Consider the following 69,908-nt stretch of genomic DNA (forward strand, 5'->3'; position numbering starts at 1 on the left):
TGGACTTTGCTGTCCAACCTTGCTTCCATCTCTGTGGCAGTCTTCTACATTTTCAGATTTGTCTTTGTCTTCAATCTCATTGTCTTCATCAGTCTCTGGATTCTGTTTTGGACTATACCAGCTGGCTAACTCATCAAAGATTACATCCCTACTTGTCACAATCTTCTTTGTTACAGGGTTATAGCATCTATACCCTTTTTGTTCTTCTGAATAGCCAACAAAAATACATTTTTCTGCCTTTGGATCCAACTTACTTCTTACTTCTGCAGGCACATGTACATATGCAAGGCATCCAAACACTTTTAAGTGTTCTATACTAGGTTTCCTTCCATAGAAACACTCTTCAGGAGTTGCTTCATGTACTCCCGATGTTATACATCTATTTAGAATATAATTTGCTGTATTTACAGCTTCTGCCCAATAGTACAATGGCATATTCTTCTCTGTCATCAAAGCCCTTGCAATGTTCACCAATGTTCTGTTTTTCCTCTCAGCAACTCCATTTTGTTGTGGAGTATATCTACATGTGAACTGTCTTCTTATTCCCTGATTGCATAGAAAATCAGAAAATTCATTGGAGAAATACTCTCCTCCTCCATCAGATCTTAAACATTTTATTCTTGTACCTGCCTGCTTTTCTACCATGCATTTAAACTTACGAAAACATTCAAACACTTCACTTTTCTCTTTCATGAAGTACACCCATGTTTTCCTTGAGCAATCATCAATAAAAGTTACATAAAATCTGCAGCCACCGATAGATGCATTCTTAGTTGGTCCCCATACATCCGTATGTACCAAGTCCAACAAATTTTTACTTACATGTCTTTCATGAGGGAATGGCAACCTATTTTGCTTTCCATATTGACATGCTTCACATATCTTTCCCATTTCACAATTTTTCTGTTTTGGCAGTCCAGCCACTGCATCTTTTCTCAACATATTCTTTAGGGTTTGCATACTTATGTGGCCAATCCTTTTATGCCACATTTCCACATCTGAGACTACACTCATTCCATTTGCAAACATAGCTGAAATCTGTCTAGGCATGTCAACATCCAAAATAAACATTCTTCCTTGTTGTTTTCCTTTTGCAATGAGCTTCCCATTCTTTTCTATATAGCATCCACTTTGCTTAAACTTTACTTGCATACCTTGCTCTACTATCTGTCCAACAGAAATCAGATTCTTAGCAAGATTTGGAACATGCATTACATTCAACATATACTTAGTCTTTCCTTTTTCTTCCCACAATGGAATATCTCCAACATGTTCTATTTGGTGAGTACTATTATCACCCGTCTGTACATAGCCAGGAATCTCTGGTTCTCTCAACCTTTCAAACCAGTTTGCATGTCCAGTCATATGGTTAGATGCCCCCGAGTCTACATACCATGTAAACTCTTCATTACATTTCTGTGAGCTTTCAGCCACTGCTGCTATCTCATGTTGTACCACAAATGCACCATCTTTTTCACAATCTTCACTAGTTTGGGCATAGTTATTCTGCTGTCTCTTTCCTCTTTTCTCATCATTTTGCTTCTTGTAACATTCAGCCTGTGTGTGGCCTGGTTTTCCACAATACCAACAGCCATCATCATTTACATATGTTTGCTTACCTCTACCTTGGTTGCTCCCCCTGCCTCTGTTGTTGTTTCTTCCTCTAATGGTTTGTTGTCCTCTTCCTTGATAACCATTATTGTGGGTTCTTGCTGAGCCAAATCTTCCATGGCCTCTTCCTCGGCCTCTTCCGGCACTATTATATAGGGCTTGCCCCTCATTCTCAAGATTTCCTTTATTTACATCATCCATCTGATTCCTTTCTTCTACTACAAGCATTGAAACCAGATCTGAGAAACTTGGGATACTATCCCTTGTAAGCATAGAGGTTTTAAAGCTTTTGTATTGGGGTCCCAAGCCTCTCAAGCATATTTCTACCTTATCATCGTCTTCTATCTTTACATTGATAGAAGCAAGTGATTCACATATGCTCTTTATTTTCAAGGCATACTCATTTATTGACATCTTACCTTTTTCTAAGGTATTTAGCTCAGTCTTCAACTGTAGCTTTCTAGCTTTTGTGTTTACTGCAAACAGTTTTACCAAACTGTCCCAAGCTTCTTTTGGGAGCATAGCATCCTGTATGTGCCCAAGCATCGAATCTGAGATGCTAAGTGAGAGCCAATGCATTACCTTCCTTGCCCCTTGATTCCAATCTTTGAATGCTTTAATCTGTGCTGCTGTGGCATTTTCTTCTGGGATCTCCGGAGCCTCTTCTAGGTCTCCTTCAATGTAATCCCAGTATCCTTTCCCCATTAGGAAATTTGTCATTCTAAATTTCCACGCCGGGAAATTGTTTTTATCTAGTTTCTCTGTAACTATTTGGCCCGCATTCTCTGCAGCCATTATCTCTTCCAAACTAGGTTTTCTGTTACAATTACTTCAACAAGTAACTTTCTGATTCAGATCAGCAACCAGAGAAATACCTTTCTCAGATCTATGCACTTTTGTACTCTTCTTTATGAGCAACTCTGCTCTGATACCATGTTAAGAAAACGTGAAGAAGGCACTCGGGCTCTTCTTATGTGCGCGGCGGATCGTGGTGTGCTAGATCGTTTAGTGCTCAAACACAAAAGGGAAGGGGGAAGGAGACTTACCTCTGTAGCAGCCAAAAACTTCTTCTATTTCATTATGCGCAGAGCTCTACTTGCTCTCGTTTGTTTCTCTCTCTTGCTCTCACTCTCTGAGTTCTTTCTCTCTATACTTTTTTCTCTCTCTCTTAGAGTTCTACTTCCTGTATATCTTCTCCTTCCTATTTCTTACTCTCTTACTTTCTACCTAAGTAATAAGTTACTTACGTATGCAGCTAATTAGCTATCAGTCGCTAAATAGCTGTCAGTAGCTAATTAGCTGTCAGTCGCTAAATAGCTGTCAGTAGCTAATTAGTTGTTTCTCCTTTATGTTCACAAGTAGCTAAATAACTACTATAGCTTATTTCCCAATAAGCATCGCATACCATGTTGAGCTTGCTTCTCAACATGGTGCAGACCCGGTATGAACCGGATGAGGAGTACCCGGCTACGGAGAGCCGGATGGTGCAGACCCGGTATGAACCGGATGAGGAGTACCCAGCTACGGAGAGCCGGATGGTGCAGACCCAGTATGAACCGAATGAGGAGTACCCGGCTACGGAGAGCCGGATGATACAAACCCGTTGAAGACCGGATGAGGAGTACCCGGCTACGGAGAACCGGATGAAGAGACATATTCGTAAATATGTTTCTAAGAGTCCATCGAGGCTATATTTGTAAATAGCCGAAAAGCCATATCAGTATAAATATGACTTAGGGCAAACTTTTAGGTGTAGTTGTCATTTTTTGTTGGTGCAAGAAGTGGAGAGAGCACGTAACAGTGTACAGAGAGAGAGAGAGAGAAAGAGGTCGTTGCCTCTGTTGTAACCGCCGCCTGTGGCGAAGATCGTGAGCACGAGGTCGTTGCCTCCGTGAACTCACTGTTTGTACATTCCAACGTAGTGATAGTTTGCAGCCTGTGGGCTGCCGTGGTTTTTCCCTTAGTTTGGGTTTTCCACGTAAACATCCTGTACACTCGTTTCTTCTTCGTGTCGTGCTTTATTTCCTGTTTTTTTTCTGTGTATGATTCTAAGCTCGGTTGTGGCCGAGCGTTGCGCATAAGGAGCGTTGAGTTCTCGATAGGTATCAAGTGCAACGATGGCTTGGACAAGCAGAACTCAAGGAGAGGAATTAACGAAAGGCATGGTGTCTATCGTGGAATACATGTTGAAAGTGAGAGATCGAGGGGCTCTGATCGACAAAGTTGTTGATCAAACAGTTGAGATAACTAGACGATTTGGTGGCAAGAACATCATGGATTTCCTTGCTACCTATCGGAACGAGATGCAGTAGAGGGATGTCAAAGATCTCAAACAAATTTCTAGCCTCAAACGTGTGGTGGAACCAGAGATCCGCGAGCGCATCATGGAGATCCAAAACGAGCACACAACTTGGGCGGAGTTTGAAAAGGCGCTTCTCGCTGAATACATGCTTCAAGATGCGTCATGGATGACTTGGCATACGTTAATGATTTGGATCGAGAAGAAAGGGAAGAATCAGTGTGCGTTGGGAGTATATGAGGAATTCGACTAGAAGTACAACCAACTTCCGAGTGCTGATCAACGAGTTCTCGATGGAGATAAAGTCCTGTTATTCCTAAAGGTGGTGGATACGAAAGACCGGCGAGAATTGGGCAATTTTTTGGAGGACAAAACACAACCAAATGGCTTGGTAGCGGAATGGGCGGCGGTGAAGAAGGCTTGTAGCCGTCTTGATAAGCGTCGACAATGGCAAGAGGAAACTGATATGGAGAATCCACAATCGTGGAGGAGGAAGGCACCTATGACGGTCGAGCCTAACAAGACAATCAACAATTTCGACAAGAAAGAGATGGAGGACTCTATAATCGAAGAGCTCTCCAAGAAGTTTGAAGCGGTATCGCTGGCCAGCTTACGTCGACACGGGCCCAAGGGAAAAGAAGTGTATAGATGTGTGTGGTGCGAGAGCTTCGAGCACTCGCAAAGGGAGTGCACTGACTTGCAAGACGCGATTCGCAAGAATATCATCTATTTGGACAACAACATGATTCATTCAAGCGAGACCCGGAAGCCACTATGAGTGAACTTCGGAAGAGGCGGGCTGAAAAAGATCATGGAGGAGGAAGACGCAAGGCATGTGGAAGCTATGCACTATGCTGCATCAATCGGTATACGAGTTGGAAGAGAGAATCTAAAGATGATCAAGCCGGGAGTTGGGTTTTGGCCAACAGTCTTCGAGTGAGAAAAGAAAGGCAAAATTGATTTGGAGGATCTAAAACTTGCTAATTGAAATGTGCGACAAGTTACCGGATGGTCAGATCCAGTCGACGATAACACAAGCTTTGCGGAGGTTGTGTGTGACAACTACGAAGCTCTTGTCGAACAGAAGAGGAAAAGAACTTGTGAAGAATATGGCACATCAAAGCGTCACAATACGAGGAACGCGGGGAAAGAAGGGCAAGCCCAACCTACGCCATGAAAAGAGATAGGAGAAACAAGCATGAAGATCGGTGGATCGAGCCAACCTTCTCGGATGGAAGTCGATGAATCTGTGAAGAAAGGAAAAGAACGAGCGGCGCCGACTTACAAGCTAAGGTCGGACATAGAACAAACCACTGACTTGCGGAAGGTCCTTGAGAGAAGGTTTTAGACAGTCATGTCAACCTTTGAGAGAATTGTATGGGACCGCTAAGAAGGAGTTCCAATATACTATCGTGGACCTTATTAAGCGGAAGCGACAACAATCGGATGAAGAGAAGGTGAAAACAAGTGCCATAACCATGGAAAGATCGGAAGAGGAGGAGGAAGAAGAAGTGATGGCGGACAACCATTACTCTCGGCCTCATTGGGCAAGAGCGACAACGGAGATGCCAGTGAAGATTGGGGAGAAGAAAGAGACCGTGGTATCCTTGATTGACCATGGTTCGGAGATCAACCTCATGTCGACCAAGTTCTACAAGAAAGGAAGATGGCTGATTAATACAAACCATGGATGGAAGATTCGAGCGGCAACGAAGGTCATGGAGGACTTGTACGGAGCTTGCCCCAATGTTAAAGCCACAATCGGGGATGTGGAGATGGATCAACACTTTTTCGTGCAAGATTTGGCTTCGCATCCTATCATCCTAGGACAACCGTATATCACATCGTCCTGGATGGAGACCAAGGTGTTCGATAATGGTGCAATCTTTCGCGAGTCAAGAGCCTTGACAGTCAAAGATCAGTTCAATTCCTAACGGTGCGGGCTAATCACAAAAGGAACCGAGATAGCCTTGGAGACGAATCCTCGGATTTTTAGAGCGGACTATTGAAGCGTGGGGCACAAATAGTCTGAGCAATCATAAGTCCCCACAAGGAAGCAGAATGTGTGGATTGCAAGGAGAAGCATCATGTGGCGCATGTAAACTAACACTACTCAACAAGAAGGACAAGCATCGGATACAAGACTTCGAGAAGGTGCTGAAAGAAGAAAGCATAATCGAAGAAGAAGAATTTGTGTCTCATATTCTGGAGGAAGCCTCATTTAACGACACCATTGGCGAAATCGAGGAAGTCGTGGACTTGAGCTATCCTTGCGATCAACATGTGATTTCGGTTAACTCGGTCAACATGTATGCTATCATCGATGAATATCATCGAGGCATCTTGATGGAGGAAGTCGAAGTCAACACAAAATATAAAACGGTGGATAGGAAGATCAAACCAGTTGCAGTTCCGCTACCGGAAGATAGATGGCAAAAGATGAACGAAGTTGCAAAAGATCTAAGCTTAAGGAATCCAAAGACAATAGGTCACGTCTTCACTGAAGAGACGAAAGGAAAGCTACGAGTTGGAAGGGAGTATTTCCTCCTTCCTGAAGAGGAGCAAATGTTCCGCGGAATGCTTGAAAGTCATGGGAAGGCTTTCACATTTTTCCCACAAGAAATTGGATGTCTTGACCCAAGGGCGGTAGAACCGATGGTGATCTTCACGGTGCCGCATGTGCCTTGGAGTTTGAAACCGATACCGGTTCTGAGAGCACACCTACCGAAGCTGATCGAGCTCTTAAAGGAGAAGGTGAATATGGGAATTTTGGAACCGTCGAACGCTCCTTATTCTAATAAGTGGTTCACGGTGCCAAAGAAGAATGGATCGTTGCGATTCATCCAAGATCTTCAACCGGTCAACAAGGTGACAATTCGGAATGCTGGAATCAGTCCAAGTGTGGATGAATTTGTTGAGGCGTTTGGGGGCCAGTCCATCTACTCCATTGGCGATCTCTACTCTGGATACAATCAATTCCAGTTGGTGGTCGACAATCGTGACATTACAACCATGAGGACTCTGATCGGGCTTGTGCGGATGTGTACCTTACCTCAAGGTGCAACGAATTCGGTAGCTCATATGGTGAATGCCATGAACAAGGTCTTGAAGGATTGCATCCCAGGCATCACAATGCCATTCTTGCATGACATTCCGATAAAAGGATGTTCGGATGAGGAGAAGGATGGATGCAAAAAGTTCGTCATGGATCATATGAAAGATTGCGAGAAGGTGCTCCAAAGGCTCAAAGATGCGAATTTGACATTTTCGGGAGAAAAAACCGCATTCGGGCAACTGGAGATCTTAGTAGTAGGTCACTTGTGTGGAGCATACGGTCAGAAGCCTTCGCCATTCAAGGTGAATGAGATCCAAGACCTGAAAGAAGAATGTGTAACCCAAACGGAGGTATGAAGGTTCCTTGGAGCATGCACGTTTTATCATATTTGGATTCCACACTACACCCACATTGATGAGCCATTATACGGTCTACTAAAGAAGAAGCGGAGGTTCAAATGGACGATCGACCATACTTTCACCATCCGAAGGCTGAAGAAATTATTGATGGAAGCACCTGCATTACGGATGGCGGATTATTCAAACAGCAAGCCCATTTTCGTGACCGTGGATACTAGTTCGACCGGAATTGGATGGGTTATAAACCAAGAAGATGAAGATTGCAACCGATATGCAATTCAATTTGGTGCGAAAGTGTTAAGTGATAGGCAAAGAAGGTATGCCCAAGTGAAGAGGGAGCTATGGGGAATCGTATCGGCGATCAAGTCTGATCGTGACTACCTTATTGGAGCAGAAGTCATAATCGAGATTCGAGACAAATTGCCTACCAATCTTGGGTATGATATCTGGATGTAGTACACCAGATATTGCCATGTTACGTTGGATTGCATATATCAAATCAGTCAACCCAGAGATCCGTCATGTAGCGGGGAAGCGTAATGTCGTTGCAGACATGCTATCACGAGCAAGATACGACGAAGAAGAAGATGAACATTCTGATGAAGAGGATGTTGGCTTGGATTTCTTTACAAGTTCCTACGCTTGGGTGCTGACAACTTTCATAGAAGAGGACTACGAAGGCGAATTTGTAGAGATTAGGAAATACTTGAGTTCTCTCCAAAAAGATGAATCATGGTCGACAGAAGACTTCCACCGAATTCAGAAGAAGGCGTACAAGTATTTTCTTAAGGATGGATCTCTTTGGAGACATGCAAAAAAGAAGAATGGGACTACGATGAGAGTTGTCTGCAAGCTGGAAGACCGACAAAAACTAATGTCTGAATTTCATGATAGTGTTTTTGCAGGCCATCGAGGAATATGGGTTACGTTCGCAAAGTTTAAGGAGAAATATTGGTGGCCGGGCATCTATAAAGATGTAGCAGCTTATGTGGAAACATGTAAGGAATGTCAAATGTTTTCGAATGTTCGCCATCGAGATGAACTTCATCTGACTTACCCGTTGGTTATGCATTACAAGTGGATGGTGGATATCGTAATGATGCCAATGGGGTGATGGCAGATGAAGTATCTTGTGCTCGCGAGAGAGGATCTTGCCAATCAAGTTGAAGGGCGAGCATCGAGAACTAAGGAGACATCATCAGTATGCAGATTCCTTCTTGAAGATGTTATTTGTAGATATGGATGCATCGGTGTCGTGAAGAAAACCGTCCATAGGCGGAATCGGCGCACCAAGGCGTGGGAACCGGTTCTTCACGCGCGCACGCTCCAAGTAGTACATAGAAGCGAATTAGGAGGATAATCGGCAGGAACGGGCCCTAACTCAAGTGGAGACAAAGACCGCGCGAACAGTCTTTTCGGTCGCGCGCGCGAACTGTACGAGTCGGCGGCGTAACTACGCGGATGCGTGAAAAACGGAGCGGATCCCTGTCCAAAAGGGACAGGGAATAAAGCTGACAGGACGGCCTGCTCGTCGGCCTATATAAGGAGCGGGAAAGAGCTGTTGCAGATATATCTCGCGCAGAGAGGACGAAGTGCTGCCGGACCGTTTCTGGACGCTTCGCTCTCTGTTTCCTTCCGACTTGAGCTCCATAGCTTTCCGTGCAGGGTTCCGAGGAGGCTCGCGCTGTTTTCGAGGAACGCCCGAGTGCTTCCGGCAGCACCTCCGACCAGCTACAGCCCCTTTGAGCGTCGAAGTGAACAGGCATCGGCATCTGTTCGCCGGCCTGTTCGGTCGTAACCAACCTGTGCCCCGTCGAGGGTTGTAGTCGTGTTAGCCGTTTTTCTTAATATACACATTTAGCCATTCGCATCTGTCTGTGTCGGTGTCTGTTCGTGTTCTCCGTGCTGAAGGGCCGTGTCCCTGTGTACCCCCGGTCCTGCGTAGCCGGTTCTCTCTCTTTCCCCTCCCTCGCTTGCTCTTTGGTTCGAGACCCCCGCGGTCCCGCCTCGATTCCACACGCACTTGCATAATATCCCGACATCTTGGTGAACCCGACGTGAAAGAGGCGGCAGAAGAGCAGAAGATGAGGGGGTCGGATCTCGCAGAGGCCATGGCTTCGGCCGTGGATCGGATTGTAAACGCGCGCGAGAGCACCGGTGCCCTCGACAGAGCTATTGAGGCGGTCGTCGGTACGATCGGCCGGTTCGATGGGAAGGATGCCACGAAGTATTTGGCGTCCTACGGTGCAGAGATGCTGATGCGGGACATTCCGGAAGGAAGGCGTCTTGCCGGATTTCCCCGAGTGGCGATGCCGAGCATCCATGCGGAGGTGCTCGAGGTGCGGGCGGAGAGCCGTACCTGGGAGGAGTTCGAAGGTCGGCTCCTAGAGAAATACGGGCTGGACGACGCGCTCCGGCTTTCGAAGCGAAGGTTCATGGAATGGGTGGAGTCCCCGGGGAAGGGAAGAAACGCGTCGGCACTCCTCCGGGAGTTCGAGGAAAACTTTGCGCGCCTTTCGGCGCTCGACCGAACCATCCTGGACACGAGCCGGGTCTTGCTGTTTGTCAAGTCGGTCGACGAGCGGGATCGGGAGCAAGTGGGCCTCTTGCTGGAAACCGAAGACGGGCTCACTACCGACTGGGCGGCTGTCAAGAAGGTCTGTGGCCGTTTCGACAAACGGCGAGAATGGGCGGATAACGGGGTAACCGGGTCGGGCTCGGTCGCAGCAAGGAAGTTCGAACCAGCGCCACAGGTGCGAAAGGAAGAGACCCGAGAGTGGTTGGAAACCGGTTCGGCTTCGACCGGCGTAGTCAGAGGCTCAACCGGAGGAGCGGCGCTGGAGGAATTGACGAGGGCGGTAAAGGACCTCCAAATCGCGCAAGCCCGAAGGGAAGGTGGCGAACCGGCTCGTGACCGACGGCCGGCGGCAGGAAACAGGTGCATGTGGTGCGATGAAGTCGGCCACATTCGGAAGGACTGCGGCGACTTCGCGGAGGCGCTGAGGGACAGGGTGGTGTACCTGTGGGAAGGACGGGTGCATGCCAGCGACACCCGAAGGGCCCTGAGCCGAAACGACGGAAAAGGTGGTATGAAAAGGTTGATGGAAGAGGCGGCGGCCCGACACGCGGAAACCGTCCACTACTCGGCGTCGGCCGGCATTCGAGTCGGGGGCGGCGAGGCCCGAAGGGAAAGCAAAGCCGGATTCTGGCCGACGATGCTGGAAGGCCTTGCCGGTGCAAGGCTTAAAGGGGAGGAATCGGACCGTGCGGAGAAACGGGTACGGGAGATGACCGGGTGGAGCGACCCGGTCGAGGAACGGACGGGCTTCGTGGAAGCCGCTTGCCAGAACTACGAGGCTCTGGTAGAAGAGAAGCGGGTGGGGAAACCCGGGACGACCGGGCCCTCACAACGATACGAGACCCGGTCCGGGCCACGACGGGACGAATCCGGCGGGGCCGGCACGCAAGATAAACCCCAGAAGGGCGGGTACCGTCTGGGGACGGAGATAGAAAGGACCACGGACTTACGGAAGGTCCTGGAGGAACGGATCCTCGACAGCAAGGTGGAGCTGTCGTTACGAGAGGTGCTGGGAATCGCCAAGAAGGAGTTCCACGACTCCATCGTGGACTTGGTGAAACGGAAGAGGCTGTCGACGGAGACAGAACCGGAAAGACCGGTGGAAGTGCGGACGACGCACCTAGACGACATGGCGCTGGGAGACGAGTGGGCGGAAAGCCACTATTCGAGGCCACACTGGGCCCGAGCGACCACGGAAACCCCGGTGAAGATCGGCGATGTCCAGGAACCGGTGACAGCTTTGGTGGACCACGGATCGGAGATCAATTTGATGTCCATGGACTTCTATAAGAAGGGCAAATGGCCGATCAACACCAAGCACGGGTGGAAAATAAGGGCAGCAACGCGCGCCACCGAGGAACTGCACGGGGCCTGTCCGAATGTGCGAGTCAAGATTGGCGACGTCGAGATTGACCAGCACTTCTTCGTGCAGGAGACGTCTTCGCATCCGGTCATTCTGGGAGAGCCGTACATCACGGCGGCGCGAATGGAGACCAAAGTGCTGGACAATGGTTCGGCCTACGCGAGAGTCAAAAGCCAAGACGGGCGCCATTCGGTCCAGTTTCTGACGGTAAGGCCGAACCACGAACGTAACCGCGATTCCCTCGGTTCCGAAACCCGAGAGGATTTTTAGAGAGGACTGCCAAGGCGTGGGGCCACGACAGTTCGGATGCTCCGGGAAAACCCCACATCTGTACAATAAAACCGTGTACAATAGGTAGGAAATTTTGCTTCTCCGACAGCGGAGCATGTACGATGGTCGGCATCACCGGCCGAGAGAAAACAAAGACGGAGGGGAGACTTCGGGCGTGCGGAGTTCTCGGCTCTGACGAAGGAATCAACGGAGCCGTGGAGGCAGTCTCTTTCGACGACACCTTGGGAATGCTGGGGAAGGTAGTCGAAGAAGACCTTAACGAAGACCGGACGATACCGGTATGTTCCGAAGAAATGTACGAAGTCATCGCGGACTTCGGTCGAGGGCTCGAGTCGGAACGGACGGCCCGGGTGAGCACCAAGTACAAGACGGTGGACCGGAAGGTGAGGCCAGTTGCGGCGCCCTTACCGGAGGGCAGTGAATCCCGGATTAAAGGGGTTGCATCGGACCCCAGCTTACGAGATCGGGCCTGCATAGGACACACCTTCACCAACGAGACGCTCCGCGAGCTGAAGATCGGTGGGGGCGGGTTCCTACTGCCGGCGGAGGAAGACCGGTTCCGGAGAATGCTCGGAAGGCACGGGAAAGCCTTCGCATTCTCGCCGGAGGAAATCGGGTGCGTGGACCCGACGATCGTAGAGCCGATGGTGATATTCACGGTACCGCATGTACCGTGGAATCTCAAGCCAATTTCGGTTCCGAGAGCTCACATCCCGAAGTTGATGGAGCTGTTGAAGCAGAAAGTTGATATGGGCATTCTCGAGCCGTCGAGCGCCCCGTATTCAAACCGCTGGTTTACCGTACCAAAGAAAAACGGATCATTGCGCTTCATTCAGGACCTGCAGCCGGTCAATAGAGTGACCATTCGGAACGCGGGGATCGGACCGACCATAGACGAGTTCGCGGAGGCCTTCGCCGGAAGGTCGATTTACTCGGTCGGTGATCTATACTCAGGGTATGACCAGTTCCAGCTAGCCGTGGAGAGCAGAGACATTACGACGATGCGAACTCCCCTCGGCCTAGTGCGGATGTGTACGCTGCCGCAAGGAGGGACCAACTCGGTGGCCCACATGGTGAATGCGATGAACAAGGTGCTGAGGGACTGCATCCCGAACATCACCATGCCGTTTCTAGACGACATCCCGATCAAGGGATGCCCGGTAGAAGAGAAGGACGAGACGATCGGGCCGGACGGATGCCGGCGATTCGTGACGGCGCACATCGACGACTGCGAGAAGGTGCTGCAAAGGCTAGAGGAGGCGAGGCTCACCTTCTCGGGGGAGAAATCAGCCTTCGGGCAGTCGGAAATCATGGTGGTCGGACACTTATGTGGGCCATATGGCCGGAAACCGTCTCCGGCAAAGGTAGAAGCCATCTCCGCGATGAAGCCCGACTGCAGCTCGGTCACGGAAGTGCGAAGATTCCTGGGGGCATGCGCATTCTACCACATATGGATCCCGCATTACGCCCACGTTGCGGAGCCGCTATACGGATTACTGAGGAAAGGGCGAAGATTCGAATGGCTAGACAAGCACACGGAGTCGGTCCGGAAGCTGAAGGAGGCTCTTTCGGCAGCACCGGCGCTCCGAAAGGCCGTCTACAGGAAGGGCACCCCAGTGTACATAACGGTTGACACGAGTCCGACCGGAATCGGGTGGGTCGTCAACCAAGAAGACGAGGACGGCAATCGGTTCCCGATCCGATTCGGTGCGAAGGTCCTCAGCGAACGGCAGCGAGGATACGCCCAGGTTAAACGCGAACTCTGGGGTATCGTTTCGGCGGTGAAGGCCGACAAGGACTATCTGATCGGGACGGAGGTAATCATAGAGACGGATTGCATGCCGATTCTCGGCATGATTTCCGGATGCGCGACGCCGGACCTGGCAATGCTCAGGTGGATAGCGTATATCAAGTCCCTAGACCCGGTAATACGACACATTTCCGGGAAAGACAACGCCATGGCCGACATGCTTTCAAGGGCGAGATTCGATGACGAGGGCGGCATGGTTTCGGAGGACGAAGACGTCGGCGTGGACTTCTTCGAGACTGCGTATGTAACAACAGACGGAACAAGCACTCCGGCGCTTAACGACTTCGACGCGAGCAAGTACGACGGGGAGTGGCTGCAGATCGGTGGGTTTCTGAAGACAATGACGCCCGATGCGTCATGGACGAAGGACGAGGCCGACCGGATCCGGAAGAAAGCGTACCGGTTCTTTCTCCGGGATAGCTGTCTATGGAAGCACCCGAAGAAGAAGGACGGCGTTCCGCTCCGGGTGGTGGCGATGAAGGAAGAACAGGAGGAGCTGCTGACGGCCTACCACGACAGCCCTTGGGCTGGACACCGTGGAACATGGGCTACGTTTGAGAAACTGAAGGGGAAGTATTGGTGGCCGGGGCAGTACCAGGACGTGCATCGGTTCGTGACAACTTGCGAGAGCTGTCAGATGCACTCCACAGTCCGACATCGGGACGAGCTTCACCCCACGTACCCTCCGACCATCCACTTCAAATGGATGGTAGATCTGGTGACGATGCCAATGGGAGTAGGACAGATGCGGTACCTGGTCCTAGCGCGGGAGGATCTGACGAACCAGGTGGAAGGCCGGGCCCTTCCGAACAAAACAACCGCGGCCGTATGCCGGTTCCTAGTCGAGGACGTGATATGCCGGTATGGGTGCGTCGGAAAGATCGTGGCTGACCGAGGGGAGTTGGACGCCGAAGAAGCCGCGGAGCTGTTCGACCGGCTGGGAGTCAAGCTCTCGCTCACCACTGCGTACAATCCGGAGGCGAATGGAAAGGTGGAGCGCGGACACGGACCGATCGTCAAGGCGTTGGTTCGGGCATGCAGAGGCCGAGTCGGTAACTGGCCGCGGCTGCTACCTTATGCTTTGTGGGCGGACCGGACCACGCACAGTTCGGTAACCGGGTACATGCCGACGGAGCTCATGTTCGGCCAGAAGCCGATCATGCCGATGGAACGGACGATCTCCTCGTGGGCAACGGTCGACTGGAGGGACGAGATGAGCCGGGAGGAGTTGTTGGCCGCGCGCATACGACAGCTCGAGCGGAGACCGGAGGACGTGGAACTGGCTGCGGAGAAGCTCCGAGTGGCGAGGAGAAAGAACAAAGCCAGGTTCGACCGAACGCACCGGCTCCGACCGAAGAAAATCGAAGAAGGTGACTGGGTGCTCGTCTACGATAGCAGCCTCGACAACCAGCACCGAGCTACACGGAAGTTCGCACGAAGGTGGTTCGGGCCTTACGTGGTACGGAGCGCCAATGACAACGGGACATACCACCTGGCGGAACTCGACGGCACGAGAATGACGATACCGGTTGCAGGGAAACGGATCAAAGCGTTCAAGAAGCGACACGACGACGAGCCAGACCCGGCTCTCCTGGTCGGCAGTGACGAACGATCCGAAAACGAGGAAGAACCGACGGGCGAGGAATGAAGACGGGCCGGTTTTCTCCGTCCCAACCCTCTTGGCGCATACCGGAGGATGCGCGGTTAGGTGGGGGCGGATGTCGTGAAGAAAACCGTCCATAGGCGGAATCGGCGCACCAAGGCGTGGGAACCGGTTCTTCACGCGCGCACGCTCCAAGTAGTACATAGAAGCGAATTAGGAGGATAATCGGCAGGAACGGGCCCTAACTCAAGTGGAGACAAAGACCGCGCGAACAGTCTTTTCGGTCGCGCGCGCGAACTGTACGAGTCGGCGGCGTAACTACGCGGATGCGTGAAAAACGGAGCGGATCCCTGTCCAAAAGGGACAGGGAATAAAGCTGACAGGACGGCCTGCTCGTCGGCCTATATAAGGAGCGGGAAAGAGCTGTTGCAGATATATCTCGCGCAGAGAGGACGAAGTGCTGCCGGACCGTTTCTGGACGCTTCGCTCTCTGTTTCCTTCCGACTTGAGCTCCATAGCTTTCCGTGCAGGGTTCCGAGGAGGCTCGCGCTGTTTTCGAGGAACGCCCGAGTGCTTCCGGCAGCACCTCCGACCAGCTACAGCCCCTTTGAGCGTCGAAGTGAACAGGCATCGGCATCTGTTCGCCGGCCTGTTCGGTCGTAACCAACCTGTGCCCCGTCGAGGGTTGTAGTCGTGTTAGCCGTTTTTCTTAATATACACATTTAGCCATTCGCATCTGTCTGTGTCGGTGTCTGTTCGTGTTCTCCGTGCTGAAGGGCCGTGTCCCTGTGTACCCCCGGTCCTGCGTAGCCGGTTCTCTCTCTTTCCCCTCCCTCGCTTGCTCTTTGGTTCGAGACCCCCGCGGTCCCGCCTCGATTCCACACGCACTTGCATAATATCCCGACATCGGCAAGATAATGGTTGATAGAGGCGAGATGGACGCCAAGGAAGCTAAAGAATTCTTCTCTAGGATGGGAATCAAATTATCTCTTACCACGGTGTCATGAAGATTTCCAACTTTGGTGTGAAACCGGAATGGAATGGGCAAGTCAGCAATGTGCAACATGTGCACATGTATAGTAGGAAAATAGTGTATAGAATAAGGGGGAGAATTTATCCCACATTGTAACGTCCCTCCCTCCTTGGGCTATAAAAGGAAGGGAAGGGTCTCTTGTGAAGGGGTTGCCTATTTTGAGTGATAGAGGTATGCCACTTAGGTCGAGGGTTTCTATTTCGATTTTAGGGTTTCTTCTAGGGTTTTACTATTCTTCTTCTTCTTCTTCATACCATTTCGGGTTTAGGGTTTCGCATAGGGTTTCTTCTTCATCTTCTTCTTTACTTTACTTATCCAGTTAGGGTTCCATACATTGTTTTCGTTCGGCCTCTTAATATAACTCGTTTGTGTATCTTGCCTCCATCCATTCTATGTTTATGTCCTATTCTTTCTCCTCTCCTCTCGAGCTAAGCTTCCATTCCCCCTCTACTCCCTAGTCCAAGACCCTCGTGGTCCCGCCTAAGATCTTACACGTACTCGCGGAATACCACGACAACGTGGACCAGCTGGTAGCTGCATCAGCTGACATGTTGGAGTCTGTGAACCCTTCCAACATGGGATTGTCTGAGTCGTACCGGTGTCGCGTATTTCCACACGTGCGTGTAAAATAAGGCGGGACCACGGGGGGCTCGGACTAGGGAGTAGATGGGAAGATGGGTATGAGCAAAGTGGAACAGATTAACATGGTAGAGAAAGTAGAAAGAGACAAGATTTATGAAGTTATGTATATTATGGGCATGAAAGCCGCCATGCGATTACAACCGCGACCGCGTGGGCCGGACTCAAAACAAAAGTAGAGTGTAAACCCTAATCAAATAAGTAAAGAAAGAGATGAAGAAACCCTAGTAGAAACCCTAAACCAAATAGAAACCCTTGACCTAAGTGGTATACCTCTTCTCACTCAAAATAGGCAACCCCTTCAATGGTGCCCCTTCCTCTCCTTTTATAGCATAAGGAGAGAAAGACGTTACAAAAAGGAGAGACTAAATATCCCCTTCATTCAATGGGGATATTTGCTTAGATTCTAGGAGGAGGGATTGATGGGGTCTTAGCTCCCACTCCTCACACATACTACTATGCCCATTACTCACCTCATACTCTACAAAGTGCACATCAAATTTATGCCTCTACGAACTTCGTGGTGCACCTTTAGCACCTTAGATTATTACCCTTCCCATTACATTTTGTTTACTTATTCTTATTACACAAATTTACAAGTGCACGTGCCACGTTGCACATCCCCATTTTATTTGTCCCTCCCGGTTTTCTCACCGTAGTCGGAAATCTTCATGACATCCGCCCCCACCAAACCGCACATCCACCGGTATGTGCCAAGAGGGAAAAGGTGAGAGATTTTGGTGACGGTGATCAACTGGGCCCTCCGCCGTCCCGGCACCCGACCGCCTTGTTGGCTCCTTCCGGCCCTGATCCGTCGGCTCCATCCAATCCACCATATCCAACGTTCGAGCCTTCCTCCCCGATCGGTCCTCTCAAACGCCGTCGTCGACCCGGCCACTCCGACTTTGTCCACCATGTATGCCCTTCGATTGGACCCCCGGTCACTTCGGTTGTATGTCGGATTCTGCGCCTTGCGTGCCGCGTATGTCCCTCCATCGGTTCGATCGTCTCTACGTCCCGAACACCTCCGCGTGCCGACTCTCTCCGCTCCGCACTCGCCTTCCGTAGGCTCTTCCGTGTGCCATTATCGTTCCCCGAACGTGCACTCATTCTTCGGTCCTTAGGCGACCCCATTACGCACTCCTCGCTTCCCCCTTGCTCGTCGTGCTCTCTCGTCGTAGAGCGTACCATCATACCAACCCCCGTGTCGGTGTCCTTCACGGCTCTTGTTACCGCTTCGCCTCAACTTGCGCCCTCTTGGCCTCGCATGTCCTCCAAGACGCCACGCTTTCTCTTCCCGGCTTGTACCCCTTTGTTCTCCGCACACCATCCTTCTCTCCCGTCGTTCATCCGCCGATCACGGCTTGTATCCCTTTGCTTGCCTCTCAAAGGCTTGACCGGTCCGCTATTTCCGGTCACTCATTGCCGCTCTTCCAGGTGCATGCTTACTTCTTGGCCCTTCACCAGTCGTAGTGCATGCTTCGTTTTACGCCATTCACTCGTCGTAGACCTGACCTCCGCATCGGCCTCTTCTCCCTTTGTTGCCGTAGCCTATTCCGACTCGGGCTTGCCGTCTTGGCCCCGCTCGTCCATTATTTTCATACCGGATACCCGCTCCGGTAACCGACTCCTCGCCGCCACCCGCCATCTCTCCGGTCTTACGTTGATCCGCGACCGCCGAAGTTTCTAGAATAGGTGTGGAGGGTCTCGCCCGTTTCCGGTCTTTCACGGAACCATAGTCGTCATGCCCGCTTGGCCTCCTTCTCGCGCTCACCGGCTCCCACCATGTGTTGCGAATCGTCCTCCCCAATCTCCAATCATGTCAGCTTGGTCCTTGCCCGGTTCGGTCCCGACCGATCATGTTCCGGTTTGGTCGGCTTCCTTCCATAATCGTAACTGGCTGGTAAGAGTTCGGCCGAACACTTCCGGTCTTGCCAGCTCTTCTTTAGTTTGGGCCCGGTTGACCGGCCCCCGCTTCATTCTTTTCCCAGTTCGCCCTCTGGTAGGGTCAATTCCCAACTCTCTCCTTGTTGCCGCTCTCGGCCTCTCCTTCGGTCCTTTCGTATATGCCCGTTCCGGGGCTCGCATCCTCCTCTTCGTTTCGGTCACCCGCCTTGCCGCCTCCACCGTCGGTCACTCTAAGTCTCATACCGTCTCTCGAGCTTGATGCCGGAGTCTATAGAACCGGTGCGGGTAAGATCCCGGCACCGCCGCTCGTTATGTCCGTAGTCACCTCCATCCGGACGTCGTTGTTCATGGCTACCCCGTCTCAGATCGCGGAAGCCTTGATTACGCTTGCCGCCTCCTCTTCCTCGATCTCCTTGCCGTCGTCTTGGTTGCCCGCCTTGCCGCCGCCACCGTCTGTCACTCTAGGTCTCATACCGGCTCTCGGGCCGGATGTCGGATTCTCTAGAACCGGTGCGGGTAAGATCCCGGCACCGTCGCTCATTATGTCTGTAGCCACCTCCATCCGGACGTCGTTGTTCGTGGCTACCCCGTCTCCGATCGCGGAAGCCTCGATTACGCTTGCCGCCTCCTCTTCCTCGATCTCCTTGTTGTCGTCTTGGTTGCCCGCCTTGCCGCCGCCACCATTCATCACTCTAGGTCTCACACCGACTCTCGGGCTGGATGCCGGAGTCTCTAGAATCGGTGTGGGTAAGATCCCAGCACCGTTGCTCGTTATGTCCGTAGCCACCTCCATCCGGACATCGTTGTTCGTGGCTACCCCGTCTCCGATGGCGAAAGCCTCGATTACGCTTGCCGCCTCCTCTTCCTTGATCTCCTTGCCGTCGTCTTGGTTGCCCGCCTTGCCGCCGCCACCGTTCATCACTCTAGGTCTCACACCAGCTCTCGGGCCCGATGCCGGAGTCTCTAGAATCGGTGCGGGTAAGATCCTGGCACCGCCGCTCGTTATGTCCATAGCCACCTCCATCCGGACGTTGCTGTTCGTGGCTACCCCGTCTCCGATCGCGGAAGCCTCGATTACACTTGCCGCCTCCTCTTCCTCGATCTCCTTGTCGTTGTCTTCGTTGCCTGCCTTGCCGCCGCCACCGTTCATCACTCTAGGTTTCACACCGGCTCTTGGGCCGGACGCCGGAGTCTCTAGAATCGGTGTGGGTAAGGTCTCGGCACCACCGCTCGTCTCCTCCCCGCTTGATGTTTCGGGCCACCATGTCCTGAATCCTCCGCCCACTCTCGAAGTGGCGCTCCCCGCTTCGTAGTCACTGGCCTCATCCATGGCCATCCCTTTTCCGCAAGACGAGAGGGTTGCTTGCTCCGCACCCTCTCCCACGTAGTCGTTGCACGCTCTTCCGGCCTCCGCATAGGCCCCATCGTCCACACATAGGGAGGTTTCTTCCTCCGCATCCTCCGATCGTCTCTGGCCCACCTCCATAATAAGCCCTTCTTCGGCTTCGAACTTCGCCTTCACGCTCTCGCACACCTCCCATACCAACGCCTCTAGGTCGTACTCCTCCGGTTGATCGCGTGTCGAGCTCTCTTCCGGCGGTAGTGCGTGGCCGCTCACCGCCCTCTCTTCTCCGCCGCTCGCGGGCCATGTTGTTTCCGACCGCTTCCCATCAGGTTGTCGGCATACCCACTCTGGTTTCGTGTATCCATATGCCTCCAATAAAGCTCCCTCAAGGGACTCCCATGACTCGTGAGCTTCTTGAAGCTCCTTGACCTGTTTGTGCACTGATACGGCCGCCACTCGACGAAAATATTCTTACCGCATCTCTTTGTCCATGCCCCTCTTCGTTATCTCGGCATTGTACGCTTCCAAGAACCTCAGGACATCGTCCCCGTTGAATCGGCCAACTCGATCAACCACCCTCTCGACGGCTTGTTAAGTCGCATCTCGCCTCACCTTCCGTCAAGCATCCATCACAATCTTCGCCATCATCTCCGCAAAGTCGAAGTCTTCGTCTTCCGTCTTCATCCTCCCTTGCCGCCTCTTCACATCAAGTTCACCAAATATGTCCCGTATTTCCGCGCGTGCGTGTAGAATAAGGCAGGACCACGGGGGCCTCGAACTAGGGAGTAGATGGGAAGACGGGTATGAGCAAAGTGGAACAGATTAACACGATAGAAAAAGTAGAAAGAGACAAGATTTATGAAGTTATTTATATGATGGGCATGAAAGCCGCCATGCGATTACAACCGCGGCCGCGTGGGCTGGACTCAAAACATAAGTAGAGTGTAAACCCTAATCAAATAAGTAAAGAAAGAGATGAAGAAACCCTAGTAGAAACCCTAAACCGAATAGAAACCCTCGACCTAAGTGGTATACCTCTTCTCACTCAAAATAGGCAACCCTTCAATGGTGCCCCTTCCTCTCCTTTTATAGCATAAGGAGAGAAAGTTGTTACAAAAAGGAGAGACTAAATATCCCCTTCATTCAATGGGGATATTTGCTTAGATTCTAGGAGGAGGGATTGATGGGGTCTTAGCTCCCACTCCTCACACATACTACTATGCCCATTACTCACCTCGTATTCTACAAAGTGCACATCAAATTTATGCCTCTACGAACTTCGTGGTGTACCTTTAGCACCTTAGATTATTACCCTTCCCATTACATTCTGCTTACTTATTCTTATTACACAAATTTACAAGTGCACGTGCAACATTGCACATCCCCATTTTATTTGTCCCTCCCGGTTTTCTCACCGTAGCCAGAAATCTTCACGACACCGGAGACACGCACTAGAGGTGCCTTTTGTCACAGACACACCAAGCGCAGACTCAAACGGAGCACGGATGATGGGGCTACGAGCATGGAACTTAAGAAGCTAGGAATGACACAAGAGCAGGAAGACAGAGATGAAGGAGGAGACAAGATGGAATGAAATGAGCATACTAGATTGATGGGTCAATAACTGGTGTTAAATCCCTTGAAAAGGGACGAAGGAGGTTACAAGTATTTATATATGTTCCGAGATTGAATATCTCTAGAATATACTGGAGAAATATCTTTAGAATATACTCGTCTAAAATATGTCGTACAATATTTCTAGAATATACTATTGACTAGAATATTCTGATTCTTAAAATTTACTACGTGATAGACTATAGAATACTAAAGTTTTATATACAAATGCATGCTCATATCAAGATGGTTGAGAATGACATCTTGTAGTTGTGAGGTTGCAAGTTCAATCCTCACTAATTACGTATTTGACATCATTGTGTCGTGACATTATCCTCCCCTTTACGGCCGCCTTTTCGAAAGTGTGGTGTAGGGGTGGGCGGGGATTGGAGCACTGACAAGCGTGAGGAATCATATATTGTCCTCACCGGAGACTAGAACACCAATGGACATGAGTGACCATGTGCAGTCCTCCCCGGAGATTGGAACACTGAGGGTGTGAGCGATCATGTACAGTTCTCACCAAAGATTTGAACCCCGACGGGTGTGAGCGACCATGTGTGGCCCTCACCGGAGATTTGAACCCAAACGGGTGTGAGCGACCATGTGTGGCCCTTACTGAAGACTTGAACCTAGACGGGTGTGAGCAACCATGTGTGGCCCTCACCGAAGACCACAACATGAACAAACATGAGACACCATGTGCGGTCCTCACCGGGAACATGAACAAGCATGAGCGACCATCACTGGGAACTCGAACACGAACGAGAGTGAGCGACCATGCGACCCTCACTGGGAACTCAAACATGAATGAGAGTGAGTGACCATGTGGCCCTCACCGAGAACTCGAACAGGAATGAGAGTGAGCGACCATGCGGCCCTCATCGGGAACTCGAACGCGAACGGGCGTGCGCGACCATGCGGCCCTCACTGGGAACTCGAACACGAATGGGCATGAGTGACCATGTGTGGCCCTCACCGGGAACTCAAACACGAATGAGCGTGAGCAAACACATGTGGTCCTCATCGGGAACTAGAACATGAACAACGTGAGTGAACACGTGTAGTTCTCATTGGGAACACAAACAGCAACGGGCGAAGGAGTGCAAGTGAAGCAGTTGACTCGACTTCTTCTATTATGAGAGGGTAAATAGTCTAGGTTAACCCAAAACACGGCACGAACGGTAGTGCTAGCGAGAAACCAACGCGATCCTCACTAGGAAAGTGAGTAGTTGTGATCCCCACTGAACTAGAAGGTGAGCGATTGAAATCGGTCCTCGTCAAAGGAAAGTGGCACGAGACTTGAACTAAAATGAAAATGGAGTGCAAGCGAGCAATGATTCGATCCCCACCAAGAAAGTGAGTGGTTGTAACCCCCACCAAAACTGGGAAGGTGAGCGATCAAAAGCAATCCTCACCAAAATCGTGATGCAAAATGATACCTATAAATGATAACAAGTAGTGTTGATTACGATGAAGGTTGGGCGAAGAGGTGTTGAAACCGATGATGTCGAAGACTAGGATGTTGATGACGGTAACACTGGAAGCAAAGACGATAACAAAGAGGGGTGATGCTTCCAGTTGGAAGGGATTCAAATTGTCACAAACACGCCAAGCACGGACTCAAACGGAGCACAAATGATGGGGCTATGAGCGTGGAACTTAAGAAGCTAGGAATGACACAAGAGCATAAAGACATAGATGAAGGAGGAGACAAGATGGAATGAAATGAGCATACTAGATTGATGTGTCAATGACTGGTGTTAAATCCCTAGAAAATGGACTGAGGTTACAAGTATTTATACATGTTCCAAGATTGAATATCTCTAGAATATACTGGAGAAATATATCTAGAATATACTCGTCTAGAATATGTCGTACAATATTTCTAGAATATACTACTAACTAGAATATTCTGATTCTGAAATGTATTATATGCTAGACTATAGAATACTAAACTATTATATACAAATGCATGCTCATATCAAGATGGTTGACCATGACATCTTGTAGTTGTGAGGGTGCAGGTTCAATCCTCACTAACTACGTATTTGACATCGCCTTTCAAGTACCGAAATATCCATTTGGTCGCCGCCCAATGCTCCTTGGAGGGATTGCTCATCAATCGAGTGACAACTTCGAGTGCATATGCGATGTCCGGCCTAGTGCAAACCATTGCATGCATCAGGCTTCTGACTATTGAGGCATACAGTATTTTATTCATCTCAGCTTTCAGACATTCCTCATTATTCCTCTCTAGCCGAATGGCTCAGAGGGACGTCTCCGATATGCTCGATGGGATGAGGGGTGTCGTTGCCCGTTTCGACAACCCCCCCTTGTTCCGGCTTCACTAGAGTCGAGAATCACTCCTTGTGGTTTGTCATATGGTTCGATGCTCCGAAATCCATGTACCACACCTCTGTCACGGATTAGTAGACAAGGCTAAATACTAAGAGAGAGCAAGAGCATAAGCAAGAGAACAAGAAAGGAGAGAGAGAAGAGACAAGATAACAAGAACTAATATTATGCTTCCGTAACTAGTGTTGTTCACCTTGATTGTAATCAAGGTGCACCCGAGTATTTATACAAGAATGTGGAGGTATGCATGTAAGCTAGGAAACATTAAAGCAGGAATCGTCTCCAAGGCGGATGATCACATCCCAATCACATCGAAGAAAAGAGTGCATAGTGCCTCTGAGTCGAGTAGTCCAATGAAGACAACTACTGATTCACTGTCGTCCAAGTATGAAGACTTCGGAGACGTGTTTGCGAAAAAGAATGTTGATCGCTTGCCCGAGCATCGACCCTATGATTGTCTGATTGATCTGTAAGACGGTGTCGGTTCTCCCTTCGGCCTAATTTATGCATTGTCAAAACCAGAACTCTCGGCGCTCTGAACTTATCTTGATGATGTCATGGGCTACTTCATTAGCTTTGATTCACCTATTTGAACTCTGAATTCTGATATCATACGAGGACACCAAAAGACCCAATTTAGCTTGTTTTACAATTCAGGATAACCTTTTGTTTCGAGATAATCTTTTGTATATCCCAGAAAGACCGTGTCAGACCAGGGTGCTCTAAGAGTGTCACGACGATCCACTTGTTGGTCATTTTGGCATTGCGAAAACCTTGGAGTTGATATCTCGCGGGTACTAGTGGATTGAACCATGGAAATTGGTCAAAGAGTTCGTGAAGTCATGCGATGCATGTGCTCGCTCCAAAGAATCTCATCATCGACCATATGGTCTCCTTAACCTCTCCCAATCCCCAAATGGCCTTGGGCCTCTCTTTCCATGGATTCCATCACTGACCTTCCCTTTGTTGGTGGCTACGACTTGGTGTTCGTCATGGTCGATCGCTTCACCAAGATGGTCCATTTTGCTCCATGTGCCAAAACCATTACCAAAGAGGAGACAGCCGATTTGTTTTTCAAAAATGTGGTTCGACTACATGAACTCCCAGATGATATCACTTCTAATTGAGGACCACAATTTGTTTCCAATTTCTGGCGGCGCCTTCTGCAAACCTTCGGTTGTACTGTGAATTTATCTTCAGTCTATCATCCACAAACTGATGGACAAACGAAGTGGTGTAAACGATTACTTGCGGAAGCGTTAGAGAACAGAGAAAGCAGAGATACACAAAGTACACGGGAGAGACAGAGAGAGCAGAACGTAAAAGCTATATTCAAAAACGATATAGACACTCTGTGTTTACAACTGTGCTCAGTAGCACTATTTATACAAGTCCTCGTGGGACTGACAGAAGTACCGCGCACTTCAATGCTCACACGAGCATCTGACACTTACTACGAGACTATAACTGCCTAGTAGTCTAAACTAATACCAGGCCTCTGGTTACCGTCTGGATCCGGCTAACCGGCTCCCCAGCTCACCGGCTCTGTTGCTTGCCGGCTCGGTTGCTCATGGCTTACCGATCCATCTCGCTTGCCGGCTCGGGCTTATTCAGCCGATCCGGCTCCAATTGAGCTTGCCGCTCAACACTCCCCCTCAAGCTCAACTTGAGGTTGGATCCTAGTGTCAGCCTCTGTGGCAGTCGGTTCTTCTAACCGACTTCTCCTGGCGTCGCTCCGCCTTGCTCGCACTCCTCGTCCGGTCCGGTTCTGTTTGTCGTGACCCTTCTGGTTTTGCGCGCCTCGACCTTCTCGGTCGGGATGTCTACTCAATAGGCCCCTCTCAGCTCCTTTGTTGTTATGACTCCAGCGCTTGCCGATCCGTCGGTTCCTCCGCGATGGCATCGACTCTCGCTGCATCCGTGTCTACTTGGCCTTGAATTGATCCGGTTCTTCCGAATCTGTCTGTTGAACCGAATCGACTGTCTCCGATTCGTTCCAGCTCTTGTCTGAATCGGTTACTCCCGATTCGTCTTCTGGTTCCAAACCCTTCACCACATCAGACCATGTCCAGGTCTTGGCCTTCTTCCTTCAGTCGGCTCTATCCTTCTTGACTCTGTCGCCGTTGCTGCTTGTTCCGACTTGTTCGGATGTGTCGACTTCCCTTGTCGACTCAGCTCTTTTCTTCTTCTTGACTCTCCCTTCGTCTATTCTTCCCTCACCGGCGCAATCGGCAGTCTCTTTGCCTTTGCTCGTTCCGGTGTCTTTGCTCGTTCTCCCCCTCAAGTGTGGCACGTCGAGATGCTGAACACCAAGCATTTCGGTGAAGTGTTGCAACTTGTCTGATTCGAGTGGTTTGGTGAAAATGTCGGCAACTTGCCGATCCGTGTGAACATACTAAAGTTTGACCTCACCGCTTAGGACACGCTCACGCACGAAGTGCTAGTGCACTTCTATGTGCTTTGTGCGAGCATGGAATACGGGGTTCTTGGCGAGTTGCATGCTGCTTACGTTGTTGCAATAGACCAAAATCGGGGTCGGTACCTCGATCCATAGGTCTTGCAACAGTCGCCGAAGCCAAATGGCTTCACAGGTGGCAATGGTAGCGCCCCGATACTCAGCCTCAGTGCTCGACAGAGCAAATGTTAGCTGCTTTTTGCTGCTCCACGCAACAACTGCGCTCCCAAGGGAAAACATAAAACCAGAAGTGGATCTGTGATCCGACACATCGTCGGCCCAGTCGGCATCCGTGTAACCGACTAGCTCTTCGGTTATACCTCGTTGGTATAACAGTCCCCGGTCCTTCATGCTGCTTACATATCGCAGTATCCGTTGTGCGCACTGAAGGTGCTCCATGGTCGGCTTCTGCATGAACTGACTTATCATTCCGACCGGATAGCTGATGTCAGGTCACGTGATAGTCAAGTAAATAAGGCTTCAGACAATTTGTCGGAACCGTTTCTCGTTGCAGGCCGGTCCGGAGTTGGGACGAAGCTTCTGGTTCCGGTCCAAGGGTGTGGAGACAGATCGGCATTCTATCATGCCGAACTTGGACAGCATATTCAAGACGTAATGCCGTTGTGAGATCAATATGCCGTCGAGGGTTCGGATCACCTCGATCCCAAGAAAATAATGAAGGTCCCCCAAGTCCTTCATCTCAAATGCGTCCGACAACTGGGACTTGACGCGGTTGACTGCTGGAAGACCCGGTCCGGTGATGACTAAATCATCAACATACAACAGGATACATACCGGACCGGCTGAGCCTTTCCGGATGAACACTTGGAGGCCACAAACCCCATCTTACGCAACCGGTGTGTGATCTTCGTATTCCAAGCTCGAGGGGCTTACTTCAGGTCGTACAACAACTTCTTCAGCCGGCATACCGCCGACTTCTTCATCTCCAATTGAAAACCAGGGGGCTGAGTCATAAAGACTTCTTCTTCAAGATCACCCTGAAGAAACGCATTCTTCACATCCATCTGGTGAAGATGCCACCCCCTTACTGCAGCAACCGCTAGCACCACACGAACCGTCGTCATCTTCGCTACCGGAGCAAAGGTCTCGTCGTAGTCGATTCCGAGGGTCTGCGCGTATCGCTTCGCCACTAACCGGGCCTTGTACCGGTTAACTGAATTGTCGGTGTTGTACTTTACCTTGTACACCCACTTGCATCCGATCGGTTTATAGTGACGGGGAGGGTCAACTAGGTCCCATGTCTCGTTGACATCAAGTGCCCGTATTTCTTCCTCCATAGCAGCACGCCAATTTGCGTCCTTTGCCGCTTCTGCGTAGCTCTCCGAACGTGTAATACGTTCATCAGCTTCCCCTTCTGTCCGACGTGGCTCAAAGGGACTTCTCCGACGTGCACGATTGGGTGAGGAGTGTCGTCTCCGGTTTCGAGTACTCCTGGTTGATCCGGTTTCTCCAAAAAGGAGAACCACTCTTTGTGGTTCGTCATGTGGTTCAACGCACCGGAATCAACATACCACACTTCCTCCGATTTGGAAGTGGTCTTCTTCATCGGGTTCGCCTCATGCTTCATCACCAAGGCTGGCCCGTTACCATTCTTGGATCCTCCCGATCCCTTCGCGTAGTGCGAGCTTTGCCGGCCATCCTTGCCGGCCTTGCCAGATCTGGATTTGTCTGAATCGACGCGTTTTCTCCAGCACTCGCTCTCTCTGTGGCCCTTTTTGCCACAGTACCAGCATTCCGTTGCAGTCTTTGGACACCTGTGGGGGCCTTACGGTAGGAAACCGTCTCCGGCAAAGGTAGAAGCCATCTCCGCGATGAAGGACAACTGCGGGTCGGTTACGGAGGTCCGCAGATTCTTGGGGGCGTGTGCGTTCTACCACATCTGGATTCCGCACTACGTGCATGTTGCGGAGCCGTTCTACAGGTTATTGAAGAAAGGGCGTAGGTTCGAGTGGAGGACGGAGCAAACAGAGTCGGTCCGGAGACTAAAGGAGGCACTTACGGTAGCACCAGCTCTCCGTAAAGCGGCTTACGGCAAGGCTGTCCCCATCTACGTGACGGTGGACACGAGCCCGACCGGGATCGGGTGGGTGATCAACCAAGAGGATGACATGGGCACGAGGTTCCCCATCCGGTTCGGCACCAAGGTCCTTAGTGAGTGACAACGAGGATACGCCCAGGTTAAACGCGAACTCTGGGGTATCGTTTCAGCGGTGAAGGCCGATAAAGACTACCTGATCGGGACAGAGGTAATAATCGATACGGACTGCCTGCCGATTCTCGGCATGGTTTCCGGATGCGCGACGTCGGACCTGGCAATGCTCTGATGGATAGCGTACATCAAGTCCCTGAATCTGGAGATACGACACATTTCCGGAAAAGACAATGCCATGGCCGACATGCTCTCAAGGGCGAGGTTCGAAAACGAAGACGGCATGGTTTCGGAGGACGAGGAAGTCGGCGTAGATTTCTTCGAGGCGGCATACGTGACGTCCAGAAAGGGGAGCACCACGGCGCTTAACGAATTCGACGAGAGCAAGTATGACGGGGAGTGGCTCCAGATCGGCGGGCTCTTGAAAACAATGACACCGGACGCGGCGTGGACAAAGGAAAGACCAACTGGATCCGGAAGAAAGCGTACTGATTCTTCCTTTGGGACGAGTACGTATGGAAGCACCCGAAGAAGAGGGACGGCATCCCGCTTCGAGTGGTGGCGAAGAAGGAGGAACAGGAGGAGTTCTTGGAGGCCTACCATGAGAGTCCCTGGGCCAGACACCGCGGGACGTGGGCCACTTTCGAGAAGCTAAAGGGGAAGTACTGGTGCTCGGGACTGTACCGGGACATGCATCGGTTCGTGATGACTTGTGAAAGCTGTCAGATGCACTCCATAGTCCGACACCGGGACGAGCTACACCCGACCTACCCGCCTACGGTCCATTTCAAGTGGATGGTGGACTTGGTGACGATGCCGATGGGGGTAGGACAGATGCGATACCTAGTGCTTGCACGGGAAGACTTAACGAACCAGGTGGAAGGCCGTGCACTGCAGAACAAGACAACCGCGGCGGTATGCCGGTTCTTGATCAAAGAGGTAGTGTGTCGGTACGGGTGCGTCGGGAGGATCGTGGCGGACCGGGGATAGCTGGATGCGCGGGAAGCTGAGGAGTTGTTCGACCGACTAGGCGTCAAACTCTCCCTCACTACGGCGTACAATCCAGAGGCTAACGGGAAGGTGGAGCGCGGACACGGGCCGATCGTCAAAGCACTAGTACGGGCGTGTGAAGGCCAAGTCGGGAATTGGCCGCGACTGCTACCTTATGCCTTGTGGGCGGACCGAACTATGCACAGTTCGGTAACCGGGTTCATGCCGGCAGAGCTTATGTACGGACAGAAGTCGATCATGCCAACAGAGCAAACCATCTCCTCATGGGCCACGGTGGACTGGAGAGATGAGATGAGCCGGGAGGAGCTGCTGGCGGCACGGATTCGATAGCTCGAGCAAAGGCCGGAGGACGTGGAATGAGCCGCGGAGAAGCTTCGGTTGGCAAGGTTGAAGAACAAAGGGCGGTTTGACCGGTGTCGTGAAGAATTTCGGCCAGAGGCGGAAACCGGGAAACATTGGCTACATCGGCAGGGTGTTGTGTGTGTACGCACCCGTGTACATTTAGTGTGAATATCGAGGGCGCCTTTATGGCGCCGAAGAGTAGTCAAGTCGGGGACAGACGATCCCATGTAAGTCGGGATTGTCCCACATTGTAACGCATCCCCTTCCTTGTTCTATAAAAGGAAGGGAACGCCCTTTGTGTAAGGGTTGCCCATTTTGCATTAGAGGGTATACCGTTAGGTTAGAGTTAGCTTCTTCTTCTTCTTCTCCTTCATGTTCGCTTAGGGTTTTCTTGCCATCTTCCGGTGCCACCATGACTCCCCCTGCTCCCAGAGGGTCTGGAACTATTGTCGGCACATTCTCTGTGCCTTTGTTCTTGGTCTTGTCGGCCGCCTCCATTGCGTGCCGACCTGCCTCGTCCACCACGCCCATGGGACCGATCCGCTTCCATGTACAACATCCGATTGTCAATGGGTGTGCTAGTTGACACACCGGCATGGTTCTCCTCTACAAGGAGCATCGATTGTAAGTCGAAAAATAACGGTGTATTCTCCATTGTACATACCGCCATTCGGAACGCTCTGAACTTAGACGCCAGGCCCCCAAGACAGACCTGTATCATCTCGTCTTCCTCTACGGTAACGTTGATAGAGGCAAGCGAGTCACAGATCTCTTTAATTCGGGCCGTGTAATCCGCCACCGACATGTCCTTCTGTCGAACATTGCTTAACTCTTGTCGGAGTTGCAACTTCCGAGCTGTAGTGCTCGCTGCAAAAACCTTCTTCAGGTTTCCCCAAGCCTCCTTCAGCGTCTTGGCGTCTCGGATGTGGCTCAGCAGCTGGTCTCCGACACTGGACGCGAAGCAGTACATCACTCTGCTTGCCGATTGTTCCCACACTGGGAAGTCCTTATGTGCCGCATCAAGTGCTGTTTCGTTGGCTCCTTCGACGAAACTCCAGTAGCCATGCCCAAGCAGGTACTAGTGCATCTTGTACAACCAAGATGCGTAGTTGGATCTGTCGAGTTTCTCCACAGGGAGCGAGCTAGCCATCCCTCTATCCATCACTTCTCTATCTGTTGTTCTTACAACCTGTTAGGGTTTGCTTTCAAGCGTTTGTCGGTTGCAGAGGTTCTCAACCCTCGCGCTCTGATACCATGTGAACGATTACTTGCGGAAGCGTTAGAGAACAGAGAAAGCAGAGAATACACAAAGCACACGGGAGAGAGAGCAGAACGTAAAAGCTATATTCAAAAATGATATAGACACTCTGTGTTTACAACTGTGCTCAGTAGCACTATTTATACAAGTCCTCGTGGGACTGACAGAAGTACCGTGTACTTCAATGCTCACACGAGTATCTGACACTTACTACGAGACTATAACTGCCTATTAGTCTAAACTAATACTAGGCCTCCGGTTACCGTCTGGATCCGGTTAACCAGCTCCCCAGCTCACCGGCTCTGTTGCTTGTCGGCTCGGTTGCTCATGGCTTACCGATCCGTCTTGCTTGCCGGTTCGGGCTTATTCAACCGATCCGGCTCCAGTTGAGCTTGCCGCTCAACAAGTGGGTTAACCAAATCCTGGAAAAGTGCTTACGGTGCTCTCTTAGCTACCAACAAGGCAACTGGGTTAACCTTCTCCCACTTGCCGAGTTCACCTACAACAAATCTCTGCATGCATCTACGGAAGTTACTCCATTTTTTGCAAACTACTATCTCCACCCCTGCTTCAACATTTCTCTTCCCTCTGACCCTGTCAATCCTTCTCCAAAGGACTAGGCACGTCTCTTGGAGGATGTACCTCGCGATCTTTCCTTGGAGCTCACCCTCGCTGGAGAACGCTACAAGGAGCAAGCTGACTGACGACCATCTTCGCTCAGATGCCCCCCGGTTCAAGGTAGGTGACTTTGTTTGGCGTCTCCGTCGCAATGTTGCCACCACTCATCCTTGTCTGAAGCTTGATTACAAGAAGTTAGGCCCTTTTCGAATCATCAAGAAATTTGGTTCCATGGTTGTCCGCTTAGAGCTACCATCCCACTTCTGTATTCATAATGTATTCCATGTCTCCCTTCTTGAACTTCACCATATATCTAAAATCCCTGATCGACACCCTTCTCCTCCACAACCAATCTTGCTCTCGACAGGAGAAGAATATGAGGTCGACCAAATTCTCGACTCTCGTCTCTTCCGTCGTCAGCTTCAATAAAGGGTAATCGATCTCCAAAGCAACATGGGAGCCGACACAACATCTCTAGGATGCCCCGGACATAGTTTGGGCATTTCATGAACAATATCCACAGAAACTGGCTGCGAGTCCTGGGAGGCGGCTTTAGAGGGAGGATAATGTCATAGATAGGATGCCACATGGAATGTAGGGGGTTGAACCCAATGATGACCTCCGGGTCTTATTGGGCAACCTTACCAGTTTAGCTACATCCATCTATGCATTATTGTATTGTATAAGATTCAACTAATTACATTGTAGGTTAATCACTAGAAAATGAGGTGGAACTATGAGGGTTTTGAACCAAGAGAGGTGTCTTGTCAAATGTCATTCCATCGTAAGTTTGTTTCAAGGATAATGTGGCTTATTGCAAGGGTTTGTTTAGGCAATTTAGTTTGTTTTAGCAAAGGTCAATTTAGGCTATTTAGTTTTTTTCGAGGAAGTGTGGATTATTGTCAAGGTCAATTTAGGCATTTTAGTTTGTTTCATGGAAGTGTGCATTGTTGCTAGTGGGCTATAAAAAAGGATGCCTTTTCGGCGCTTTTTGGTTGAAGTAAGTTTAAAATTTATGACCTTTATATCACTAATAAGTTGCTTTAATCAACTATGCTAGCATGTTATACAATTCATCCGTACTTTGTATGTTGTTAGTGATAGAAATTATTCATTGTCAAGTTCAAGAGATGATTCATTTTGAAGTACTTAAGAGAATCTTGCTACAAAGTTTAGCACTTAGGTAGAGACAATCACACTTAAATCTTGGTACAAATATTAGAGTGTGTCTAGATCGTAATAGCACTTGCACTCCTAGATTAGCAAAGGAGGCCGCCCCTCGATATCTTTTTAACAAAGAAAGAACTCCTCAAAACCCCCAATCCCCCTTCTATAGTTGAGCGACCATAAGGTAGTTTTTATTTTTTGCTAGTTTATGTCAATCATTAGCAATAGATGATCCGTCTATAGGTACTCAAGATAATTTGTCATTAGATGCTAAAGCAATTTCTAAAGTATGAGCATTAAGGGTCACTTTTGGCCTAGGAAGTTTTCGATCCTATTCTCTAGTCCTCTCAACGTTGTGTTTTCCGATTCATAGAAACTTAATATTCATTTTGTAGTACGAAAGCTTACTTCATTGATATTAAGAAACTTGTACTATGTATTGAAAGTTCATGTTGCATGTTCTTGATTTATTCATTGATGTTGTGAATATTTCATCAAATCTTATACATTACAAATGACAAGTTGACATCATTCTTTTTAATTCTCGATATTTTGCTGTCTTTTAAGTAATCGTTTTGAAGACGACTATACACTAGATTTTTTGGGAATCAGTACTTACTTTTCAAACATGCAACTCTAAACTAATCACATTTAATATAAATTTGTTTATTTATATGTGCATGAGCAAGTGTGGTCACCAAAACTTAAATGCATGTTTTTTTATGATATATGTGTAATCATATAATAAACCTTCTAATTACATAAACTATAAAGTCTTTACATTGGGACAAACTTTCATGCATCGATTTATGCAACCTAGTGGGATGAAGCTTGATACATTTAATTTGCACAGCCAAACATACAATGGAATGCCTAAACTTCCTATTGAAAATAGAGTGAGTTTCTATTTCCATCCGTGTTCCCAAGATTGCCCCCTATGGATTCATGCTTCATATTGTTAATCACAACGCTAAGATTATATTTCCACGGTAACCTAGTGCTTATAGAAATTATTCATTGTATGAGATTTGGCATTATGAGGTCCACTTTTTGGGGAAGAGGTAAAACATCGGTACACAAATTCCATCATGTTTTGTTGGAATCACATTTTGCAAATCAATGCAAGGGATAGCCCAACACAAGAATAAACGACTAATAGAAGAATAACCAAACTGGTAAGTAATTCTTGTAGATAATGGATATGCATAGATAATCCTTTTGCATGTGCCATAGTTTTCAACATTAAGCCAATGATCTAGGTTCACTTGATGTAATAAGAAATGGAGAGATTTAACTTTTCTTTTCTTTGAAGGTTTTACGAAATGTTTGAGTACATATATGCACAATCTTTGAAAATTCTTCGAGCATGATCATCCCTAGATGAAATGTAGGAAGAGTCGATTCAAGTTGCCTCAAAACATAAAATGGAAATGCAAATGCTATTGCCTAAAGTTGACCAATATTTGAATCATAGAAGGTATAATAAGTGTCGAGTGATTCAAGACTCGAGATAAAATAGTAATAGAACTTCCAAATGGTGGTGGGTTCTTATCCATACACATTTGTGTACAACTTAGAAGTAAAATAAAGAAAACTTGAAATCTGCAAAAAGCAAGAGTGTGCAAGAAAACACTTGAATAAGAGGGTGCCAAAAGACATTATACATAAACCGAGGAGCACATGCACGTGATAATGGATAAGATCAAATGGGTTGATAAAGGTTTTGAAAAAAATGCATCGTCATCTAACTGGAACATACATATAGATAATAATAGCTCATCTTGCCAATACAAGATTACCAAGAACACATATATTTCAATCTTGGAAAATCTTCAAAATTGTCACGAAATAAAAATTTGAAACTCTTGACTAGAAAGACATGTGGCAAGTAAACCCACAACAATTGGTAATGTCTATCCTAGGATACTTGTCAAGAACATGTTTTTCTTTAATCGATATAAACTTTAGGCCTTTTCTTTTATAGCCCGGATTAGGGAAAGCCTTAATGTCTCGAACATTTCAAAAGGAGGTGAATGTTTCAAGATAAAAACAACACTTTTCGTTTAATTTAAAGCACTTGCCTTAGAGATGGTCCAAGTAAGATGGATGTAAACCACCTACTTCAACATTCCTTCGATTAGGACAAGTACAAGTGTTGCTTTGCAAAGTTAAGAGAGCCTTTATGAATAGGTTGGTTTTGCAAGAAGATTACGCAAAAGATATTATATAGGAGTGAAAGTGACGCGGTGTGATTTGGTCGAGATCTGGAACGAGAGGTGGTGGCATACACACAAGAGAGTTGTTTACGTTAATGTGATGCATATAACGTTCCAAAAAACAATGATAGGCTTTTGATTTCAAACTATCATTTGGCAATGCCCATGACTTGCCAATAGATCTTGACACATGGAGATGTAACATTTTCATTAGTCTCGCTTTCTCTTTGTGGTAGATATGTTTCATCATCACTTAATCTTTTGGCAAGATTTACATGGGTTAATCCAAATGGTGAGACATCTCACTGGTCGAGAAGCAAATATTCCCACAAACGGTGAAATTTGGTGCCCTATGAATTTAGGGTTTTCCAAAGTGAAGAACTGGAAAGTATGTAGTTGGAAAGGAAGGTCTGCAATTTTTTACGAGTTAGATATGTTTGCTAGTTAGGAAAAGCAACCCATCTTTCCAATCAAAGCAGTTGGGACCAGTAGATATTTCAATGTTTGGTTCTAAATCATAAATGATGCAACACAATTACTCTATATAACCTTGAACTTCCAAGTTTGTAAGAAGGTTGATTTGTGCTACCCACCAGTGACCACCAATAACAAAACATGGGGGTGAATTTGTCCTAAACAATTATACCATTATGATTCCAATCTCACACATTCGCAATATGGCAGGCAAAGTGATTGTGGATTTGCTTTGTTGGATAGAATAACTTGTCCTCTTGAGTTGCATCTCAAGTGGGGAGAAGACGGATATTTTTGAAATGCAAGTATGAGATGGATGGAGATGGTTTCAATATCCAATGATTCGAGAGTATGATCCGGTATGGCTAAAATCTAAAGAAGCTAGGTGTTGTCTATACGAAGACGGGTGACTTTCTTTCCCCTCGTCCACTAAGCAATGTAGCTATTATGAACACTAAACGCTGGAAGAAGGAACAGAATCGGTGTATCAAGTGTGTTCACGAGGACGGAATACATATGCCGAATCTCTCGAACCACTAAAGGCCACAATAAACGGAAGCAATTTAGTTTGAAAAGAATTTGATAAGAGTCACATATGTATGCATATGGATGCGTTTACCCTACTACTTAGTACTTACTACTACTAGGCGGTCAATGGGAGGCCCCTACTACTACTACTACTACTCTCTCTCTCTCTCTCACACACACACACACACACACTCTCTCTCTTCCACCACCATTATGTTATGTAGCGAAAACTACATTTATGACCTCCCTCCTCCTCCACAATGCAAATTCAATAATACATTTATGAGGTATCGAATCGAACTCAACATACAAAAATACATACATACATACATACATACGGAGAAAGAGAGAAGCGTTACACACACACACACACACACACTCTGCCCTGTTCCACCCCCCCCCCCCCCCCCCCCCAAAAAAAAGCCCTTTTAGCGTTACGCTCTATCTATCTATCTGTCTCCTCTCTATCTCTAGCCAGTCCACACGTGCCTCTCTCCCTCCACACGCACGTGCGCCCACATACACACACACACATGCGGTCGCGCAAAGGCACTCGATTCTTTTCATTTTAATTCTTTCCTCCTCTTCTTCTGCGTCATATACATACATACATACATACATACAATGATACATATCTTCTTCTTTAGCTTTCCAAGGAGAGAGAACGTGCCCCCTCATCAACAAATGTCTCTCTCTGTTATTAGCAAATGTCTCTCTCTGTTATTAGCCTCCATCCATCCTCTTTTTAAGTACATTCTTTAATTCTGCTACTCTTCTTCTTCCTACATTCACCCCCTCCCCCCCCCCAGAAAAAACAATTTTTTGTTGTTGGAAGAATCCATTATATATATGTAGGCGAGGTGAGGCTTCTCAACCCAAGTAAAAAAAAAAAACCAAAACATTTCCCATATGCATGCATGCATATTACACAACCTGGAGATAGATTAAGATAGATATGCAGAGACAAGCAGGCACGCACAGACAGCAAGTAATCTATGTATGATTGATGAATGAATCTCTGTCTATGGAAGGGAGGGACTATTGCTACTACAATTACATGTGCTTCTGTGCTTGGAATTGAAGAGGGGAGAGAAGGAGAATAAAGAGAGAAAGAGAGCCACAAGGAGGATCAAAGAGAAATGATGAGAGGATCATCATCATCAGCAGCAGCAGCAGCAGCAGCTGTTCCTCCTCCTCCAGTACCATTAATCCCACGACAGGCTCCTTTCTTCACATTGCCTGCGTCCCTACCCCCTCAGCCTTCCATAACCCTTCCTGCTCTTCCCCCAACCACAACCATAACCATCAATTCTGCTCCCCCCTCTAATAACATTAAGAATTCAACCACCAATGATCAATCCGCACCCACCAATTCTGCCACTGCCACTGCTTCTTCTTCTCATCTCACCCTAGTCGCCATCCTAGCCGTCTTTGTCACTGTCACTGCACTTGCTCTCCTTTGGTTCCTTGTCTACCTCATCAAGCGCCAAAAGCAACAGATCCATCAGCTCGGCAAGCTTAGTATACCCACTCCTCCCCCTTCCCAATCGCTCGGATCCAAGAAGGACGTCATTCATCCATCAGCCCCGCCCTCCTCTAATCTAAGTGTTCATTGGAGCAAAGACTTACTACAAAGCCCTAAGAATCCTCTCAAGCGATGGTTGAAAGGTAGCAATCCTATTAAAACTGTAACTGTCAAAATACAATAATCCCTCATGACGCTTCTTTTAAAAAAAAAATAATTATAATTCCGTTGATTCTCATCATTCGTGATTTCAATTCATAGTTTGCAATATAAAAAATCTAACAGCAATGCGGTTTTCATTTTGGTCACGCGGTGAAAATTTCCCCCCAAAACAATAACAATTGGGGATGACTAGTAGATTCTACCACATTCCGAAGGTTCACCTATACCGAGATCCAGAAGTCTACTGATGATTTTAGCAGTGTGATCGGGAAGGGCGGGTTTGGGACGGTGTACAAGGCGAGGTTTGAGGATGGGTCAGTGGCAGCCATCAAGAGAATGAGCAGAGTCTCCCGGCAGCGAGAGAAAGAGTTCTGCCGGGAGATGGAGTTCTTGGGACGGCTCCACCACCGACACCTTGTCACTCTCCGCGGCTTCTGTATCACCCGAACCGAAAGGTAAATTAATTGAGCTTGCGATCGTCTGTCTATAAGGCGGTCTTGCTCTCCGATTGTGTTTTTGTTTTGTGTTTTCTCATTATCGCCATTGATTAATGACCAGCCACTTAAAGTTATTCCAATCCAATCAAAGGAAATCACCCCACATTCTTTGGATTTTTTTTTTGGATTGCCAGATTCTTGGTCTATGAATTCATGGAGAATGGTAGCTTGAATGAGCATTTGCAAGGTAAAAATATAATGATGCTTTTGTCTAAAATCGGAGGTAGAAAGAGAGAGAGGGAGAGCATATGCCATAGCTATCTATATATTATTATTAAGCTAGCTATCTCGGTATATACTACTACTGCCCTCTGTTCCATCGATTTTAATGATAAAATATACATAGACTTCATGACATTAAATTTGCCCTTGGGAAAAGATGTGCTCTTTGAAAGGGAGAATCCTAATTCAAATGAAAAGGAAAGGAAAGGAAAGGAAGAGGATAGGGAAAGGGAAAGAATGTTTTGTTATTTAATTAGTACGGTTTGCATTACACACATGTGTCTGTGTACTAAATGCTTTCATATCTACACACCCACACCCACACATACATTACATACATTACATTAATGCATGCATACATACACACAGATAGACATACATCTGTGTGTATTTATTTGTGTACCAAGGCACTCACTAATCATGTTTTTTGAAGGAAAAGGAAAGAAAAGAATATTTGGTTCTTTTGATTGTAACTACATATGCCCTGTTGCTTGTTTCTGTTGCTACAGGACATAGTAAGAGGCCTCTGGATTGGGGCACACGGATTCAAATTGCCATTGATGTTGCTGCAGCCTTGGTAAGTGTAGTATGTGTGAAACAGACAGACAGAACAGAGAAAGGGAAGCAAAAAAGGTCTTTGAAGCACATACTGTCTGTGGCTATAAATATATATAATTGCCCCCATGAAATCCTCCAAAATACTACGGATGATTCTGCCAAAAAGCCCACAAATATTCCTCCTCTGGTCTAAATTTCGTTATAGGTAGGTACTACTAATTTGCTAGATTCCCCTGCAGAATGTAGGGTTCGCGCTATAGGACAACCCTCTCTCTCTCTCTCTCTCTCTCTCTCTCTCTCTCTCTCTCTCATTCGAGAGCTTGCGTTCCACCCACTGTCAATCTAGTAACAAATCCCTGCGTGCATTTCTCTTAAGAAAACCACAATGCGGACTCTCAATTGCGACGCTCATTAGTAAATAAATCATCACAATCGGTCGGTTTCCTCTGGATGTTTGAAATCTTCTTCATTCTCTCTTCAATTTCATGAGAATTGTTAGGAATTTGCGGGCGATTCTTTAAATCCTAGGGGATAGTGGTATTTTGAGGGTTTCATTAAACGTAACCGATACTTTTTCGATTAAGGGTTCGCCCACATAATTAAAATCCTTAACTCCCTCCTAAATTTCAGACTTCAAAATAATAAAGACTGAATTGATCAGCATATCTTTACTGATTTGATTTATTTTTTTCCCCCTTTTTTAACATTTATATGTTTGTACTAATCTTGTGGCAGGAGTATTTGCATTTCTTTTGTGAGCCCCCTCTGTGCCACAGAGACATCAAATCCAGCAACATATTACTCGATCAACATTTCTCAGCAAAGGTGAAAGAACAAAAAATAAATAAATAAAATCTCTGAAATTTGGGAGGGAAAAAAAGAGGGGTTGATAATCATTATAATAATAATGTCTTCATAAAATTCCCCATTCCACGGTACATGTGCCTTGAAATGATGGAAAAAGAAAAGTGTTTTTTTTTGGAATGTGTGATGCCTTTATACTGTTTTGAGAGCCCAAAAAACAGACAATGTATGCTAGTTTTCACGTGCATTCGGCATGAATGTCATACATATATTATTATATTTGTCCATAGAGTGAACATATGTCACTCGCTCCAAAACTTAAGTTTTTTGTGAAACCCCCCTTCCAAATTTAGATGGGATGTAACAAAGACATTTCCAGAGTGCCTTTTTCTTTAAAGTTGGCAGCTGCATCATGACCACCCACTTGAATTCGAATTTCTGGCTATTATATGCTAAATCACCTTTGTGTAAGGGGAGGATAGGACTTTTTTAAAGAGTGACATTTTTCATTATTATATACATGTGGTCCAAAAGTAGATGAATTATGTGTACATCCATGGTTAATGTGGGGGGAGAGAAATGTTTATTCATGCTGGCTGGCAAAAAAGCAGGTGGCTGATTTTGGTTTAGCACATGCGACTCCCATGATACCACCTTGCAACAATGATCATCAAATGAGCACAGATGTGAGAGGCACTCCAGGTAACATCTCATTAAAAGTTGCTGTTTTTCCCAAGGACTTCTGGTGGTAGCTAGGGTTATTCCAGTGTTAGGCCTACATTTTGATCCCAGCAAATCAATGGCACAGGATATTTGGACCCCGAGTATGTGGTCACAAGACAATTAACGGTGAAAAGCGACATTTACAGCTATGGTGTGTTGTTGCTGGAGTTGGTGACAGGGCGGGCGGCAGTACAAGACCACCATAATCTCGTGGCATGGGCACAACCCTACTTGGCATCTGTTGATGACAATAATGTAAATGGCACAGCCAAGTTAGCACTCATGGTTGACCCCACCCTCCAATCACTGTTTGAGAGAACAGATGTGGTGGCATGCAAGCAACTACGGAACATGGCACGCCTAATCCACATGTGTACAGCGAAAGAGGCTAAAGCTCGGCCTTCTATACGCCAAGTCCTTGCCTTTCTTTATGACCGCTTTGATCTCAACTTTACTCACAATGATAAGCTCGAGAGTTTGGTTGCTAATATCGAAGAGAATTCAAATGTCACCCCGGATTTTACCACCCACCATCAAATGCCACCACATTCCCAACGTAGTACTTTCAGACCTGTTCCGCAGGCAAGGATGTCTTCTGTCAGGCCCTGTTATGCCCTAACTTAGTTTTGAGAACTTATAAAGCAAGTATGCACCTTAATCTCAAGTGTGCACAACTTGTGATGTATGATGTGGATGGTTTTCACTTGTACTATTTCCCTTAATGGACAAATCATACTGACATATTCCTCTATACCCTCAAGTCTTTTTTGGATGATTTTATCCAAGTTGTACAAAGGTCTACAGTTGTATACAGGATTCCTTCCCTATACTCTTCTCACCTCTTTTCCAAGTTGAGACAAGGATCTAATTACCATAAATCTCACCTAAATGTTTCAGGTACAGAAGTTGTCTGTACTAGATAACGGTACTAGGTATTTTGAGATCAAATCATTGACTGACTAAATACATTGTGTTGTCAAATCTGTCAATGATAATCTGTTATGATAATCCCCATCAAATTGAGTTAACAAGGACTATTTCATCATTAAGATTTACACAACCCAACAATCACAATTCAAAATTGGTTGCTTATTCTTATTCTTTAGTAACAACAGTCACATTTCTTATTAGTAACAACAGTAATGTTCTATAGAGAACAGTAATCTAAGCATGCCTATGATTTAATCCAAAACAATAAAGACAGCAATACACAAAAAATCAAGAGTTTATTGCCCAGACTGCAATTTTTAGTTCCAAGAATGTAGTAGCAGACATGAAAATGTACTTTTTTTGTGAAACAAAATATGCAACGACAAACCTCCATACATATAGAATATCGCCTTTGGGAGTTCAAAATAAGATCTATAATAATATGGACCTAATTGTATAGGTCATCATCATCTGCGGTTGCAGCCTGAGCAAAAGGGTCTACACTACCACCAGTTGTGGCAGCAGCAGGACGATCTGGGAATCGAAACTCTGATCCAATACCTCTTGATTGCTGTAGAGTCTGAGCAAAGGCTTGATATTTACGAATATCAGCATCACTCACACTACGACGAGCATACTTCATAGATTCCTCAAAATGAGCTTTCCTGATCTCAGATACATCGATAATATCCTCATCCATGGCTTCTGGATTCCTCTGACGTTCAAGATCCTACAATACACAGTTTTCGTTAAAAACAAATTGATTTCATGAACTGATGCAAGCTCAAAAAATATGATGTTATTATGCAGTTCAAGATCCTACAATACGCAGTTTTAGTTAAGAACAAATTGATTTCATGAACTGATGCAAGCTCAAAAAATATGATGTTATTATGCATTGGTTCAAAAACATTCGCATTGATTATATTATTTACTCTATAAAGATAGTAATACTACCAGAACCTTGTCCAAAAGACTGGATTTTATAAATAACCATACATAACCTTACAAATGTTCATATTCTAGTGCAATACTATAATGTATGCAATTGATTTTATCCAACAATAGATTTGAATGCAGAAGATACAAGCGCAAATTACGTTCAAATCACCTATTCAATGTTATCCTCCAATAGTTTTGAGTGCAAGACATAGAACAATTGAGGTTTGCTATTTTGTAATGTACATCTTTTCAATAACATTCTCCATTAGATTTTTGTGCAACACAGAACAGAACCATACTGTGTTTAGTATTTACCTTTTCTATGTTCTCCCTGATGGCATATTTGCATGCACGTTGACATATCTCAGTAATGTCAGCTCCACTGAAGCCTTGGGTATATCGTGCTAAGGCATTCAAATCTACATCTTTGGCAACAGGGGATTTGCGGAGACAAGCCTGAAATATCTTCAGGCGAGATGCTTCATCCGGCAAAGGAATATAAATAAGCTGATCTAAACGACCAGGACGAAGCAAAGCAGGATCGATAATATCAGGTCTATTTGTAGCACCAATGATAAACACCGTTTTCTTTGCCGTCATGCCGTCCATCTCAGTAAGAAGTTGGTTGAGGACCCTGTCAGCTGCACCCCCGGCATCGCCTGAACTACTTCCACGCTGCAATTGATTGAAGCAATTAAGTACCACTTTATTCAAGGGAAAAACTCTGATATAAGAAGCTAGAATGGGTACATAAAGAGAACCCAAGGGGATCTTGGACTTATTTGTTCTACCCAATAAGCAGGCAAGCAAATTTTCCTCTAACAATACAGGATTATGTATATTAATTACCTGAGTAGCAATAGAGTCAAGTTCATCAAAAAAGAGGACACAAGGTGCAGATTGCCTGGCCTTATCAAAAACATCGCGGACATTAGCTTCACTTTCACCAAACCACATGGTAAGTAGCTCTGGACCTTTGATACTGATAAAGTTCGCTTGACATTCATTAGCAATAGCTTTTGCGAGCAATGTCTTCCCACAACCAGGAGGTCCATAGAACAGGACACCTTTTGATGGTGCCATACCAAATTTTTCAAACTTTTCTGGATGCTCAACTGGGTATTGAACAGTCTGCATCAAGCAAGAATGATCAAAATTTTAGCACGAAAGGTTGCTATTAGTAATTTTCAACTAAAGTTGTTTCCTAACAACAAAAGCAGTAAGTACCTCTTGTAATTCTCTTTTCACGTTATCTAGACCACCAATATCCTCCCAAGAAACGTTAGGAACTTCAACAACCTGGCATGGAAAACCCAATATCATGAAGATCCAATTTACGCACAGGTTGAATTAAAAATAGTTGTATGAAATCGGAACTCACAGTTTCACGCAATGCTGATGGGTTACTAGTGCCAAGAGCAGTCTGGAAATGTTCATTGGTCACACACATTGAGTTCAATATCTCAGCATCAATTGTCTCATCTTCAAGGTCAATAACATCCATTTTCTCCCTAATACATTGCAATGCAGCCTCCGTGCATAATGCTGCCAAATCTGCCCCGACAAAACCATGGGTATTTTTGGAAATCTTCTCAAGATCAACCTGTGAAAGAATTTGTAATTGTATTTAGCACACATTGCACAAACATGATAAGCTTCCCTGTACCATATTCTAGGTATACAATCAATAAGGTTCCAAGGCTTACCTCTTCTGAAAGTTTCATGTTCTTGGTGTGAATTCTAAGAACCTCTAGACGGCCAACTTCATCAGGAACACCAATATCTATTTCTCTATCAAATCTCCCAAATCTTCTCAATGCAGGGTCAATACTATTGGGTCTATTGGTTGCTCCCATAACAATGACATGGGATCGTGATTTCAGTCCATCCATCAATGTCAAAAGTTGTGAAACTATTCGACGCTCTACTTCACCATTAGTCTTTTCTCTTTTCGGTGCTATGGAGTCTATTTCATCTATAAATATAATTGAGGGAGCATTTTTCTCAGCCTCTTCAAATGCCTTTCGGAGGTTACTTTCACTTTCTCCAGCAAGTTTGGACATAATCTCTGGACCATTGATGAGGAAAAAGAATGCACCCGTCTCATTAGCAACTGCCCTTGCTATCAGTGTCTTCCCAGACCCTGGAGGTCCATAGAGAAGGATCCCCTTTGGTGGTTTAACTCCGATTGACTTAAAGAGCTGAGGATGCCTCAATGGAAGCTCAACTAATTCTCTGATTTGAGCCATTTGCTTTCTAACACCACCCACATCATCATAACCAACTTCATCAAGTCTCTCCTCGTCTTCACGTCTCACAGGATCACCTTCACAGAAAATCTCAGTGTCTGGGGCCACAATGCAATATTCCGAAGGATCTGTCTCAATAATCTTGAACTCAACACTCCTCATGCCACCTCGAACCAAAAACAAATCGCCTTTCTTTACAGGGCGATATGCCTCCAGGAAGTAGGCTGCAAAAGAGATCACTCAATTAAGTACACACTAACAAATACCATGAGAGCAACAGATGTGAGAAATCAAAATGCATATTTATTGTCTTACGTTTCAAGTATGCATCGAAAAGGCTTCCAGTCACACCCTCAATAGTATCATCAATAGGAAGAATGTGAACTCTTTTTCCATACTTAACATCTGCACACTGGTGAACTGAGACAACATCCCCAAGACGCACACGCAAGTTTGCTCTGACTACTTTGTTCATCCTGATTTTATGATCTTCACATGTGTCGTCTGCAAGAACAATGCAAATAGTGTCTCTTCGCTTTTTACCCTGAACAATGAAGAAATTCATAAATCAGAAAACCCATACGTCAGGAAACATATATCTCTGAATATAAAAGACAATCTAATTCACCAGACCTTGATAAGAACCGTGTCACCCCTAAAAAGCTGTAGTTTTTCCATGGTCTCCATGTTCAAAGCAACAACCGAGTTATCATCATTGACAGCTTCGTCAACAACCAGACGGTTGGGAGCTTTCTTCCGCTCTAAAATCACAGTGCTAAAATCCTTCTTGCTTCCTTTTCTGCAAATTTGATGACACAAACAATAACGTTTAAGGCATATATACAGATATTTATATCACTTCTCAAAAAAAATCAAAGAGAGTTTCAATTCAGAGAATGTCCTTTCAGAAAAATCCTGAAGACACCTTTATCATGAAAACAGTTATAATAAAACCCACTTGTTCAAATACAGAAATCCATTTCTAGGTCGAATATTAGAAAAGGAGAAAAATCACATTAGATAAGAGTTAAAGCAAACATGGCTTCAAATATATGAACTCAAACCTATATCCCCGGGCAAACACATTAAACAACAAAAAAGAGAGTCTTAATAACACTAATGCCTGAAGACACAACCCTACATGTACAGGCATACATACCAGTAACAGTAGGTATATATATACATATATATGTGCATACCAGTAACAGAGGATCAACCAAAACACCTCAGGCAAGTAACCCCATATTTGCATACATCCTATCAAGCACAAGTGAAATAACCAAAACATCTATAACCCATATCAAACATAGACCAAAGAACCTCCTTAATGGAACCCTACTTCAAAACCGAACACAGAGCATATAATCCAAAAGACTGCCTCATTAGGAGGCCTACATCCATAACCCTCATCAAACAAGTAAAAAAACGTCGAGCAGAGTTTTTAAGACCTAGGCTCAAAAAAATGAGGTCAGGTTCAATATCCCACCCATATACGGAGCAAACAACCCAGAACAGAGTCCAACGAAAGCTTTAAATATATACATCTAGATATATATGTGTGTGTGTGTATATATATCACATCAAACACAAAGCATACAACCCACAAAGGAATATATCAACGAAGCATCGGAAAATAAGATTATTGATATAAACTATCTCAAAACATATAAACCATATGTGTCGAAGCAAAGACAGAACAAAAAAGAAACTCAAATCAGAAACAAGCAGAAAACAACCCAAACCTGTGTATTAGATCTAAAACTCCCATTTCAAACAAAAAGTAAAACAGCCCATAATAGATTTCTGGATCTATATCCCATGTCGAACACAAATGCAAAGAAACCCAAACTAGAATCTATAACAAAAACAGAGTAAAGAGCTACACACAGGCTGTTCACGAAACCAACCGAAAATAGAATCTTATAGTAAAGAAATACGCAGATAAATATATAATTTTGAATAGAAACATAACACACGCCTTGAGAGAAGCCCAAAACATAAATACTTCGATCTATATTCCAAAACAAACACAAAGAGCGGCAGTCCCAAAGCAGAGAGTAATAAACGTAAGACCATAAATATACAGCAGGTTCACAAAAACCAAGCTCCAAAGACAGATCTGAAAGGCGCAAAAAAAGAAGATGATAATACCACACAAAGCTTCTGAAGAAGCAAGCAGACAAGGAAGGGGCGGAAGTGCACTTACGGATCAGAGGACTCGGGATTCTGAGAACCTGAGGCGGCCATGGCAGCAGGAGGATTGGAGCGGATTGGGAGAGAAAAGCAGCAAGATCTGTTGCGTGCCGAGGAGGAGTCTGCTCTTCTGTGTTTTCTCTCTGAAGGAGGAGGAGGAGGCGGCGAGAGAGTTGTGTTAAAAAGTTAAAAACCAGAAAGCCGTGTTTGTGCCCAGTTCCTTCTTAGTGAGAACTTAGAAGAGAAGGAGAGAAAATATCTCTTTCTTTCTTTCTTTCTTTCTTTCTTTCTTTCTTTCTTTCTGCTGGGGACTCGGGAGGAGGAGAGAGGTGTATGTATGTATGTATGTATGTATGTATGCGTTTATTGTTTATTTGTTGCCTTTGTCCGCGTGTTCACACCTGCCGCCTGCCTGCCGTCCTTCCTTTGTGGGATGGGGCCTGGGCATTGGGATGAATTGATGATGGCATTGGAGAAACCCGAGTGCGTTAACCGAAAGAATATGTATGAAGAAACCCGCAAGCAGACTGAAGATGAAAAAGTGGAAGGGCCCGTGGCAACAACTTGCCTACGGTGGTGTTGTTGTCGACTCGCGCCCCCCTCATACATACGTACAACAAAACTCCATCGATCCAAACAATGTGCGCTAGGCTAGGTTAGGCCCAATAATGGATTTGATTCTCTCTCCTTCTAAGATGCTTTGGATTTCCATTGTCTGAACTTAAGCTAGGCCTTCATCCTTTTTGTACACCTTGAAAGAATAGAATCAATTTGCTCGACCTCGGCCCATAGAGAAAAAGAAAATGCGGTCGAGTCAGGTTGGGAAAACAAATCCCTCAAATGCATGGTTGTCACTTCTTCTTACTCGGGTGTTGTGTCACTTTATCACTTCTCTCCTTGCCCAACCTACATATACCAAAACTCAACTCTTAGATATAAGCGACATTTCACCTGTTACTAAGGCGTGTCACTCTATCACCTCTTTCCTTGCCCTACCTACATATACCAAAACTCAACGCTTGGATATAAGTGACACTTCTCTATTACTAAGGTGTGTCACTCTATCACCTCTCCCCTTGTCCTACTTACATATACCAAAACTAAACTCTTAGATATAAGCAACACTTCTTTGTTAATGATGGAAACGTGAACATTGCTAAAAGGAAATCCCCCTCAAAAATAAATCAGTGGTTTTGTATCTCTTGGGCATTTAGTTTAATACCTACCCAGATGTTAATTTTCATGTGTAAGCAACACTTTTTCGTTGTGACTAACAATCGGCAACCCGAACCGCGAAACCGCGGTTTAACGGTTTCAACGGTTCGGTTCAGGTTTAGGTTTTTTTAAACGGTTTGGTTTGGTTTCGGTTTGGTTTCAACAGTAAAAAACCGTGGTTTAAACGGTTTAACGGTTTCTATTTTTAAAATTTTAAAATAAAATAAAATAAAATAAAATAAAATAAAAAATTCTAAAATTTGTTTTTTAACAATCTTTTCATTTTTATACCTTATTCTCACATTTTAGGAACATCTTAAAAATTTTAGAAATTCTAAATAATGAAATATTATAAATTTTAAAAAATAAAAAATAAAAAATAAAAAATTTGACCTATGTTGAAAACCGAAACTGAACCACGAAACCGCGGTTTTTACGGTTTAATGGTTTAACGGTTTCGCGGTTTGGTTCAGGTTTCAAAAATTTTAAACGGTTCGGTTTGGACCCTCTCAAACTGAACCGAACCGTTGTTGATTGTTAGTTGTGACGACGTTTTTAGGGATATTTAGCAAAATACTATTTTCTCGTTGAGCTTAAGAAGAAGCATATTCAAGGCCAACCATATACGTAAATCACTCAATAAACAAATAAGCCCCCTTCTTAGCGATCCAAGTGAAATTTGGATTATTTACATATGTCTCCTTCAAGTATGTGAGACGTGAACACATGAATTGGTATTTGGAAACACCCCTTTTAGTTGGAGTCTCTCTCCTCCCCTCTCTCATTCAATCTTCAAGAATCAAGAACCTTAGGTCCAAATCAACTCTATTTGTGGGTGAACCCCTCCATACGTGTACTGAAGAGGATGGGAGAAAGCAAGACATGAACATTTAATGTGGTGTATTTGTTCCACTTATACATTTGTTTTATTGAGTTCTAGAAGCTTCGAAATGTCTTTGATCACTTTTGGAATTTTACAATGAATATCAATGTGGCATTCAAGAACATTGTATTACAAAATAAAAATGTCGTTATAACATACAAAGTTGGCCAATATTAACATGTGTAGACATGAACGCCGATCACCTCACTGCAAAAAAAATCAAATATCGAGGTATTGGTAATTGACTATAATTATGGGAATATTATTGAGCAACCATGATGTATAGGAAGGAGTGAACCATGGTTCTTCCAAATGTTGATGTATCTACTATCAACAAGGTTGATGGAAGTGGTAGATAAATTGTGTTTATGATAATTACCAAAAACTTTCAAGGTGACAAGTTTATGTGTAGTTTTTACATATGTTCCAAAACATTTATTGCAAGCTTATAAAATCACATATTTTTTGGAGTGTCTTTTGTTGTAGGGAGTTTAACTAAATTTGATTACAGGTGATAGAAAGAACATTCCTGTAGGTGTTCACCATTCTTTGTACTTTTATACTATGACTCTTTGTAGTTTTTATTGGTCTACCACGGCTACAACCTTTATAAGGTTGTTAGTGTAATCATTTTGTCATGGATGTACAAGTTTCTACTAATGAAGAAGATGTTTTTTTGGGAAAAAAAAAACTAAATTTGTAGACTCATGTGATAGAAACTTCTCTTATTTAACACTTATAAAATACATGGGCTCTAAAACAATAGTGAAATATTTAGCAAACATGTGCATGAATATTTTAACAATTCATTCTTGAGAGGTGCATGCATTAGTAGGTTGTAGGAAATGGTCAAATTTGTTATATGTATTGCTGGAAGATAATATAACAACCTTTTCTTAATATTTGTTTTTGTGGTTGTCCAACGTCAAAACTTTTTAGTGGGTGTTGAATGTGTATGAGGCAAAGCTATCACACAACTCTTCACCACGAAAGTAGTTTAACAAATTGTAATCATTAGTTGAATATATTTGCTTTTATTTGATTACGAAAAAACTTTACAAACATTTAAATTCCTAAGACTTAAATGCTAACGCTACAAGAATTATCAACATGTCAAATTCTTCTATCTAAAGGATATGAAACTATAATGGGGTGTTAACGTTGACATCATCTTCTTAACATCTTATCGAGAAGTCACGAGCTTCATCAAACTTCTCTTGAATTTATCAATATAGGCAGTCCCATCCAAACCTATTTGATCCAATCATAGAATCTTCTTGACGAGGTTGGGTTGCCAATCTACCAATGGATTATAATTTTTCAATGCTTTCCATTGCTAATTTATGATAATAGAACAACCCTCACACTTCTTAAAGGGAATAATTGAACATGAATTGACTAGTCATTTGGTAAGATTGAACCAAATATTGGTGGTGGGAATTTGGTACATACGAAAAAAACCTTTTGCTTGGGACTATCCTGCTTTTGTTTGTCCATGACAATAAACACACTAGTATGGTGGTAATGTATTATTGTCATACCTTGTTGAGCGAGCAAGCTCAACCGGATCCGGATCAGATTGAAATCGGTAGGCCGTTAGAGGCCTACAGATCCAACCTAGTACGTAGGCATATTTTTGGGAGTTAGTGACAGTCGCTCGTATGAGCATTGAAGTACCTGTCAGTCCTTTATGGACTTGTATAAAAGTGCTCTCTGAGCACATTATATGTACAGAGTTACAGAGTGTTATTTTTTAATAGAGTTTTATGTTCTGCTTTGCTCTCTCTCTCTCTCTCTCTCTCTCTCTCTCCCATGTATGCTAAATATTCTCAAGCTTCCATTGAACTTGTTTTCTATTCTCTGTTGTTGCCCGGCTAAACCGGCTTTGTCAAGCTTCCGCACGTTAACTTTCATATGGTATCAGAGCACAAGGGTTGAGAACATATGCAACCAACGAACGACTAGTGAAGACAAACCCTAACACAAGGTGAAGAACAAAAGAGAACTTAAGATGGACAGAGGAATGACAAGTTCACTTCCGACAGAAAAGCTTGACTGGAGCAATTATGCATCCTGGTCACATAAAATACACTAGTACTTGTTGGGGCATGGATATTGGAGCTATGTGGAAGGAACCAACGAGGTAGCACCGAAGTCGGCACACAAAGACTTCCCGGAATGGGAGCAAGGAGCGAGCCGAGTATTGTACTGCCTCACGTCCGATGTGCACGATCAGATGCTCGGCTACATCCACCAAAGGAGGCGTGGGAAAATCTACGGAAGATTTTCGCCGCAAGTACCACAACCCGGCAAAGAGATATGTCGGTTACGGACTACACCACTAAGATAAAGGAGATTTGTCACGCGCTCGGGTCCATCAATGTGACGGTGGACGAAGACAAGATGGCCCATATCTGTCTCGGTGGTCTAACACAACGGTATGGGCCAATCCGGACGACAATTTGCACCCAGGAGAAACCACCGTCCTTCTTCGACTTACAATCAATGTTGATGGTCGAAGAAAACCACGCTAGTGGGTCGAGGACCGCTCAATCATACAGTCGGATGTTGTAGACGGAGGCAGATCGACCCTGTGGGCGTGGAGGACGAGGTGGGTCGCCACACAATGGAGGCGGTCGGCAGGAGCAGAACCGAAGGCACAGAGATAGTGTCGACAACAGTTCCGGACCCTCGACAAGCAGGGGGAGTTAAGACAGTGCTGGAAACTGGCAAAGCCCGCACTACACAGAAGGATCGGAAGGATTCGGAACTGGGAAGACCAGAAAGGGGCCAACCTTTGTGATGAAGCACAAGGCCAACTTGATGAAGAAGACCACTTCCGGACCGGAGGAAGTGTGGTACATTGATTCCGGAGCATCTAACCATATGACGAGCCATGAAGTGTGGTTCTCGTTTTTAGAGAAACCGGAACAACCGGGGATTGTTGAAACCAGACACAACACCCCTCACCCAATTCTGCATGTCGGAGAAGTTCCTTTAAGCCATGTCGGACAAAAGGGAAAGATGATGAACGTATGACACGTTGTCACAAAGTTTCGCATGCGTGTGTTACTTGGGCAGGACCACGGGGGTCTTGGACTTGGGAGTACTGAAGGGATAGAGAAGACAAGAGGTTTGCTTCACGACAATACTACTTCCAACCCCGTCCCGAGCAAGGGCTCGTTGCCCCTTTTGTGGGGTCGGTGGCTTTCGTTGATCACGACTCGTCGAGTTTTTGAGATCACCGCACAAGCCAAGTGATCAAATAGGTACAAGCAAAGATGAGCACGCAAGATGAACGCGCAAGGGGAAGATAACACAAACACGAATGCATGTACGTCTTTATGAGGAGGAGAGGTGCATGGGCATGCCCAAACGCTCCCTTGTCAAAAGACGTCGAACATACAAGGAAGACACAAAACACACGCATAAATGATCGTACGCCTTTATGAGGAGGAGAGGTGTATGGGCAAGCCCGAATGCTCCCTTATCACAAGACGACCGAATGTACAAGGAAGACACAAACACACACACAAATGCTCGTACGTCTTTATGAGGAGGAGAGGTGCATTGGCACGTCCGAAACGCTCCCTCGTCACAAGACGGCCAAATGTACAAGGAATCTACACAAACACATGCACAAAATGCTCGTATGCCTTTATGAGGAGGAGAGGTGCATGGGCACGCCCGAAACTCTCCCTCGTCACAAGACGACCGAAAGTACAAGGAAGACACAAACACATGCACAAATTCTCGTACACCTTTATGAGGAGGAGAGGTGCACGGGCACGCCCAAAACGCTCCCTCGTCACAAAACAACCGAATGTACAAGGAAGACACAAACACACACACAAATGCTCGTACGTCTTTATGAGGAGGAGAGGTGCATGGGCACGCCCGAAATGCTTCCTCATCACAAGACGGCCGAGTGTACAAGGAAGACACAAACACACGCAAAAAATGCTCGTACGCCTTTATGAGGAGGAGAGGTGCATGGGCACGCTTGAAACGCTCCCTTGTCACAAGCCGATCGAATGTACAAAGAAGACACAAACACACGCAAGAATGCTCGTACGCCTTTATGAGGAGGAGTGGTGCATTGGCATGCCCGAAACGCTCCCTCGTCACAAGACGACCGAACGTACAAGTGGACGAGAACAAAGAAAGAAAAAAAGAAAAAAAACACGAATGATATTGGCTAAAGAAATAAATACTTGTTTGATTCCAACGCAAGAGGGCCCTTTATAAAATAGGGTTTGATTACAATGTGGCAACTTCTAGTTAACCACAAGCTCAACAAAACAAAAATACTAAATGCCCTTAGAGACAAGAGCAAATCCGAACACAGAGCATGAACACGATGAGACGAACACACAAGCACCACAAAAATGCCGATCCCAACGAACCATGACCACTCGAATGGCGAGCACACGAGCTCGCAACGATGAACGGGGTGAACCAACGTCGAACCAACGAAGCTCGGGCTCACGAGCACCGTAAACGAGCACTTTGAGTGCCAACGCGAAGAAGACGAGCACCTGGCAATGAGGGGATGTGTTACCCGTAGGAGTTGTAAGGGGCGGTATAAGGGTAAAACACGTTAAAGGGGTTGTTCCGTATGTGTACTGTATATGAGTATTGTTGTACGTTTTTAGGGTTAGGGTTAATGGTAATGATGATTATCGATGACGAAGATAGAAATGGTGGAGAGTATGATGGTGAGAGAGATTGAGATGAAGATGTTGAGAATCATTGAGAAGCATTGCGGGGTGGGGGGTGGTGCCTAGAATGGCTCCACTCCCCTCCCAAGGGGGTTCAACGTAAGGGGAGAGAGAGAAATATGTCAAAGAGAGAGAGAGAGAGAGAGAGAGAGAGAGAGAGAGAGAGAGAGAGAGAGAGAGAGAGAGAGAGATGGTTATTCATGTTTCATTCATTCCCCATAAGGGGTTAAATAGTACAAGAAGGGGTAGATACATAGGGGTGTAAGCCCCCTCGAGCATTCATATTGGACACTCACTCACATCTCCTCGTATCCATCCACATGCACACACGTGTGCATGTGTTCACATACATATAGACTCACAATTACATTTATGCCCCCTACACATACACAACATCATGATAACATTCGACCCTCGCTCATCACACTTGACCCTCCGTACATCTCGTATGGGGTAACACAATATGGCACGCCCGTGGGAAAGTGCCTTGCACGTCGATCCCACATGCCTTGATGATGATATTTCTTTGACCGGAACTTCCATCGGTCCTTTCAACGATCAACTCCCTCGATCGGAGTGCTTGACTCGAACATCTTTTTCGGTCAACGAAGCTTCCGCGACACGAACATTCTCGTTTTGTCGACTTACGAACTTTAGCATCATGGGTCCAAAAACGTTGTGCGTATGTGTATCTTCCTTTTATCTTGTGAGTTGTGTGTGGATCGCATCCATTTCTTTTAGGTTCATGAGTTTTCGAAATTCCATTGGTGCCCTTTGATTTTTTAAAATTTTGACAATGCCATCATGTTTTTTGAAATTCTTCGGATGCCCTCAGGTTTTCAAAACTCCTCGAATGCCCCTTTCTCTATTTTGCTTCTCGTCCTATCTTCTGCTTCAATTTCGTCTTTATCTCTAGGTTATTGTTGTGGTCCGTTATTGCACTCTCTCTTGTGTGTATCACTCTTCTCTTTCTTCTTCTTTCTGCTTTCGTTTCCCGCTTCTCTTCTTGTCGTCCTTTCTCTCCTGTCTTCATCTGCTTCTTCTTGTTTTCTTATGCAGTTCTTCTTCCGGATTTGTCTTCTTCTTCCTTTCTTGTTTCTCTCCATCCTCTGTTATGTGCCTTCTCTTCTTCCATGACTTCTTCCTCTTACTTCTCTGTTCATCAACGACTACATCTCCTTCTTCTCCTTCTCCTTCTTCTTCTTCTGTGTTCTCTTCCTACTTCATTCTCTTCTTCTTTTCTCTGTTTTCTTTCCTGTCGTTGTCGTCATTCGTTGTCTGCATCTTCTTTGTCTTCTTCTTTCTTCCTTGTTTTCCTATGTCACTCGTTGTGCAATAGTTGTAATGGCTTCCTCTGCACCGTCGCCATACGATTTGTGCATCTGCCCTTGCCTCCATGTCCGGCTGTTTTCTCTGTTTTCCGGTTCCATCATTGTCGGTCGTCCATCTCTGTTCGATGTTGCCGGTGTCGTTTGTCTCTGTCTGGCCTTGTCTGCCGGCTCCGTCTTTGTGTCCGTTTCTCCATATCTGTCTTTGGCTCCGATGCCATCCAACCCATTGTTTTGGCAACTCTGGCTGTCTGTTTAGGGTTTCCGGCCGCCACCGTTCCTTCCGGCCGTCGGCTGCTGTCCGTCTGGCTCGTCCGACCGCTTCTCTGGTTACTCTTCCGCTGATGTCCGGTCGTCGGTCTGGCTATCTCCGTCGTCCGACACATTCGGCTGTCTCTGTCCGACCTGGCCGTTGTTGGTCCGCCACCACTTTAGCCGTTGGTATGTGGCCACCGCCGTTTGATCGTCGTCCCGGCTCCGTCACCGTTCCAACTGATCGGCCCATCTGACCGGCTGTATGGCGGACTCCATCTCTGGTCGTCTCTGGCCGTTTCCTCTATCAATGTCACTTTTCTAGCCATCGAACCGTCTTATCCCAGCTCGTTCCGGTCCGTTTTCCAGCAGTCGGTTTTGCTGTGTCTTCTCGTTTGCCTCTGCAACTTCCGAACACCGTTGCTATTCTGGCCGTCATCCGTCGCCTTGTCCGGCATGTCCGTCCATTCTGGTTATTCTGATTGCCTATCCGGTAGCATCTTTCCGGCATCTCCATCCTGTTGTCGGTTGTCTTGGCCATCATGGTTGTCTCTTGCAGCACGCTTTCTTGCACACTCACGTAACGCCATCATTTCGCGACTTCCTCTCATGCATTGTCATCGTTTTTGTACATCTTTGGCAACATGTCTCGAACATTTAGGACAAAAACAGACCAAACAAAACATACACATATAGAGATTAATTCGTTGTAGAATTGTGCATCAATCAATCTTCCATTTCCGACTTCTTATGCACATCATTGCCATCATTTGTCGCTTTTCTTGCATACTTCTGCAGCGAATAGTCATCACGCCATTGTTCTTTCTCATATTTCCACCAGTTCTCGCACATCGTCGATTCGACTTCTCGCGCTGATGAGGGTTGCATCATTGTTCATTGCGTATTATTCTTCGACTCCGTCTCCAAAGGGGGATCGCCTTAGTGGTCGCCAAAAGTTGTTGTACGTTTTTAGGGTTAGGGTTAATGGTAATGATGATTATCGATGACGAAGATAGAAATGGTGGAATAGTGAAGATGGTGGAGAGTATGATGGTGAGAGAGATTGAGATGAAGATGTTGAGAATCATTGAGAAGCATTGCGGGGTGGGGGGTGGTGCCTAGAATGGCTCCACCACCCTCCCAAGGGGGTTCAATGTAAGGGGGGAGAGAGAGAGAGAGAGAGAGAGAGAGAGAGAAATGGTTATTCATGTTTCATTCATTCCCCATAAGGGGTTAAATAGTACAAGAAGGGGTAGAGATACATAGGGGTGTAAGCCCCCTCGAGCATTCATATTCGACACTCACTCACACCTCCTCGTATCCATCCACATGCACACACGTGTGCATGTGTTCACATACGTATAGACTCACAATTACATTTATGCCCCCTACACATACACAACATCATGATAACATTCGACCCTCACTCATCACACTTGACTCTCCGTGCATCTCGTACGGGGTAACAAGTATGAGGATGAGTATGTGTAAGCACATGCACAATTATGTGCATGTGACAAGAATGTAACGGTCTCTTTTTGTAACGGACATATTATTTATCGTTACATTATGTACTATAAAAACCCCTTATGGGGGTACATAAGGAAGATAGATTTTTCCCTTCTCATTTTGTTTCATTTTGTATTTGTCTTTCTCTCTAGCTCACTCTTTATCGTAACCCCCTTGGTAGGGGGGTGGTGCCATTCTAGGTTTTTGATTGTCGAGACTGCTATCATACACAATCACCCAGTCTCCTTTTTAGATCTTCTGAGGGCTTCGTCGGTGTGTCTTGTCGAACCGGGCTTTGTTACTTAGTCTAGTCACTTCTAAACTCTCCTTTGCGAACTCCAAGTCTTTGGGTCTTCTCTCAAGTTGCCTTATCCTTTTTGCTAGAAGCTCTTCTCGACTCATCTCGTTTTCCCACGACATCGCTACCCATGATGCGATTGTGTCTTCAATGGGCATCACCGACTTTTGTCCGTACATGAGTTCAGCTGGCATGAAACTTGTAACTGAGCTATGAGTTGTTTTGTCGGCCCACAAGGCATAAGGTAGTAACCGAGGCCAGTTCCCGACTCGCCCATCACAAGCTCTTACAATGGCTTTTACGGTAGGCCCGTGTCCGCATTCAATCTTTCCATTAGCCTCCAGGTTATAGGCGGTCGTGAGAGAGAGCTTCGCTCCAAGTCGTTCAAAGAGCTCTATAGCTTCGTGAGCGTTCAACTCTCCTTTGTCGGCCACTATCTTTCCCACACATCCGTACCGACAGATGACATCCTCGAGTAAGAATTTACACACCCCCGCCGTCATTTTGTTTGCTAAGGCTCGCCCTTCTACGTGGTTTGTTTGGTCTTCTCTTGCTAGCACCAAATATTTCATTTGGCCCACTCCCATCGGCATCGAAACCAAATCCACCATCCATTTGAAGTGTATGGTGAGTGGGTAGGTCAGGTGCAACTCGTCCCTGTGGCATATGTTTGAGTGTATCTGACAGCTTTCACACGTCCCCACAAAATGGGCGATATCCTTGTACATTCCTGGCCACCAATACTTCTCCTTTAACTTCTCGAATGTTGCCCACGTTCCTCTATGGCCCACCCAAGGACTCTCGTGGAACTCAGACACCAATGTTGTCTTGTCCTCTTCCTTTATGACCACTCGTTGTGACATCCCTGTCCTTCTCTTCGGGGGTCTCTAGAGGAATCCCCCTCGTAGGAAGTACTTGTACGCTTTCTTTCGGACTCTTTGTGCTTCCTCCTTCGACCATGAACTATCCACCGTCATTGATCGTAAGAACTTGCCAACGTGTAGCCACTCCCCTTCGTATTCACTTTCGTTTAAGGCGTGGAGTACTCGCATATCTCGATCATCTATAGACGTTAGGGCTGTCTTAAAGAAGTCAAGAGCGACATCCTCATCTTTAGACACCATGTCGCTTTTGCCCTCGAATCTTGCCCTCGATAGCATGGCATTGTTCTTCCCAGAAATGTGGTGAATCTCCGGGTTCATTGATTTGATGTAAGCAATCCATCTTAGCATAGCAAAGTCAGGTGTTGCCCATCCCGAAACCATCCATAGGATTGGAAGGCAATACGTCTCTATTACCACCTCTGACCCGATTAGGTAATCTTTATCCGCCTTCATTGCAGACACAATACCCCAAAGCTCACGTTTTACTTGGGCGTATCCTCGTTGTTGCTCGCTTAAGACCTTGGCTCCGAACCGGATGGTGTAGCATGTACCATCCTCTCGTTCTTGGTTGATGACCCATCCGATCCCTGTTGGACTCGTATTTACCGCCACGTAGATGGGCACTTGTATACGACTTTTCGTAAAGATGGTGCCACTACCAACATTCCTTTGAGCCTCTTCATTGCCTCTTTGTGCTCTTCCTCCCACTTGAACTTCCGCCCCTTCTTGAGCAGCCCACTTGAACTCCCTCCCTTCCCTCCTTACTTCCTACAAATTTGATGCATGCCCCCTTTATTTTCTATAAACCCCCCTCATACCCCTCCCCCACTTTTTAACGATACCCCTATTCATTTCCCCTTATTCCTCCGTAATAACCCCTACAACGTTTCCCTATTTCCAAACTATACCCCTCCCCCTTTTCATGCATTTCCTACTGTTGAGAATCAAGCTCAACTTGGTCTAGTGTGTGAACTCACCTTGAGAGTGAATAAACACTCCAACGGTCAAGAGTCAACATTATCTCACCTCTTTGTATTCTAGCATTTAGTATGAGTCATAGAATCATATTCTATGACACATAACTTATGAGCTTTCACATTCCCCATGCTCCATGAGTCTTGTAGTTAATGAAGAGAGAGGGCGACATAATAAAGCACCCTCCTCCCACCTTGTATTAAGTCGAGTCTTTCTCCTTTGTTAATACAACCTACCTTGCGTATACTCTGTGTCTTACTTCTCACTCACTCACTCACTCTCTCTCTCTCATACACACAGTTCACACCTATTCCGCTACACAAGAATCATACCCGATTCTTTACACCTACATATACCCCCCCCCCCCCCCCCCTGCCCCTTTACACATAACGCCGGCGACTAAGAACCGACTGATCGCTATCGTAGCTTCGCTACATAGCTCGCATTCGAAGAGAGAAGAAGAAGAAGAAGAATCGACATAATGAATACTCAAATGGGGAGCGCTCTCCCTACCGAGAAGTTGGATCGAAACAACTTCGCATCTTGGGAGTACAAGATGCACCAATACCTTGTCGGACAAGGCTATTGGAGCTACATCAAAGGAGCGCATGAAGACCGACCCGCCGAAGCAGCTCCCGGATACGCGACATGGGAGCAAGCCGCAAGCCGCGTGATGTATTGCTTGGCGACATGTGTTCACGATCACATGCTCGGCTACATTCGCGAAGCCAAGACGCCAAAGGAGGCATGGGAAAATCTACGAAAGATTTTCGCGGCAAACATGACCGCGAGGAAGCTTCAACTCCGCCAAGAGTTGAACAACATTCAACAAAGGGACATGTCCATCCTGACATACACCTCGAAGATCAAGGAGCTTTGCGATTCACTTGACTCAATAAGCGTAAATATCGATGATGATGAGATGGTTCAAATATGCCTCGGCAACCTCGCACCACGGTTCAGCGCGATGCGAACCGCCGTTCTAGCACGGGAGAAATCTCCCTCCTTCTTCGAGCTCCAATCAATGCTATTGGTCGAAGAAAATCACGTGCGTACAAGGAGCAATGAGTCGGAAGGCCACATGCTCTACATGCACTCGAACGGAGGAAGAGGACGCAGACGGTCGAGAGGCCGATTCGGCCAAGGACAAGGCGGACGAGGTCCGACCTACGATAACAACTCCCAATTTCGGCCGCAAAGCGAAAGCCAACGAGGAACCTTCGTAAGAAGGGGGAGCTTCCACTCTGGCTTGAGCCGTCAAAACGCAACCGAATGTGGATATTGCGGAAAGCTCGGCCACCACGAAGAAGAGTGCCAAAAGAAGATGCGTGAATCGGCTTCCACAAGCCGACAACTCAAGAATTACGCGCACAATTCCGACTATGAAGAGTATAGCGGAATGTACGGGAACAACTCTAACTACGAAGATCGTGGCGGAATGTATGCACGCAACTCCGACCGTGGCAGAATGTTCATGATGAAACATAGAGCAAACTCTATGTCGGCCTCTACCTCAACTCGTGCCCTCAATCCAGAGGACGTATGGTTTGTTGACTCCGGAGCCTCAAACCATATGACATCCCACAAAGAATGGTTTCTCGAACATCGAGAGCTGGAGCAACCCGGTTATGTCGAAACCGGAGATGACACTACGCACCCGATTTGGCACATCGGCAATGTTTCGTTCGGCGAAAGAGGTAAGCAAACATACATTAAAAATGTTTTGCATGTTCCCACCATCACGAAGAATTTGGTCTCGATCGGCCAAATGGTTGAGCAAGGGATGCAAGTACGATTCGACCAAGAAGGGTGCTTCATCGAAAAAGAAGGCCAAATCATCGCACGCGGAAGAAGAGAGGGCCGAATGTTCATTCTCGATTCACGCGAGATGAAATCCGCCATGTTCGCGAAAAGCAAGAAAGCCGACTTTGACATAGAGCTATGGCACAAGCGAATCGGCCACATCAATCTCAACAAACTCAAAGCAATGAAATCGAAAGGAGTCGTCATCGGACTCCCGACATTCAAAGAAAAGGAGATTGAAGGTGTATGCGAAGCGTGCCAATTCGGCAAGCAACACCGACACCCATTCCCGAAAGAGCGGAACGTGAGCAAAGGTCTACTCGACGTAGTCCATTCCGACGTATGGGGACCGGCGCAGACGGCTACTGTCATGAGATGGCAAGACTCGAACCCATGACCTTATGGTATATGGGTCGAGCTCTTAACCATCTCACCATCTATTGTAATTCATAGAATATTATTTTCATTTATGTTTTATTATAAGAAAATAATGTATATTCCAGATTTCTCTGGAACATTCTAGAAGCTTCAGGATTATTCCTGAGAACACTATAAAAGAAGGCACTAAGCATTATGTTGAACCAAATTGGTTCAACACCAGTCTTAAGCCTCTTAGTCGATTTGTACTTATCTTTCATATAATATAAGAGCTGCTGTCATCATCCTATTTCCCTCTCTCTCTCTCTCCTCTTCTCACTTCCTCTCTCTCGGGAATCTTACGCAGTCCCGTCCTCTTAGTACTAATAGTACTACTCTTCTTAGTACTAATTCCATCTCTGTTTTAGTACTATTCCTGACAGTTTGAACCAATTTGTCCCTCTAGCCTACTTGTCACTCTCCCTCATCCTCCTACCCTTTCCCCTATACTATGGCTACTGTTAGCGCCCAAGAATACCAATCCGTTTTCTCCGAGCTACAGTGCCTAAAAGAAAAGTTTGTTGCCTTGGAACAAGAAAACCAGCGGCTGATAGGGGATCTGCAACAAATCGCTCTAGAAAAACAACAAACGCAACAACAACATGGGGAGTTAGCGTTACGGGTACAACAACTCGAAGCAGCGTTGCAACAACAAGGATCCAGTCCCCAAGGATTTCATAAAGAGCCCAAGATTGGACTTCCTGTGAAATTTGATGGAACGCGTTCGCAATTTCGGGGATTCCTTAATCAGGTACGCTTAGTCATCCAGATGCATCCTTCCCGATATCCCACTGATGCATCTCGAGTCGGCCTAATAGGCACGCTACTTAGCGGCTCAGCCTTGGCATGGTTCGCTCCGCTTCTAGAAAAACAATCGCCCTTGCTTAATAACTTTGAAGATTTTATTGGTGAGTTTAAAGCCTGCTTTGGAGACACCGACAACATCAGGACGGCGATCAACAAGATCCGGCGATTGCGTCAAGGCGATCGTCCAGCCTCTGCCTACGCGGCGGATTTCCGCCTACTTGCTTCAGATATACCCTGGGATGATCAAGCACTAATGGAGCAGTTTCGCTATGGCTTGCGAAACGATGTCAAAGATCTACTTCTAACTTTCCCCGAAGAACCAAAGTCTCTTACGGAGGCAATCAGTCGAGCAGTTCGATGTGACAACCGCCTTTTTGAACGGCGTTCAGAACGTCAATTACAGATACCACGCTCTAGGCCAGAGCCCACTTACGCCGCAGTCGCGGCTAAACCGTTTGCACGAGACATACCTCAAGCAAATACTTCGACACCGATGGAGATCGATACCATGCGTCGACGCGGCCCGTTATCGGAAGAAGAAAAGCAACGACGACGTGCCAATCGATTATGCCTTTATTGCGGTGGACCAGGACATATCGCCATCAATTGTCCCCATAGGCCAAGAAGACAGGTAAATCAAATTGTCGCCTGTACTAAACCTGAGTCAATTCCTCCCTTCGGAGTGTCTGATAGTAGTAATAGTACTAATAGAGTGTCAGATAGTATTCATAGTACTAATAGCCCAAGTATCTCAAATAAATTTGAAATCCTTAGTCAATTAGATGAAGAGTTAAACGATTGAGTCCAGCCAAAATAGGAGCCATTTGGTTGGACAGCAGCCCTAGATCTGTACAGCCCATTAGTGGTTCCATTCCTTCCAAGCAAGTTAGCAATGTGTTCCTAGCCCAAGTCATTGTTAGTACTAAAAGTACTCCCCCAGTACCCGTCCTAGCACTTTTAGATTCCGGAGCTAATTCCTGTTTCATGGATCGAAATTTTGCCCAAGCTTCTCAGATATCCTTAAGAAAACTTCCTTGTCCCGCATCTGTAGTGGTCATTGATGGTCGTCCCATTGCTTCCGGGAATATTGTAGAAGAATCAGAACCCATTCAAGTTGTCCTAGGTAGTTTTGTGTGTATAATATCATTTAATATAATTACTAGTCCAGAGCATCCCATTGTCCTAGGATTACCTTGGCTTGAGTTACATAATCCAGCCATAGATTGGAGAACAAGAGAAGTCCGATATCGACCACCCCAAGAATCAACTCGCCGAGTTTCGACCATTTCACTCCATCAACTACGCGAAGAAGGACCCAAGGAGGCAATGTTCCTATTTTCCATATCAGTACATCCTTCCAGCACTATTAAGAAGGACTCCTCAGTACAACTTCCGGCAAAATATCATCCTTATGCCGATGTATTTGACAAGGTAAAAGCCGGTACCCTTCCTCATCACCGTCCCTATGACTGTCCCATCGATTTACAACCAGGAACCGAGCCACCATGGGGACCAATTTACAACCTGTCACCCACCGAGTTAGAAGTCCTTCGAGCCTACATAGAGGAGAACTTGGCAAGCGGGTTCATCCGTCATTCGAAATCTCCGGCCGGTGCACCCATCTTCTTTGTCAAGAAGAAAGATGGCTCACTTCGTCTTGTCGTTGATTACCGCGGATTAAATAAAGTCACCATCCGGAATAGGTATGCACTTCCTCTTATATCAAGTCTTTTAGAGCGAGTTAATGGTGCCAAGTTTTTTACTAAAATCGACCTACGCGGAGCGTATAATCTCGTGCGGATCCGACCGGGAGATGAGTGGAAGACCGCTTTTCGCACGCGGTATGGGCATTTTGAGTATACTGTTATGCCGTTTGGCCTAACCAATGCACCCGCAGTTTTCCAACACATGGCAAATGATATATTCAGAGACCTCTTGGATATCTGTTTGATCATTTATCTGGATGATCTGTTGATTTATTCGAAGACCCAGGAAGAGCATGACTCTCATGTACTATTAGTACTAAAGCGACTCCGCGAGAATGGTCTTTATGCCAAGCTAGAAAAATGTAGCTTTGACTGCAAGCAAGTGGAATTTCTAGGCTACGTCATCTCCTCAAAGGGCATCGCCATGGATCCAGCTAAGATCCAAACTGTACTAGAGTGGCAAATTCCACGGTCGGTACGAGATGTACAATGTTTTCTAGGTTTTGCTAACTTCTACCGTAAGTTTATACAGGATTACTCGAAGATTATTTTACCTCTCACACAACTTACGAAGAAGGGCCAAGCATTTCTTTGGTCCATTGAAGCAGATATGGCTTTTCGGCATCTTAAGAAAGCCTTTACATCAGCACCGATTCTAGCTCATGTGGATACAAGCAAACCATTCATCATGGAGGCCGACGCATCAGATTTCGCCCTCGGTAGCATCCTTTCTCAACAAGGTGATAAAGAAGAGTTGCATCCGGTGGCTTTCCATTCGCGCAAATTCGATGTCGCAGAAATCAACTACGAAATACATGACAAGGAGTTATTAGCCATCGTGGATTCATTTGTACAATGGCGGCATTTCTTAGAGGGCTCTCCACATCAGGTCATTGTCTTCAGCGATCATAAAAATCTTGCTTATTTTCAGAACGCTCGCGTACTAAATCGACGGCAAGCTCGGTGGGCGCAATTCCTCACGCGTTTCGACTTCAAAATCACATATCGACCGGGGAAGCAGCAAGGAAAAGCAGATGCACTATCACGACGTTCATATCTTGCACCTCGTCCTGGTGAAGCAACATTTGATAATCAAAAGCAAGTAATCTTGGGACCAACACGATTGCACACGACGCGGATTTTTCACACCCCGATGGATTCACGGATTACCGATGACATACGTGCAACCTTGAAGACGGATAGTTTTGCTCAAGACATCCTGGCGCACATTGATACTTCTCGGGCATCCTGTTCTCAGTCTCAACAACCAGGTATTGACTACCGACAATTCGAATATCATGATGGTTTGTTATTCTTTAAAAAGCGCGTATATGTCCCCGATTGCTCCTGTCGCCTTCAAATTGTCCAACATTGTCACGACACCCATACGGCGGGACATTTCGGTAGTACTAAGACGTTGGAGCTAGTGCAGCGATCTTTTTGGTGGCCCCACATGCGCCGTTTTGTCGACGACTACGTTCGGACCTGTGATGCTTGCTGCCGAGCAAAGATGCCACGACACCATCCATATGGCTTGTTGGAACCTTTACCAATTCCAACTAAGCCATGGCAGTCTATTTGTCTTGATTTTATCACAGATCTGCCGGTCTCGAAAGGGTTCGATGCTATCCTAACCGTCGTCGATCGATATACGAAGATGGCACATTTTGTGCCATGTACTAAAGCCATCACTAGCGAGGAAACCGCCGCTCTTGTTATGCGTGAGGTTTTTCGGCATCATGGCCTCCCAGACAGTATTATCAGTGACCGAGGCCCGCAATTTGTCTCCAAATTTTGGCAGCATCTCTTCAAGATGCTCAAGGTCTCCTGCAACCTCTCCTCCGGCTACCATCCTCAGACCGACGGACAGGCGGAACGAACAAACCAAACGCTGGAGCAATATCTCCGGTGTTTCCTGAGTTATCAACAGGACGATTGGGCCGAGATTCTCCACTTTGCGGAGTTTGCGTATAATAATGCTATTCACTCCTCGACTCGGGTCTCCCCATTTTTCGCTTATATCGGTTTCCATCCTCGCTGGTCGGTGATCGACACTCCGGAGCTACCTACCAACCCTCGTGCCGAGGATCATTTGGAGAGGCTACGCAAGATCCAGATGGATCTCTCTACTCACCTTCGTCATGCTCAACACACACAGAAGACTTATGCGGATCGTCATCGGATTCCCTCCTCTTTTGCCATCGGAGATCGAGTATGGCTCTTACGTCGTCACATCAAGACTACTCGACCGTGCGACAAGTTGGATTATCGACGACTCGGTCCTTTCCGTATTACGGGGAAGATTAATGATGTCACCTTCCGCCTTGATCTCCCTCCGCAGCTTCAGATACATCCGGTTTTCCATTGTTCTCTTCTTGAACCTTATAAAGCAAACACCATTCCCGATCGTGTGACACCACCGCCGCCCCCACTGGAGTTGGACGCCGGCCCGGAGTATGAAGTTGCTGCCATCCTCGATTCCAAACTTGTTCGCAACAAACTCTATTACTTGGTCGATTGGCTCGGTTATAGTCCGAGCGAACGTACTTGGGAACCCGTCGAGAATGTTGCCAATGCACAAGATCTTCTTGCTGATTTCCACCGAAAGTATCCGGACAAACCCGGTCCGCAAGTAGCGCTGACTCGTTTCACTCGTCGTCTTTAAGGGGGAGATAGTGTCATGAGATGGCAAGACTCGAACCCATGACCTTATGGTATATGGGTCGAGCTCTTAACCATCTCACCATCTATTGTAATTCATAGAATATTATTTTCATTTATGTTTTATTATAAGAAAATAATGTATATTCCAGATTTCTCTGGAACATTCTAGAAGCTTCAGGATTATTCCTGAGAACACTATAAAAGAAGGCACTAAGCATTATGTTGAACCAAATTGGTTCAACACCAGTCTTAAGCCTCTTAGTCGATTTGTACTTATCTTTCATATAATATAAGAGCTGCTGTCATCATCCTATTTCCCTCTCTCTCTCTCTCCTCTTCTCACTTCCTCTCTCTCGGGAATCTTACGCAGTCCCGTCCTCTTAGTACTAATAGTACTACTCTTCTTAGTACTAATTCCATCTCTGTTTTAGTACTATTCCTGACAGCTACATTCGACGGATGTCGATATTACGTGCTCTTCATCGACGACTTCTCTAGGCACACTTGGATCTACCCGATGCGGCAAAAGAGCGAAGTGTTCGGACACTTCCAAACATTCAAGAATGAAGTCGAGAAAGCCACGGGCCGACATGTATGTTGCCTTCGATCGGATAGCGGCAAGGAGTACTTCTCGGACGATTTCACGGCGTATCTCCGAAAAGAAGGAATTTAGCGAGAATTCACTTGCCGACACACTCCGCAAACAAACGGGGTAGTCGAGCGCCAAAATCGACACATCGTCGAAGTAGCGCGGGCTATGATGAACGAGAAGCATATGCCCAAGTCATATTGGGCCGAAGTTGCAAATACGGCCGTCTACCTAATGAACCGGTGCACAACATCCGGTGTGCATGAGGTCACTCCGCAAGAAAAATACTTCGGAAAGAAGTCGGAGTTATCGTAGACCCGGATATTCGGCGCGATAGCGTACGTGCACATCCCTGACGAGAAGTGTCAAAAGCTTGACCCGAAGTCGGAGAAATGTATCCTCGTAGGATACTGACTCGAACAAAAGGGGTACAAGTGCTACAACCCCTCAACTCGAAAATCTCGAGTAAGTTGAGACGTCATTTTTGACGAGTCCGCATCCTGGTACGCACCAGAGACAACTTCGCCTCCGACTCCGCTCGACTCGGAATTTGCCGAACAAGAGATCGAGGATGAAGATCTCCCTACGCGCATGATCGAAGAAAGTCCGATCACGATCTGACTGTGAGGACCACAAGAGCCTTTGAGCGATCAAAGCACATCACGGCCTAGCCCGAAGATGGACAAAGGCAAGGCGAAAATGGCGGAATATGAAGACGATCGCTTTGACGACGATGAATCGACTCACTCACTCGACAGTGAGTTCGGCGGCTTCGATGTACCAATCGGAGCTAAGAAAGCCCTCATCTCTGCAAATGAAAAGCTCCGCTGATCCACTCATGAAAAGAACCCCGTAAGCCGATTCAGCTACAATGATTATATGGTGTACCATTACGCCTTTATGATGAAGGTAGCAATAGTACGGGAGCCGGAAACCTTTTCCGAAGCAGCCAAGGATTTGCGATGGATCAAAGCCATGAACGAGGAGATGCAGGCACTACACAAGAACGAGATGTGGGATCTCGTTCCCACCTCACCACACAAAAAGGCGATCGGATTTAGATGGATTTACAAAGTGAAGTACAACGCCGACGGTTCCGTCAACCGCTACAAAGCGCGACTCGTAGCGAAAGGCTACGCCCAAACGCACGGAGTTGACTACGAGGAGACCTTTGCCCCGGTGGCAAAGATGACAACGGTGCGGACCGTAATTGCGCTTGGCGCGGCGAAAGGGTGGCACCTCCATCAAATGGACGTCAAGAACGCCTTTCTACAAGGCGAATTAGAAGAGGAGGTGTACATGATACAACCACCCGGTTTCAACTCGAGCACCCATCCGAAAGCTGTATGCCGACTCAAGAAGCCACTCTACGGCCTCAAGCAAGCACCGCGTGCTTGGCATTTGAAGATAATGCAATTTCTTCATCAAATCGGCTTCCGTATGTCAAAATCGGACAACTCCCTCTACATACGAAGCGATTCCGCAAGTCTGATCGTCATCATCTTATATGTGGATGACCTAGTCATTGGAGGTGAGCATCTCGTCGAAATCAATAAGGTCAAATCCCTCCTTTCCGACAAGTTCGAGATGACGGACATGAAGGAACTCCACTATTTCCTTGGCATCGAGGTAATTCGGACTCCGACCGGAATCATGATTTCTCAACGGCACTACATCCTCAACTTGTTATACAAGTTCGGTATGGCTAAGTGCAACTCCGTGGCAACCCCGCTCGATCATAATCTCAAACTAGATGTGAACTCCGGCACCAAAGCGTGTGAGCCGACTCAGTATCGACAACTCATCAGGAATCTCATCTACCCCACGATCACTTGACCTGATCTCAGTTATCCGGTCGGTCTCCTTAGTCAATTCATGCAAACAATGCGTGATACTCACTTGGATTGCGCTAAGCGAGTTCTACGGTACGTGAGCGGCACAATGGATTGCGGCATCCTCTACAAGACCGCGATGCCAATTCGCCTCGAGGGGTATACAGATGCCGATTGGGCCAGCTACAAAGCCGATAGAAGATCAACCTCCGGATTTGTTTTCTCCCTCGGTAGCGGAGCAATATCCTGGACTAGCAAGAAGTAGCCTACCGTCGCTCTTTCGAGTACGGAGGCGGAATATAGGGGCGCAACCGTAGCTGCGTGTGAAGCCGTATGGCTCAAGAGGATTTTGAAGGATCTGGGCGTACCCATCAAGGATTCGACTTCCCTTTACTACGACAACATGAGCAATATCTATCTGGCTCGGAACCCGGTGTTCCACGCGCGGAATAAGCACATCGAAGTGCACTATCACTTCATCCGAGAGCACGTTCTAGCTGGCGATGTCGACCTACAACACATTAGCACAAATCTTCAAACGACCGACATCTTCACTAAAGCCTTAGGAGCCGACAAGCTGTGGCAATTCATGACCGATCTCGGATTGACGATCCCTGACCTGCCAAGCTTGAGGGGGAGTATTGAAGATATTACACAATTATATGTGGATTCCGCAAGCCGCGCACACTACGCAAGAACACGTGGATTACACAACCACGCAACGAAGCCGCGAAGAGCCGATTTATCGCGCAAAGCCACGAAGAAAGACGCAAGCCAAAGCATAGACTTCGCAACTACGCACAACACAAGCTGGAGCACGGATTCCGCAACTTCGCATAAATGCGAGTCGACGCGGACTCCGGAATGCGAGTCGAAGCGGATTTCGGATACTGTCTGAAACCAACCCGACTTGAGCTTGAGGGGGCATGTTGAGAATCAAGCTCAACTTGGTCTAGTGTGGGAACTCACCTTGAGAGTGAATAAACACTCCAATGGTCAAGAGTCAACATTATCTCACCTCTTTGTATTCTAGCATTTAGTATGAGTCATAGAATCATATTCTATAACACATAACTTATGAGCTTTCACATTCCCCATGCTCCATGAGTCTTGTA

General features: G+C 46.5%; 2 protein-coding genes across 3 annotated transcripts; one reads left to right on the forward strand and one right to left on the reverse strand.

The window, feature by feature from the left end:
* The first annotated feature begins 37,185 nt into the window (after positions 1 to 37,185).
* Positions 37,186 to 41,345, forward strand: LOC147869033 (putative receptor-like protein kinase At1g49730). Of its 2 annotated transcripts, none has more exons than XM_087326042.1 (7): positions 37,186 to 37,773; positions 37,986 to 38,247; positions 38,424 to 38,476; positions 39,021 to 39,088; positions 39,805 to 39,894; positions 40,485 to 40,575; positions 40,682 to 41,345. In XM_087326042.1, exons 1-7 carry the CDS (start codon positions 37,245 to 37,247, stop codon positions 41,218 to 41,220), a joined length of 1,632 nt encoding a protein of 543 aa, XP_087182168.1. In that variant the 5' UTR covers positions 37,186 to 37,244; the 3' UTR covers positions 41,221 to 41,345. The 2 variants fall into 2 exon arrangements, with proteins under 2 accessions (XP_087182168.1, XP_087182175.1); XM_087326049.1 differs by having other exon boundaries at positions 37,194 to 37,773; positions 37,989 to 38,247.
* Positions 41,346 to 41,803: 458 nt separating this feature from the next.
* LOC147869034 (cell division cycle protein 48 homolog) lies at positions 41,804 to 47,089 on the reverse strand. Its single transcript, XM_087326058.1, has 9 exons — positions 46,924 to 47,089; positions 45,351 to 45,516; positions 45,033 to 45,261; positions 44,175 to 44,941; positions 43,850 to 44,071; positions 43,696 to 43,767; positions 43,318 to 43,599; positions 42,784 to 43,143; positions 41,804 to 42,256 (listed from the first exon to the last, which is right to left on the reverse strand). Exons 1-9 carry the CDS (start codon positions 46,962 to 46,964, stop codon positions 41,975 to 41,977), a joined length of 2,421 nt encoding a protein of 806 aa, XP_087182184.1. The 5' UTR covers positions 46,965 to 47,089; the 3' UTR covers positions 41,804 to 41,974.
* Between the last annotated feature and the right edge of the window lie 22,819 nt (positions 47,090 to 69,908).

The sequence above is a fragment of the Azolla caroliniana genome, unplaced genomic scaffold (assembly GCF_043228905.1).
Source record: "Azolla caroliniana isolate FFs.n. ecotype wild unplaced genomic scaffold, voAzoCaro1.0.p SCAF_1, whole genome shotgun sequence".
NCBI classification, from domain to species: domain Eukaryota; kingdom Viridiplantae; phylum Streptophyta; class Polypodiopsida; order Salviniales; family Salviniaceae; genus Azolla; species Azolla caroliniana.

What these genes read in the sequence shown, in the direction of transcription:
- LOC147869033 (XM_087326042.1), top strand. Translation starts at nt 37,245, where the DNA reads ATGATGAGAGGATCATCATCATCAGCAGCAGCAGCAGCAGCAGCTGTT. An exon ending in CTTGAATGAGCATTTGCAAG is followed by an intron (nt 38,477 to 39,020) that starts GTAAAAATATAA and finishes CTGTTGCTACAG; the next exon opens with GACATAGTAAGAGGCCTCTG. An exon ending in AGATGTGAGAGGCACTCCAG is followed by an intron (nt 40,576 to 40,681) that starts GTAACATCTCAT and finishes TCAATGGCACAG; the next exon opens with GATATTTGGACCCCGAGTAT.
- LOC147869034 (XM_087326058.1), bottom strand. Translation starts at nt 46,964, where the DNA reads ATGGCCGCCTCAGGTTCTCAGAATCCCGAGTCCTCTGATCC. An exon ending in TTTCGATGCATACTTGAAAC is followed by an intron (nt 44,942 to 45,032) that starts GTAAGACAATAA and finishes TCTCTTTTGCAG; the next exon opens with CCTACTTCCTGGAGGCATAT. An exon ending in TTGACTCTATTGCTACTCAG is followed by an intron (nt 43,144 to 43,317) that starts GTAATTAATATA and finishes AATCAATTGCAG; the next exon opens with CGTGGAAGTAGTTCAGGCGA.